This window comes from Neltuma alba, unplaced genomic scaffold (genome assembly GCF_004799145.2).
Source record: "Neltuma alba isolate B1F8T4 unplaced genomic scaffold, ASM479914v2 tig00002945_pilon, whole genome shotgun sequence".
In the NCBI taxonomy this organism is placed as follows: Eukaryota; Viridiplantae; Streptophyta; class Magnoliopsida; order Fabales; family Fabaceae; genus Neltuma; species Neltuma alba.
The window spans coordinates 11,658-83,746 of NW_021633079.1; the positions used below are offsets into that span (position 1 = coordinate 11,658).

Sequence of the window (72,089 nt, forward strand, 5' to 3'; positions counted from 1 at the left end):
AGTTTAGTAGAAATCTTTATTGGATAGGGACTAAACAAAAGGTTCACAAGAAGCGCGCAAGAGGACCCTGGACGGGAAAAGAAAAACGAAAAATAGTAAAGTAGAAGGTGGGCTATGGAGAGCCGGTAACCTTGGACATTGAAATTTTCAGAGGGGACAAAGATTTAAAGATATCTACAAAAGAAATCCGTACAAAAAAGAACAACTTTGTATTGTTTGATGCAAGCATACAACTTCATGTATTTAATTGATACACAGACTCAACTGTTATAAAAAAATCAAATCAATATCATCCAGTTAAACTCAAAATTCCCAATTGAAAAATTTTTGTTGAAGAAAAATGGTGGAAAAAGTTAACTCTAGGTATAAATTTGAAACTTTTTGCCAAATTTAGAGTCTTAAAGAGTATTTTACCCTACAGAGAAGCATGAAACTTTCTGTGGGAAACGTGTATTTGGTATAATATCTGAACAAATGTCAAGTAACTTGGACAAGATGCCATGTTTTGTCATATCATTTGCAATTGGCACTTGGCTGTGATAGGATTTTAACAACTTTAGGTCTTTGTTGCCTTCTGTTCCAGCTTATAGGTTTCAAAATTATATTCTTCTTTACTATAACTTACAATCACAAGTGCATGCTTTTTAATTGCTTGGTATATCATTGAAAGCCCATTTTGAGGAATTTGGGGTTGCTGCTGTACTCCTTTTTGCCACATACACTGGCTTTACTGTTAAAAGATCTGTCAAGATCCATCTAACGTCAGCATTCCCAATTGAAAATTTTTAATTTCACCATAATCTTTTTCTAAAATTCCCCAGGGAGCATCAAATTTGAACTTTTGGCCCAGATTTAGGGGCTCAAATTGTATTTGCTTTTGCACAAGTATGAAAATCTGTGGAATGCATGCTTTTGGCATGTTATCAGAGCAATTATCAAGCCATTTAAACAAGATGCCATGTTTTGTAATGTCAGTTGCTATCAGAATAACCCTGTATAAGAAGGTTGTCTAATATCTGCATAGTTGTCTGGATCTTGAACCTGATTGTAAGGTTGTGTAATCGTACAATCCAACCAATAGAAACTTTATGAACTTTGAGCCTTTTGTAAGTGACGGTTTTCGTTGTAATGTTTGATCAGATTTTGGCACATGCTTGTTCATGAACGTCATGCAACTACTTATTTTCTTCAATTTTTTTTTTAAATATAAATGGTGGGATCATATGATCTTCAATCTGATCATGCGGTTCGATAATTTTGATCCGTTGGCCAATTCCATACAAAATCTTGATCTTAACAACTATTGGCATTATTGATTTTGCAGTATTGAGGTTGTGTCAGCTGCCTTTGAGGGACAATCAGCAGTGAATAGGCAAAGGATGGTGTACAAAGCCATATGGGAGGAGCTTCAGAGCACAGTTCATGCAGTTGATCAGATGACCACGAAAACTCCTGCTGAAGCATCTCAATGAAATGATAAAACCTCATGAACACGCCACAAGCTTATATAAGATATTGTCCCTGGTACAAGTACTTGTGCTCATTATGGATCTTTATGTTGCTGTTCTCCCATAATGAATTTTGAATCCCAAACCTAAGTTATTGTTCTAACCAAACGTCCATCACCCAGCTTGTGTGCACTTGTGCAAATAATGCACTTGATGAGGATAGACTTGTGGTTATTGCAACTCATTTTTATTTGTTTTATGAACTCAGTCCTAAGAAGTATTTGAGTATTGAATAAAACTTAATTTCTTTTAAAAATGTCTTGAAATCACCATCGGGTTCGTATAAAAAATTTAAAATATTTTTAATTAAAAATAATAATATTATAATACTTTACAGATACGTATCAAAGAAGTATTAGCACGTATTCTATCAGATAGATATCGACATGCATTTGCTAGGCAATTTTAAGTGTCGGTGCTTTTTAAGTGGGGAAAAAGAATGACATACGGTCACAAGAAAAGTGGATAATATATTGAAACAAAAATTGTGATAGTCTGCAAACAAGGACAAGTCAGTAGATTTTTTTCCCTCACCAATTTGATTTTTTCAGAGAAAAGGGGAAATATTATTTACAACTTGTTATAAATTTTATAGATATATAGGGATGGAGAAGAACCGTTAGCAACTATTTCTCTAGTTAGTAATTGACTAATTTCTTTCTTCCAACTGTACAGAATGCCTTGGCCAGATATAATGGCAAATACTTCACAATACCTCAGACTGAATATGTAAATAAGCTAGTATGTACACATACGCACACCACTGATCACTTCCCGGACCTTTTTTGAAAAAAAATATTAACATTATCTTGTTTTTTTAAAGTGTATCTAGCACTCCAAAATATTAGGTAATACATCCAATATCTCAAAATATTTTTTTTTCATATGTATCTAATATCGTAAATTATTTTTTTTAGGTACATTTAGCATCCTAAAGTATTTTTTAATACACTAAAAAATGTCTTAAAAAAATACTTTAAAATGATAGATGCATTAAAATATAATTTAAATACTTAATACACCTGAAAAAATACTTTGAAGTGAAAGATGCATTTGGAAAAATACTCCAAAGTGCTCACCTTAATCCCTTTTTTTTTTGCCAGCACATTTTTTTCAGTTTATGTTTGCAGGCATTTTTCTGCGATACTTCTCCCCCCCCCCCAAAAAAAAAAAACCGTTACTCTCTTTCATCAATCAAAAGGGATCCATAGAAAGTCCCTAATAAACTCGTGACGTTTCCATCAACTTGTATGGTTATTTAGTTCCTATCCTGAATGCAAGTCAATCGACATGAAACGCAAGCAATGTCAAGGGACTGTTTGGTAGCACATAATCCGAACTATGGGATTAAAAATGAAATGAAAAACATTAAAATCCCTTGTTTGATGCACTAGAAGTGGCCAGTGGGATTTTCTTGGCAGAGCCACTGTCATCAAAAATGTAAAAGTTGGCTCCATTAGGGTAGCATGAGAATCCAAGACTCTTTCATGAAAACCAATTTTTCTTATCTACCAAAGTATAAAACGAGGTTTTATTTACTTTCTCTAATCTACAAAACATATTTTTGGGATAGAACTTCATTCCATTTTAAGGCCCATTTCTTTTCCTTTTGTCGGACTGTTATAAGACCGGCTATGTTGTATGATAGTAAATGTTGGGCAATAAAAGGAAAACAAGAGCACAAGGTTGGGGTAGCAGAAATGAAGATGTTGAGATGGATGTGTGGTCATACAAGAAAAGATAAGATTCGAAATGAAAATATCAGAGCAAGAGTCGGTGTGGCACCTATCCAAGAGAAAATGATTGAAAATCGCTTAAGATGGTTTGGATATGTGCAGAGAATGCCATTGGAGGCCCCGGTGAAGAGGGTGGATCAGACAAGATGGAGTCTCATAAAAAAGAACAGAAGAAGACCAAGAAGAACGCTTAATGAGGTCATTGAACGAGACCTCCTAGTCAACAACATATCTAAGGATTGGGTTGTTGACAGAGCACGATGGCATCATGTGATTCATGTAACCGACCCCATCTAGTGGGATAAGGCTTATTGTTGTTGTCTTTTCCTTTTATTTTCCCATTCCTTCCAAAATCCTTCCCATTTACCACAAGGGTCCTTACAATATAGATGAAATTCTATAAATCAAGCACCATCTTAAAAGATTAAGACATATCGCATAGGTTCTGATTAGGTGAGCATTACAGATGCATCCTATAGTCACAAAATGTCTACCTAAACTGTAATTCTAGAAGCTGAATAAAAGACATTACTCAAAGACAAGGTAAACTTCATCATCATCGAAATCTGAATCTCCTTCTGTAAAAGTAAACACCAGAAGGTTAGAAAATTGAAATCAAATGACAGAAACACACAATAGCTAATTTTTAATTCAGTATAAAGCTCAAATATGTGAAAATACCTTCAGGCTCCTCATGTTGGTTAAAATCACCATCACTAAATTTGACACTTTTGGCAGTCAGCCAATTTTTGGCACACATTAGTGCTTCAACCATCTTTGCCGGTAAATTACTTTTATATTCCTCGAGCACCCGCTCTCTAGGTCTGAAGACATGTTCTGACGATGCAGATGCCAGCACAGCTAATACATCACGCGCAATCAGAGAAAGTACTTTATACTTTGGAGCATTATATTTCCACCAAATCAGGATATCAAAAGAAGGGTAATCATCAACTAAATCAGCTGTCAGATACTTCTCCAACTCTGTTTTTGGATCCCAAGTCACTCTCATTTTCTTCAAGACTTTCTCCTTCAGATTTGTAAAAACAAAAGATGCTCCAGGTAATACCCCAGCGTCAATTCTACTCGATTCACTGTTATCTTTAGGGTTTTCAGGAGGTTCATTAACAACCAACACAGAATATTCTTCATATAACCGGTACAAAGTGTCTTTGATCTTTTTCTTCATGGCTGCACACACTTCAGCATCAAGATATATATTTTCAAAAACCAAGTTGACATAGTCAAGTTTATATCTAGGATCCAATATCACTGCTATGGCCAACAAGGGGTTCAAGTTGTCTAGTTTCCCCCAATACTCATCATACTTACGTTTGATATTCTTAGCCATATCCCTAATAAGAGGATCTTCATCTGTAATTTTTTGTTGTAACATGTCCTGAACAAGAGTGATGTCATGAAAGCTTTCATTTGGTGTCAAACGTAATGATCGAGAGAGTCTCAAAGTAACATCATAAAAGATCTTTAAAAACTGAACAAACGCACAAACTTTACTCCAATCAGAAGTTGTAGGCGGACCAATTTTATCCACACCTTCCTTAAAGTATGCCTTGTATCCCTTTTCTTCATTTTCCATTCTCTCGAACACTTTCTGAAACTTAACAGCACGTTCCAGCATCATGTAAGTAGAATTCCACCTGGAAACAATGTCCAAGCGCACAAGACTCTTGGACTCAATCTTTTCTTTTTGAACTAACCTTTTGAATGTTTCAAGTCCTTCTGAAGATAGCCTGACATATCGAATAGCATTGCGAATGGCAGAAATAGAGTCACTCAAATCCCTCAACCCATCAGTTACCACCATGTTTAAAATATGAGCATAACATCTCACATGCAGATAGTCTCCATCACACATTAGCCCTTTCCAATCTTTCAAATATCCCTTCAAATGTGTTATTACATCAGAGCTTGCATCATCTACTGTTAATGTAAACGGCTTTTTAATCCCCCATTTCAACAAACACTTCTTAATTGTACTTCCTATGGTGTCACCTTCATGATCTTCAATCATACAGAAGTTAAGCATCCGTCTCTGAAGTCTCCAGTGTTCATCGATGAAATGAGCTGTAAGAGACACATATTTAAAATCATGAACTGATGTCCAAGTTTCTGCAGCGAGGCAAACGCCTGAACATGATTTTTCTAAAAATTCCTTGAGCTTCTTGGATTCTTCACGGAAGAGATTGAAACAATGCTTAGCAATTGTCAGTTCTGATGGAATTGAATTGCACCCAGGGCCTAGACGATCCCAGAACAATTCAAACCCAGACCTATTCGCTAGCCGAAAGGGCATCCCCTCATGAATAACATATTCGGCTAAAGTTCGTTCATATTCTAAAATGTTTTCACCCATGCTCGAATCTGTATCAGAATCAGATGTCGAACCAATGTCATTGGCTGAATCATTGGCATCTTGACAAGAAGCAGAGCTAGGTTCCGGTTGGTATTCCCCTTGAATTTGGTCAACATTGTCATTTGAAGCACCAGTGTCTTGACAAGGAATAGAGCTCTGTTCAGGTTGGGAATGCTCTTCATTTTGTTCGCTACTCCGGTCTGCCATTTCAATTTGAACTGAAACAAGAACATGATTCCTCAAATTAAGTAACTAACGAACATCTTTTGCTCGGCTCTCAATAAAACTCTAGCGACCAAAGCCAAGGTTTACAGACATAATCGAGAGCAAATCAGCCAATGTCAATAAGAAAACAAGAAAATCAGAACAGAATAACAACAAGCATAGAGCTGAGTCTTTGGACCATACGGATTTCTCCTGCAGAGTGAGATAAGATGTTAACTTTCGGGAGAACATAGTTATTAATAGTAATAATGGATGGTAAAATAAAAAAATGCCATAGTAATGCATAGCATTCTTCATTCTAAATAGAGTTCAGCATTTACTATTAAATATAAATCAGAATTGCAGCAATATAATAATTATAAAAGATAAACTCATAGAAGACAAATCCAATCCTTATAATCATTCATAAGTGAAAGTTAAGTTAGCGATCTCTTTCCTTTCAAAACATTATACTTACTTCTCTTGTTAAAATTAAAAATCTTAACACTCACATAAAGAAGAATATATCATTCAGCAATGTATAATAAATAAGAGCAATGTATGATAAATGTTATGCGTATAACAGATTTAATGGATTTACAGAACACAATATCATAAATGTAGTTTATATATTCCGACTTAACTCATGTGCTGATGGTATCAGTTACAAGGCGATGTTAAAATAAATATTTAGAATAATAAACTCCTCTTTAGCCAGCATCTTCCAATTTAAATCAGATTGTGCAATGAAGACAATTTTGTTCTGGTGACTGATAAGAGCCAGAAGCGAAGTAATGATGTGTAGACTAAATAAAGACAACGAAACAAGTTTCCTCAAAAGTCACGTTTGGTGCAATAGAAAAGTTCTTAAAGAAAGCAAGCAAAGGAATGAGAATGAGAGCGGAAAAGGGAAATAGGCTTTTCATGGAGATAATTTACATGTTTGATATGGATGAAAATATTTGAAAATATTTGAAGATAAAAAATTAAGAAAAATAAGTAAATGACACAAAAGTCCTTAAAGAAACATAATTAGACTTAAATTATGAAGAGTGGGGTTATTTTTATCCTTGAAGTTATAATTTTAGAGGGGAGTGGTATTTTCTCAGTTATATATTTGATGGAAGTGCGCTTTCCGATGGAAGAGCTATTATAACAGGCAAAAGCATGCCCTAAGAAAGGGAGAGGCCAGGGACCACCGCCAACTAGAGAAAAAAGCGATGATTGAACATGCAGCCAAGTTCTCCAATACCTTCGTAAACCTAAAAGAGACCCTTCCTTAACCAAGTCCTGAACCTAGCCACACAGAGAATCTCCAAATACATAATCCTTTGGAATAGGTATACTAAAGACAATGAAAGAGCCCTAAAAATACAAGCATCATTTTCAAACCAACGTGAATAGGAGTTTAAACAAAAGAAGCAGGCACAGAAAACCCATGAGATATCATTCGTGTGAGCCCGTGGAAAATGCCGTACACAGCGAAACAGTACCAACGATGACGATGAATTCTAAGGTAAAATTTAGAACATGGAAGCAAGCAAAGGCGAAGTTTTGTATGAAATATGATGGAGGAAGCTACCTCTTGCTCCAAAATGCGAATGAAGCTTCAAGCTTCTCACTCTTCTTCGCTTTCAGGCTTTCACTGTGTTGAGGCCACTGGCATGGCGAGGAATACATAAGGAACGTAAGACTGGCCACGTTTGGGAATTGGGACCGACTCATGCGTCATGTGAGAAAATTAATTTTTGAAGAATTTGTTTCATGACTTAGGGTGTGTTTGGATGACTTCAAACCGTGGTTTGGAAAAGTGATTCTGGAGAATAGATTCTGTGGAGAATAGATTCTGTGGAGAAGTGATTCTGAGAAGTGAGAGTGTTTGGATAGTTATTACCAGAAGTGCTTTTGACATGTGGAAATGACCAAAAAGGGTATAAGTTAATATGATAATTATATAATGGATAGATTTTATGATTTATTTTGATTTGAAGAAATAAAATTGTTAATGAAATAATTTTTACTAATATAATTAATAATATATAAGATAATATAATTAATACATAATTAATATGTGTACATATATTTATAAAACATAATATTAAATATGTTTATAGAAAAATGATTTTTTTATAACAGAAAAATATTAATTTTGTTTAAAGATTGTAAACGTGAAATCCCATAACATTTTTTCATAACTACTTTTTGTAATAACATACTACATGTATAATAACCTCTGATGTTTAATACAATTAATTAATTAATTGTCACCACACATATATATTCATAAAATATAAGAGTGAAAAATATTTTTAGAGAAGATGAATTATTTTGTTGCAAAATAGAATAAACACGTCTTAAAATAATTTATTAATTATTCAAGTAAGTAATAATTAGCTTGAGAATATAAGGCATAATATTAATAAGAGAAATATAAATAAAGAAGTGTCATAATCATTAAGATGATGCATCGATACAAAGCATTTGTAATAGGTTTTGTTTTTAACTACATATTACAATCTATGATAAAAGGAAATAAATAAGACATGACTACTATCCTCGTATTGAATTAACAAGTTCGTCTCTTATGCTGTCACGAACCTGAGCCATGTAAGATGAAGATTGAATTGATGAATGTATACGTGAAAATCTAACCCCATCATCATCATCTTCTGCATAAGTACCTTCTTCTTCCAACTGAACGAATCCAGGATCAGTAATAGATGTCGTTCTAATAAAATTATGTATAGCCATCGTTGCACAAACGATTTTAACTTGTGTTTCAAAATCATAAGATGGCATGTTTTGTAAGATTGCGAACTTTTTTTTCCAAACTCCGAAAGTTCTTTCAATTGTACTCCTTAAACTTGAATGGAAATAATTAAAGATTTCATTGTCATTTTCAAACCCAGATGTCCTTCGAAAATCAGGCAAATGGTAACGCTCCCGTCTGTATGGGCCGAGATATCCATTCGGTGTTGGGTATCCAGCATCCACCAAATAATATTTTCCTATATAAAAAATGAAATTATTGTAAATTATGTTTCTATTGTTAAGCTAAATATAAAAAAAAATAGGAAATAAAAAAATACCTTCAGGTGGATGGGGAAAGTTCATTGAAGGAGTTGTGAGGGCATGATCAAATATCCGAGCATCATGTGCGCTACCTTCCCATCCGGCCAAGACAAAAGTAAAACACATGTCCCAATCACAAACTGCCATGACATTTTGTGACACTGTTCCTTTCCTAGAGATAAATTTAGTTTGATTGTTGCACTGACAACGCAGGAAACATGTGTGCCATCAATTGCTCCAATAGCATGTTTAAAAAAAGGCCAGTATTTACCAAACCGAATTTTTGTATGAACATGCCGGAATGTTGGATCTTTTGGTTTGATATTAGACATGGCAAGTCTACAGCATGCCATTAGGACATTATGAAAATGTCTGCTAATTGTCTCCCCTGAATGTTGAAATCTTTCTTGCTGCATTCTGCTACTAAGTGCATGCCCAACGGTATGTAAAAACATTGCAACTGATTCATGTATCCCTATATTTTTAGTTTCTTTTAGACCATGTTGTTGCAATTGTTCCACCAGACTTAAGAACACATCCCGTTCCATCCTAAACATGTTATAACAACGACTGGAGTTGCCATCTAAAACATCCCTTACCCATATGCAGCCTGTATAAGCACTTGTATGCCGAGGCTCCTTACACAAGTTCAAAGTAGCGTATGCACCAACCAATGCTGCAACTTTGTTAACTCTTTTTTTCCGTCCCTTAGCATGCTCTTCCACATGTTTAATTTCATCATCCATATTCGTTTTATCCTGTGCACATACACATAAAGTTTAGAATTCCTACGTAGAAATTACGAAACATTTATAAAAGTTACAGAGTTGTCTGATTCATATAACAATCCACTGGTCACATAAAACATACACATATGGAACTGTCTAATATAATAAACAAGTCATAAATCCCTAGTAAAATGCTCTAAAATGAGTAGAAGCTGTTCCTTCTGATCCTTCAGAGCTGCATACATTTCTCGTGCATCCTGCCGTTCCATAAGGAGTTGTGTGCACCGTCTAAAGAAATCAGGATCACTGACAACTTCAGGAACTGTTTTCAGGTGAGACAGGACTCCCCTAATTGAAACCTCATAAGCACGCGCTTCTTCTTCCAACCTTCTAGCTTCTGCTCGTGAAATGACCTCATTTCCACGCTCGGCCTCAGAAATATTTGTTTCAGCAATCTTGCTAATTGCATCCGCTATTTTCATAGAGGGAGATGTGCGTTTCTTCTTGACTTCACTCTTCCTTCTGACCCCCAGTGAGCTACTAGGTCGACTCCTACCTCTGCTTGTACCCCCACCACTGGTATCCTGTCTCAATTCAGTGTTGCCTCCACTACCTCCACTATTATCATTGAAGTTCACTGTGTTAAATTCCCCACTTATACCAGTTGGTGCACCTAAAATTTCATCACTATCTCCGGACCCTTCTTCCAAATCTTCATTCGGTGTTCCTTCACTTGGAAGTGTCATGGAAGAAGGTGCCCATGCTTGTGGTCCAGTTGCAGCCACACTTCCAAATAGTTGCGTCAATTCATCCCTAAATTGAAGTCCTCTTTCTCTGAATTTTTCGTAGTTTGGAACTTCCTGCACATTAGACACCAATAATATCATAAAATATTCCAAAAACAGTAAATATACACAAAGCATTAACAAGTAGAGAAAATGTAAGATCAAAAGGTTCAATAATTACCCTTATTTTTCTCTCCCACCAATCATCAGTTGCACTGACAGTATTCCTTTCAGTATCCCATCCCAATCCTGTCTCACGAAGCAGCCTATCCCATGTCTGCCACTCCTTTCGTAGGGAATCATATTTATTCTTAAATTGACCTTTTTCATACACTCTTCCAGTTTTGGCAGTAAAGTTATCACCAAGAATATCCCAAGCTTTCTTTGTTAAGCTAGTACCTTTTCTTTCCCCTTGTTGCACAAGTTCAATGCAGAGGTCAATAAACACTTTTGTGGTTCGTAGGTCCCAGGAAGCTTTCACCGTATTCTTACGCATTATGCTATAGCACAATTATAACTCTTCAGTCATCCCAGGTTAATCAACTCAAAATCAATTGAAATAACAAAAATCATATTGTCTACTGTAATAGGTGAAAAAGTTGATCACATTTTAAATCTCAATTCCTTCCTACCAAACCAAGTGTGACAAAAATTAACAAACGCAAAAAATTTCTAATTTTACATGGTTGGAAAAAATACACCCCCTCCTTTCTAAACTTCATTATCTGTTTTTACTTCAAAATACTAAAAATTTTAAAACGTCCAAAATAACATGTTAATTAAATAACATTATAAAGCACATTATTGTTTTTACAAAATAACATGTTGCACAAGCCTTTCATAATATTTTTTAAAAATTATATCCTTATCAGATTTGTCAACCGAAAATAAAAAAACTACCAACATAAACCTTTGACCAAAATACAAATCACTTCCTTCAATATATATACATGGATTTCAGTTGTGATTTCATTTTTCCTCACTCTCAAAAGTTGGCCATAAATTTATCAAAATCCTTAATACAACAATACAGAACAATACAATTCTTATCTCATCCCAAATCAGATCAACTCTTAACAAATAATGTTCATTATCACAAGTACTATCCACGGCAAAAAAAAAAAAAAAACCAAAGTCTCGACTTCACAGCTTCTTCTCCGGGGGAAATCTGGACTACAGCAGGAAAAACAAATTGCATTGAATTTATATAACAATTGCCAGACTTTCTCATCCATATACGTCCCCTGCCTCCAGAACCAGACATTGATTACCATAATTTGTTCCCTCTTTGTTTCATAAAATCAGAACCAATTTACCAAACGAACATACCATTTATAATCCCCAGCACATGAAGCTCAATTAAAGAAATCCAAAAACACCATAAACCCCGAAACAATCCATGGCAAAAACGAACAAGATCTTCGGCAATAACCATTGATCAAAATCCGCCGAATGACGCAAAGGAAGACCAAGGAATATCCAGACAACAATTATACATCGCTTGGATCCACTAGGCATACAAAGCTGAAATCAAAGGCCACGGTTGAAAAATAGAACCGAGAGGAAGCTTGCAATTGAAGAGGATATACAGCCAAATCATTCCAATTCAACATACCACAATCAAAATACTAATAGCCACGGTTGAAAAAAAATTCATATCACTTCCGGATGACAGACCGAAAACAGAGGAGGGATCGAATCAGAACCACCGAACCAGAATCATAAGCAAGAAGCTGATAGATCAATGAATGGAGGAAATACGAACAGAATTTTGGGCAATCACCAGAGAGAGCTCACCGGGCGAACTGAAGAACGAAGATTGGAGACAGAGGATGGATGGATCGGAGCTTCCTTTGGTTTTGGCGAGCCGAGAAACGCACGACCACCCCTGTTTTCGCGAGGCCAGGACGATCTCACCGGTGTCGAGTTTCAGAGCAGCGACGGCGAACACTCGAGCTGGCGAAGAGGCGAGCTGGCGATGAAGCACGGCCGAAGACGCGACCCGATGATGAAGCGGCGAAGAGACGAGCTGATGATAAGGGTCGAGCTTCGAGCTGAGTCCGATCGTTCGGCGAAGAGGAGGAGTGTCGACCAGCGAAGAAGAGAGGGATCTGGGAAATTGCCTACCGGAGCCGTTGCTGAGGGTCGACCTTGAGCTGAGAGCAATGGTCGAGCTGAGGAGCAAGCACAGTGTGTCGAGCTGAGGAGCTGGTCGAGCTGAAGAGAAGAGTGTCGGCCAGCGAAGAGAAGAGAAGGATGTCTGAATTCAAAGTGTCGGCCAGCTCGAGAAGGTCTGGGGTGTTTTTGGAATCACCAGTAGGCGTGCCCGATTTTTTCCCACAAGCGACAATTTCCAGCTTCTGGTGAAACCATGGTTTCAGATGAAACCAAGGTTTGCAATTTTTTGGGGCCTGTTTGGGTAGCATTTTCCCCAAACCATGGTTTGGGCCCCCAAACCATGGTTTGGGGTGCTACCCAAACAGGCCCTTAATGTTATTATTCTTTCTACAAATTTATTTTCATTTTAGTTTTGATTTGAAAGTTTTAAATCATAAGTTTTGATACTTGAAGGAGCAAAATAATCTAAATTTTTATAAAATTATACTATTCCCGGTCTTCAAAATAAAAGTTAGTTAATTAATTTGAGTAGATTAGAAAAATTAATTATATTAGTTATTTGTAATAAATAAATACTACCTTTTTCTAAAATGCCATTACTAATTAAGTGTCATTTGATGAAACATTCAACATGTGTAAATACTATAAGGACTTCTTTAAAAAAATAGATAAATATGAGAGACAAAGTGAATTAGGATCTTATATTTAAGATCAAATTGAAAGTCAAACTAGCTCTTATACTACCTCTTATTCTTAATATAAGACTTTGTTTAATTTTTATTTTGGTCCTAAATATAAGACTTCAATCTACTTTGTCTCTCATATTTATATATTTTTTTCAAAGTAATCTTTCTAACAATAATAGTTTTAGCCAACATACTTAATTAATAAGGATGTTTTAAGAAAAACAACACATATTTATTACAGATAATTAATTTAATTTCTTTTCTTAATCTTCTCAAATTAGTCAACTAGCTCTTATAATTAGGACAAGAGGTAGTATTAAGTATCAAAGGTAGTAGTGACTGATGTTTTGTACAAAAAGAAATTCAGGAATCAAATCTCATGATTTAAAACTTAAGATCAAAACCAAAATAAAAATAAATTTAAGAGACCAAAATTTACACTAACCCATCAATATTTCAAAGACACTTGGATCTAATATAATTCACTATGACATAATAGTTTTTCTCAATTACTTAACATAAAAGTAATGACAAGAAAAACGATCATGTCATATTAGACATGCCTCTCATTTGAATATTTATTTGTCACATTGTTGCAGCAATCCAACATCGTTTCTTTTCTTGCCGCGACATCTTTTAGCTACAAAACAGTTCTAATGTTATTACATCATGCCTGTTTCGTAGGTAAACGACGATCATGCGAAATAAAAGATATTGGATCGCCAAAGCCTAAAAGGTGTAGATTGGCATCGCTTGAGTCAAATGGAGAGAAAGTGGAGAGAGCGTTTAGCTGAGACGAACAGAGGAAAAAGTGCTTTACAAAATTGGCATTGATATGGGCAATTGCGATGAAACATTTCGAAATTTCAATACGTGATCAGAGAACTAATTTGAAAATATATTTTCATGGGCAATTACTAAAATACTATAAAGCACGATAACGAATTGGTAAATATTAAGAAAATTAGTTAAGTTAATTATGTTTAATAAATAAGTGTAATATTTTTTAAAATATTTTTATTAATCATGTATATTAAAATAAAAATCATTTAACATATGTAATAACCATAAGTATGACTTTGAGAAAAAAATGAAATAATATGGGAGAAGTGAATCAGAATCTTATACTCCTCTGGTCCTATTTATAAGATAAAAAAAAGACATTTTTTGTCTTACTTATAAGGCACTAAGAGGATTTTTTTGGTATGGATATACAATTTTATCCTCTATTTGTTATTAAATTGACTTTGTTTACATAAAATATTATATATATATGTATTAAATAAAAATAAAGTTAAAAAGTTGTTGTATTTTAAATAAAAGTTAATGAAATTTAGGGTTTTCTTTAGTCTGTATAAAACATGTTAGAAGTAACTCATAACTAAAATCAGAAGAGTATTTAAGACCAAATTGAATTTTCAACTAACTTTTATATTTAGGACTTCAAGTAGCAGCTTCCATCAATTGAAAAATTCCATCTTCTCCCACCATTGTCACCCAAAGACCATTGCTAACCGCCGAAGACCCATTGCCAGCCACGGCTTCCAATCGCTAGTCACCGGAGCCGTCATTCATGATGAGTTCATTCTTCCAAGAAAATCAAAGTGGCATCTAAACCCATCACCCTTTAATCTCCAAATGTATTATACCCATTAAAACACCAATTATGCCAAATCATATAATCATATAAACATTCTAAAATTTATAAAATTCACAGTTTTTCATATAATTAATTAATGTTCTTAGAATGTAGACCAAAAGGGCAGGAACAAAGTGCCCTTGGAGGCATGTGATGCGATTTCCCCTTATTTCACCCAATTCACCATACGCATAATCTATGATTTTTTTTTTTTTTTGGGGGAGAAAATATCAAATTACATTCTCTTAAAAAGATAAGTACATAGGAATAATCACACATAAATCAACAGCACATATCAGACACTCACGCATAATCTATTCAGAAGCGTGCATTTTAGAAGAAAATATGAGAATGTTCTTTAAAGAACGTAATGAGTATCCAACGCACAAGAAAGGATGAAGCTCTAAAAATTTCTCAACGCAAATCTCCATATATAACATATCTTTGCCATTATCGAAGCCTTCTAAGAAAACAGGGCTCAACACACACATATTATGACAACAATGGATCAGCCATCCAACGATTCAAAAACTACCCAAGGGGCACCAAAAGCAGAAAACTATATATATAGTCATTGTGATTCTAACAATGTGCAAGAAAGTTCATAGCACATTATGACAACTTTGGGATACAACAACAAACTCCTTCAGGAGTGAAAAAGATAAGCTGGCAACATGAAATACAATGCATCATATCCAAAAGCGAAGGGAGAGGAAAATATAAGGCTCTGACGCAGCAATAGACCCACAGTGCTTCAAAAACAAGCAAATAGATGTGACATGGCCAAAAAGCCAAGCACCAGGGCTATTGATAAAAGTCAGGAGGAAAAAAACCTAAGGTCTCTTATGAAACTCGTGTTGCATCCTCCCAGCTGACAGTGACGAGCCACAAACATGGAGGAGAGCTTCCCGGTTCACCTCGGGAGAGAGGAAAAAGATGATGTGAAGGAAGTTACAAGGAAAAACAGGATAGTGTGTGTTTGAATTGACTTATATATTATAACTACATCCACATACAGAGCGCACTTTCACTTCATTACTGTCAGTTGACCCTTTTCTTAAATACTATTGGCGAATTAGGGAGCTGCTGAAGAAGACTGTTCTTCAAGGTCAGTTTTGGGTCACTTTCTGGTCCAGAGTGAAGCTTTATCTGCACCAAAGGTCCGAGTGTAAGTTCTCAAAAGCTACAGCAAAATCTATACCTATATACTACTTCTAGTCCTTGATATAAAAGCTATTTGACTAATTTGGGTAAATTAAGAAAGTTTGTTAACTTAATTATTTGTAATAAATAAGTGTTGTCTTCCCTAAAAGTAATTTGTCGTAAATAAGTGTTATCTTCTCTAAAATATCCTTGCTAATCATGTGCATTAGTTAGAACTATCATTTGATAGAACCATTAATATGTACAACTGCTACAATAACTACTTTAAAACAAAAATGGATAAATATAGGAGGCAAAATGAACTAGGGTCTTATATTTAGGATCAAAATAAAAGTCAAACTACCTCTTATCTGAAGGATCAGAGCTAGTAGAGTATATGAACCCTAACGAGTCCCATTATTCATGCTTTACCTAAGATTTGGTTTGGTTACCATAATATAAAAAATAAACCCAAGATTTGGCACATGTCCTCAGATGTTTTACAATCAATACAATTTTGTATCAAATAACTATGTCCATGTAGTTTTCATTTCTAGAATATAACTATCCAACATAAAATGCTTGTAAGAACCCACGCAAATAGAACAACAGGAGCTTGAAGGACAAAAGAAATAGCTGTATATGGCACAAACCTCATATTTTTTGAGAATCAGTGAAAACAACGTCGCAACAACTTGAACAACAAATTTCTGGCCAACGCAGGCACGGGTACCAGATCCAAAAGGAAGAAATGCTGCATTTTCATTTGGATCGTTCAAGAGCAATGAGTCAATACCAGGATTTGTATGGTCTTCAGCAGAACCTGAAAGAATGATTAATATTTGGAGATCAGTGACGGCAAAGCAACAACACAGGTTATGGAAGGATAAGCAACAAGCTAAACATGGACTCCGCACTTGCTACACAGCTCCCAAACCAAGTTATATGCAAACTTCATTACAATAACACATTCAGAAGTTGAGTTGCCAGCAAAATTATACCGATTTTGATGTATGACAAAGGGGAAAGAGAGGAAGGGAGAAGAAGATAAGAGAAATCAAGAGAAAAAGTAATAAGAATGGATGGAGAAGGAGAGAAATAAAGAAAGAATGTGACAACAAAATGCCCCTAATCGAATTCAATTAACAATAAGGTCTAATAAATAAGAAAACCCGGGGGCTATTTATAGAGCACTAAACACAAATAACAACAATTATTTAAACTAATCTAAACCCGAGCAAAAAATAACCTAGTTATCCTATTTAAAATAATTTTAAGAAAACCAAACTTTTAAAATAAGATAATCACTCCAACATCAAATAAATCTGACTAGGTTTCCCCCAGATTTTTTTGGCCTCCAAACATAAAAGAGCATGCTTCTAACATAACTTCGAGCAAAAATATGTCAAATAAGTTCAGCCTAGGTGCTCAGAAAGAATTACTCTTATTTTAGAACATGACTGTAGGATCAGGACTTTGAACTACATAAATCTAACAAACTCTTCAAAATTCTGACCAATATAACTTCATATAGAAATCATTAAAATTAAAATTGGATCAGTAACGACTGATGTTGTTGAGTGCATGACAATATTAAAACTGTTGCAAGAGATAAAGGAAAGGAACAATAGTTTTTTTTTTAAAAAAAAAAAGTTTCATATACATATACATTGGCCAGCGCACCATGTGATTGAAATTCGGGATAGCAAATTATCTTGACTTAGATAAGGGGTGAACTGAAAAGAAGAAAAGCCAATATCAAATATGAGGGTAGCATAAAACCTGTGTTTGTAGCATCAAGAACCACCTTAGAGCCCTTTCCAGCATTTGACAAAAATCGGTAAGGATTGAAATCACGGGCGTTACTACCCCAATTGGAGTCATCCATCTGTACCAGCTGAATAGGCACTACCAGTACAGCTCCAGCAGGTATGGTTACCCCAGTTGCAAAGCTCAAGTCTGAGATAGGAGGATGAAAGTTAACAAACAAGATGTGCAGAATTATGAACAGCACCGGATATTTAGTTTCTAACAGATAAATGTGGGCCAAGAGGGATCACATGTGAAGAATAAATATCATATGATGAACAACAAAACGTCAAATCATGCCTGTGCATAAGCAATATTGCTTTGAAACGGAATTAAACATTCTTTCATGTCAATCAGTTATAGAATGTTGAAACTTAAAATATCCGATAATTAATTGCATTGCAGCAGAAAACAAATGGGCATGAATCCGAAATCATTGTTGATGTAGGTATATAAGCAGAGTAACAAAGATAAAGCTTAACATATGACAAACTCTTCTCTCTCAATGTTCAGATGCATGATACTAACTATCATACCCTCAAATGTCACTACTTGACCAAGTAGCAAAGCACATTCACGAATAAGTAAAAGGATATGCATGCATTGACCATACTTAATCAGGAAATGTGCGCAGGTTTAAATTAGATGGTTTTTTTCAATCTAAAAACCCCAAGAAAAACACGCCAGGACTAGATATACAGCAAGTAGTGTTTATAACTCATACTTGCTTCTGAGAAGGTAAGCAAGATCTCACCATGTTTCAGAGAACACCTTTGCAGCAAGGGCCCTGTTGGCAGAAGACGTGCAGATTCATAAATTGTAGCCAATAGTAAGGGCATCCTATAAATATCTTCCTGTTCATACTTCGATGGCTTCTTCCCCACAGTGGTGATTTCCGAATAAACCTGAATAAACAAATGCACTAGTTTAACTCCTTTTTCCTTCCTTTTATGACTGAACCTAGAAATTACAAATGATGGCTAACAAGCATCAAGTGAAACAATCATAAAATATAATCTTAGCAGAAAACACAATCAATTTATAAACCAATACAAAAATGTTTAGGGAGTCGTGTTGTTCACAAGCTTTGAATAGTGTGGCTTATATTGAATACCAGGAAAATGCACGAGACCTACTCTATTTGCAAACAAAGAGCATTCATCCGGATGGGAATAAGAAGAATTCTATGTTCAAGTGCAACTGAGCCAACGCTCTGAATTTTATGAGCAAACTACATAGATCCATCTCAAATCTGGTAAGTCCTTCCAGGGAAGTTAAAATTTGTGAGCTATGTTTCAAGCATCTGAGAGAGCAAATTTGAATTAAAGGATCCATGATCCACAATACAACAAAAACATAAGGTACCAATAGTTACCTTATCCTGTACTTCAGGATGCATGACAAGCATAGTCAATACATTGGAGATTAGCGCCGCTGTAGTTTGACATCCATGAAACATCATACCCATGATATTTCCACAAGGCTCTTCTTTTGCAGTGTCACGATCCCTATGCTGACCTAGGAAACCTGGGCAGTCAACATCAGAATAGCGCTGTGGACCATGAGCTGTCCCCATTTCTGTGTTAGATTTTTCACTATGGACATTATGTTCAATGCGATGAAAAAGCTTGCAATTTTTTCTGCAATGTTCAAGGATATCTTGAGTTAAGCATTTCAATTTCGTGCACAGGCATTGATATCTCCAAAATCCACGTTTCCAGAAGGGAGTCACATTATAGGACGCCCAAAAGCAAGCATCTTTAGCAATCTTCATAAGGAGTTCCTCATAAATTGCAGCCTTAGGCCACGCTAAGAAGTCATCTCCAAAGAACATTGATCCCATTATGCTGAAAGCCATATTCTGAGAAACCAATCTGCAATCAATATCTCCTCTGATGTTTTCTATTTTATGCATGATGAAGTCAACAACTGTTGAAGGAATCAGGTCAGCATTCTCGAGCAATCTTTCATTCAATTCTGTGGCCAAGAATTCCCTTCTCTTTTGCACCTGGTGATTGAAAATCAAATGCTAAGTTTCTATAATCAGAATGAGAATCGTATATACTTGAAGAATACAGGACTTTTCATTTCTGTAGGAAATATTAGATATAAATAATATTAGAGTGTGAACGAACAAATTGTTTGACAAGATCTCAAATCTGAGAGGCCCCAAATATATTGCAGCTGAGGCACAAATCTACCATTGCATCCAGTGACTCCAGCCATACCAAAATATAGATATCGTGTTTTTATTAACGCAAGTATCATGTAATGAGCAACTACTCCTTCCAATCTTAAATATAAGACCTAACTAACAAAGTCATAGAAATTAAACAAATCAATTAAGTTGGTTATTTGCCATTATTATGTAAATAATGTGTATCACTTTTCCTAAAATACCATCATTTAATAAGGGTATTAAATGTGAGAGACAAAGAGAATAAGAAAAACTATAAAATTAATGAGGTTAACGTGAGAGAAAATATTAAATAAGGGAGATGAAGAAAATGAAGGTCCTATATTTAGAACCAAAACAAATCTTTCAACTAGAAATTATATTTAAAACCTGAGTTATTGGCATCAAAATGGAAAAATGAATGCTCTGTCGTGGTTAAATAATGTATGCACATGATACTAATCCGTGATAAGTTTCATAAATGATTTCAGATTTCTCCAAATAACCGAAGTGGGAAAAAAATATTAGGTTACTACTTCAACTTTTGTGAAGATAGTCACAAGCACAGTATATAATATATAAGAATAGGGAAGGAAGACAACAACGAGTAATTAGACGGCTAAGCACCTCTTTAAAGGAAGAAGTAAAGAGACTTGATTGCCCAAAGGCTAGACGAAAAGCTTTTCCAGCGTAAGGTAGCTTATCTTCAGCCTTTGCAAGCATCTCTTGAATTAGCACTGGATCCTTAACCGACACCAGAAGCCGAGTAGGACCTAACCATAGCTTAACAACTGGCCCATACCTTTATGAGATTCTGACAGCAGATCTGCAAGACAACCAGCAAAATGGAATCTTCAGGCGTTTAAATATTGACAGCATACGCCAATTCTATTGCTATTATGGAACTCCATGATTATCAACAATTCAACCATTCCCGCATTGAACCATATAATTTCCGTTCACAAGCAAGCATGTAATAAATACTACAGATTCCCCTTCAATCTTCTTTTATAAAATCATTGCTGATTAGAGTTGTGCCACATATAGTTTTCAATCTCAAACTGCTCAGTGTTATGCATCATACAACTTAGTCAATAGACTAGAGGTGCATTCAGACCCTTCATCCCATAGATCCTTCTCAAAAGAATGAATGCACACACATACTGCCAATAAATAAAGACATGGCGAAAAAAAGAATACCATCTATTTCCTGCAACCAATCGTAGGCTGAAAAAAAATTCCATTACAACCTTAGCTCGACAAGAAATCTATTCAACCAATAAAGGTGATCCAGGGAACAGAAGCGTACTTAAAAGTACTCAGATCTTTAATCTAAATGCAAAAAAAAAAAAAAAAAACAAATCTGATATTAGCAACAGAAGTAGACCGCCGACGAGCATCAAGCAAGACCCATATCTATGCACCGCCACCGCCTTATAAACTAACGATAAATTAACCAAATCTAAAATTGACTTAGCAAGAATCCATCAAAGAAATTCAGAAAACAACAATTAATTCTACTGCTCGAAGAAGGCAACGGCTGAACTCAACAAATAATGGAAATTTAAAAAAAAATTAAAAAAACTGACCAGTGAAATTCTCCCGGGAAATAAGCTTGCAGTGTCCGTAAAAGGAAGGACTGGGAATCCCAGGAATGTTCCTAGCTTGATACCACAATCGGAACAACTTGACGACCTTCCTGAGCAAAAGCGCAGTGATGACAATAAGAGCAAGCCACAGAAAAGCATTGACTTCTCGAGTGACCAAGTCCCTGAGGAGCTGAGAAGAGCCGCCATCGCCGCCTCGATTGCAAGAGGAAGACAGAGATTGGAGAAGAAGTACCAAGAAAGTGGAGGGTTGAGAATCACATGGTGAGTTCATTTTCTTCGCATCGGCGAATGGGAAGAGAGAGGTTGATCTCGAGGCTTCGCAAATTGAAACGGTAGCTTCTGAAGCCTGTGCTATTCCCTTCTCCTTCCTCTTGTCCTGACTTTTTGTGCTGTCAGTCTCACGGCCTCAATGATGACAGATAAGACGACGACTTCGACTGTCGTTTTGTGCCCGTGATTCCGCGACGGCTCGTTTGGTTGATTAAAGAGTACGGTGATGCGTCTGCCACGCGTTGCTAGGAATTTCGTAACGCCGCGGATATTATTGAGAAAAATTAAAAGCTCGGTGGACTAATGTTGAGAATATTTGAAATTATCTTATCTTATTATCTAAGAAAAAAATTACTATGTAATCATATATATATATATAAGAAATTAGTCACTAAAGATGGCAAAAAAATTCAAAAGTCTCATAAGAAATAATAAATGAATGGCATGCTAATTACATGATTCGGTGTAGAAAAGGGTAACAGATCATGACATATTAACAAATCAAAATTTTTTAGTAATTAAATTATTTATATGAGACTGCATTGCATAATAATTTATTCTGTTACTTAATTTCTTTATGTGTGAGTATAAAAATTGGTAAACACAAGAATCAAAATAAGGTAGTTGGCCAAAAAAAAAAAAAATAAGGTAACCCAATGAGAGATATAAGTTCACAGCATGACTAGATAAATAAGAAATGATAATAGGTCATGATATATTTTTAAAAATTTAGTAATTAAATTATGTAGTTACTATTTTTTTTTTTATTTGTGAACATGATAATTGTTAAACTTAGTGATTAGACAGGGTAACCCCTGGTTCTCCTCTATGCTTTTCAATATTTTGTTTCGATTTGACAGGAGAATGCTATAACAATTAATTGGAGAGTGAATAATGAATTTTTTCCATATAAAATTAAAATAAAAAATTACTGAAAAGCCCATCATTATAAAATTATTATTCAAAAATAACTAAAATTTATTTAATGATCTACGTGCTGTGTATCTTCAACTGTGCAACTTTTTTTCCATTACGTATTATTTATCTTCATCTACAAATAAAATAAAAAATATTTGCATATAACTAAAAATACATTACATATAATTAAGGAAGAGTTATACCCATTATACTTACTCAAATACTTACCCAAAAACCTAAATTATTAGATAATTTTGGACAAATAATTTTATAATAAAAATTTTCTCATTAAAATATTGAAAGATAAAAAAAGATTGAAGTTTGTAAAGGTGAAAAGTTGATGGATCCGTCCAGAGTAAAAAGAAGTTAGTTACTGAGAACTGAGAAGAGAAGCAGATGATAGGACTCATAGAGGTCAAAGTAGGACCATAAAGCCTATAATCTTGATTTCTAGTTATTAATTGGCTATTAAAGAGCTATGCATCCGTTGTTATACTTTAGCCGCTATATTTGACTTTTTAAAAGGATATATAGAATCTTCGTCAGGTGGTATTTAAAAATAAAAAAAATTGCCAACTATTAATGTCGATGCTAATTGACGAACATTCAAATGGTTGGAGCAAGAATCTTTCCCCCTCACAGGCATGCACGTTTGGTAGGAAAAATTATATCTATAAATACAACGCACGTAAATGTAATGTGTTTGGTTCCAAATATAAAAAGCACGAATCAAGAAGTTTGTTTAAATTTTAAATATAAAATTTTAATTTATTTTTTTGAATTTTATATTTTAAAAATTTTATTGAATAATGGTTTATTTTAGAAAAAATTAATACACATTTTTTTAGGATTAATAACTAACTCAGCTGATTTATTTAATATATATAATTAATTATTCAACTTATATATTTAAGATTAAAGGAAGTAGCTTATCTTACAACAGAAGCATTAATATCATTCTATGACATAATATTCTTATATATAATTTAGAAATAGTTTGGAATTTATTTTAAAAAGGAAAAGTCAATTCTGGATTTCTGGGGTTTGGGTTGGGCTTGCGTTTGACAACGAAAAATAGTGTACCTAAGGGAGGGGGAAAGAAGAAGAAGAAACAGAGCATAGAGGCAGGCAAAGACAAACATACCGATATGGAATTTTTTTTTTTAAGGAAATATATTGTTCAGCCCAATATAAATAATTAATTATTAAAAAGTTCTATAACAAATGAACAGCATGACCATGACAAAATTCGATAAGGAAATGACAATAATAGGTTATGGCGTATTGATAACTCAATTTTTTTTTTTAATGATTAGATTACTTATGCGGCACAGCAATTTTTCATATTGTTTACATTCATAAAACGAAATGAATTAGAGAGCACATCTACTAAATAAGGAAAGAGTGATGAAACTTAAAAGAGAATATGGCTAGGGACCTACATTTCATAAAATTTTATTTAGGAAATAGGGAAGAGATATTCTTGAGCCAACATGAACCTTACTTTTGTTGGAAGGCACAAAATCTTGGTTTATTCTTTTCATACGAATAAAACCCAATCATTTGTTAACCTTTAAAGTTTTGGATGATATTCAAGTAATCAGGCCTGTTTGATTTCCTTTTTTTTTTTTTTATAGTTGTTCTGATTTTTTAAAAAAAGAGGAAGAAGAAGAAGAATGCTCAAATATTGACCTCCAGCTTGAACTATTATATTAAAATGAAACTAAGATAAAAATGAGTTAGATTAAAGTAAAAAAAAAATTTAAAGGATACAATTGAAATTAAATTAAAAATTATAGTAAATTTCATGGATCACATTGAAACCAAATAAATTCAGAGAGAAAATAAAGCATAAAAATCAGTTTCTCTTTTTTTTTTTTTAAAAAAAAAAAAAGAGTATGAGATCAGATCTTTCTGCAGATAGAACTATATCTTTGACTTGGGCGAAAACTTGAGCCTTACATTTAGAAAAGAGGCCTAAAAGATAAGACTATAAACTGGAATAAAGGAGTTATATAACAGATACGAATCAAATTCTTAATTTACAATTAACATTCAGATCAATTATCAGCATCTAGAAATATAACATCAAAGCTAATTAATTAGTGGCAACCGAAATGATGATGAACTTTCAATATATGATTCCCCATCATTCTCAATCAAATTACAAACCTTACAAATCTACTACGAATTACATATCTTAATGATTAAAAAAAAGGGGGGGAAAAACCAAAAAGCATTATCCTTAATTATAAGGATAGAAAATTCTCAAGCTTTTGCTGCCTCGTCAAATGGTTGGTTTTTAATGGGAGATTCAGGCAAAGGCATGCTAAGAACAACACAAGAGTGATTATTCTCAGATTTTGAATCAGCAGTATTATTAATATTAATATTATTATTATTATTATTTGGAGCTTTTAGAGGCAATATTGGTGGCATTACAATTTCTTGATGTGTCTCTAGCATTATCACTTTGGCCTCCATACTCTCTTTGTGCTTTCCCCATAGGACTGAGTATAGCCCTATCACTATCAACATTGAGCCAATCACCCTGCATTGCATATATAATAATATTGCTTTTGTTAAGAGAAGCCAACTATATATATAAGATGTGCTAATTAAATGAGAAATGATCGTTTTTATGTGTGTGAATACTTTATGGAAGAAAGTTACAAAAATACCCCACATCAATATGTAAATCCCAATTCTAGCGTGAAATCTCTAGGGATCAGTTTGTGATTAAAATTTTGTATGAAATTACATGAATGCCCTTAGTTGTCATTGTCTTAGTTGTTGTTTATGATAAGTGAGAGAATGAATTATTACCCTCCGAGATAGATTTGTTCAGAAAGGATGAAAGAACCCATGATGGCGACAATAATCATCATCAAAGGGCTAAAGGCAGTGGCAAAGACAGGTCCTTTCTTCTTGATCACCAAACCTTGAACATAGTATGATATGCTTGATGTCACAATCCCCTATATATTATAATATCATCAGAATCGTCAATTTAATTAATTAATTAATTATGACTTTAATTTGCAATACTAATAAAAAGAAATTAAAAGAAATCGAGTGAACTTACAGCATAAGCAGCAGCAAGCAAGTTCATATCCCAACCAATTCTCCACACAGAAGGCTTGTGTTCCATCACAAAGGTCACAACAATGGCCTGAAGAGTGCCTATGAAGCACACCAGAGATGTGAGGCTTAGCTGATGGTTCTTGTATGTCTCCAGAACTTTGGCCTGCACAATCATTCATTCATTATTAAACCAATATGTTACACACACACACACACACACACACACACACACAATTTTCAGTATTTAATACAAGATCCAGTTAACTAATTTAAAAAGAATAAGTAAGTTACTAAACTACTTTAAAAGTATTTATATTTATCTTTTTGCTCCGAACTAATTTACTTCATTTATAAATTGATATATAATCTAATGATACACATAAATATTTTAGAAATATCATATAACATAAGATATAATTAAATAATTTATTAGTTTTTTTAATCTCCTCAAATTAGTCAATTGGGTCTTATATTAAGGACTGGAGGTAATATATATGTGGAACTTGAAGATAGTATAAGAAGTCTTACTTGAAGAACAAAGAGGGAGGCCCAAGCAAGAGTGGCAATGATGAGGAAGATGGAGCCAATTAACCATTCTCTATCAGAAGTAGAGTTTGCAGCAGAAGAAGAAGAGGAGATTGCAGAGGTTTTGTGAGAAAGCTGATTATGAAGATGTTTGGTCCAAACCATATCCACAATAGGCCCTTTGTATAGTGTCATCAACATGGCTCCACCAACTGTCACTAACGTTCCCACTATCTTTGCTTGGCATCTCACCTTTCTCATATTTATCTTTTCCATCCTGCTTAGTTATATATTTATAATCAATATTAACCCAAAAAATATGTATAATTAACATTATTAAGAGAAAAAAAGTTGAGAATAATGTTTTATATACCTGCATAATGCTGCCATCACAAAAGTCATTGCAGGAAGCATGTTGCTCATCGCACATGAGAAGGTTGGGGATGTAAATTTCAACCCAGCATAGTAGAAATTTTGATCAATCACAGGCCTGTTCCAAATATATCATTATTAAAACCCACTAATTAAATTTCTTGTTAATTAATTCCTAATTAGTTTATTGTTATTTTACTCTAGCAGTAGATCAGTTGATATTGACCAGGAAAAAAAATTGTGATGATTCAAATCAATCGGATCAGAGGACAAAATTTTATTAAAAAAATGAACGACTTCTATTAAGACAAGTAGAAATCTGAAATAAGAATATTACAATAAAGCAGCACATAACACATCAAGCTGTAGAGTAACGACAAAACTAAAGTGGAGATGAACTTTTGAGGATAAGTAATAATTGTGATATTTATACTTTAGCTATTATATTCTTACTGAAAAGTGAAAACAAAGAAATAAATAGAGAAGAAACAACAAAATATATTTGGAACTTGTAGCTTTTGAGTAAATTATTGAAGATATATACTGACCCAAGGAGAGCAAGTATGAAGATTTGCATGAAAAGTCTGAAAGTAATCCTTGGTTGAGCTTTCCTGGAAAATTATAAACCCACCACAATTAAGTAAACATATATGTGTAATATATACAATAACAAGTCTTATCTGATTGAGTCAGATCAGTATCGAAACTCAGGAATGAAATAACCTTTCAAAGAAGAAGGCGAAAGGGGCGATAACAGCAGTGGCAAAAGCATGGCGATAAACAACAAGGACGTAGTGGCTCATGCCCTGGTTAAGAGAAACCTTTGTGATAATGTTCATTCCTGCGTAACCAAACTGCAGAGAGATCATGGCGAAGTAGGGTTTTGAGTTCTCCAGGAACTTTCCACAGCACCCAAGCTTCTCGGAAGCCATTGAAGAAGAAGAAGAAGATGACAGAGAGAAATATATTAGATAGATATAGAGTTATTAGTGGAGAACGAAAGAAAGAAGAAGAAACTAAATGTTGTGTTTCTTCCTAAGGACTATGCTTTGGATGAACCCTATATTTATATCAACCTCACCTCCACTTTGTCTACGTCATATTCAATAATAAAGCCCTCTCTCTCTCTCTCTCTCACACACACACACACACACACACTCACACACACACAATCAATCAACTGGGTGTAGGTCTAGGTCTAGCTACTTGCATAGTGGTGCTACTTGCTTAAAATGATTTCAAGTATAAATAACAATGATTTTTGGAAATAATTAATTATATGAGATATGAAATTATTTAACAGTTAATATATAATTTAAAGAATTAGTTTTATTTCTTGGTGCTTAATTTATAAAAAAATGGGTATTAATTCTCATAAAATGTCTCTTTTAATCACTTGCATTCAACACTACTTCCTCATGCGATTAATTGAGTGCGTTTAGGAAAAATTATAAATTTAAAAAATAAAATAAATTGATCTCTTACATTAGGACTAAAGCAAATTAAACCTCTATATTATCTCTTACACTTAATATTGAAGGAAGTATTTAATTTTCAAATTAATTAAATCTTAAATTGTCATTCTCTGAAATCATTATTGAGGTAACGACAACTTGCATATGGTTGCGTTAATGGTGACACACTAGGTGCATTTTGGCCCAAAATTTTTTTACAAAATTTGCATTGATCAGATACTCGATGATTTATTACTAAATGCCACAAATTCACTTCAATCAAGTGATGAAAAAGTAATTTAACAAAATTTATGACATGAGTTTTCTTGCATTATTGCATTTTCGCCCAAAAAAATTTCTATATACTACATTCAGTCCTTAATATAAGACCTCGTTTAACTTTTATGTTGGTCCTAATTATAAGAGCCAACCTACTTTATCTCCTATATTTGTGTATTTTTTTCTAAGGTAGTGTCTCTAATAATGGAAGTTCTAACCAATAAACTTGATTAACAAGAATATTTTAGGAAAGACAACACATATTTATTACAAATAACTAATTTAACTTATTTTCTTAATCTTCTCAAATTAGTCAACTAGCTGTTATAATTAGGACCGGAAGTAATATATTGTATGCACATTTAATACACTACCTCTTGTCTTAAATATACAATTCATTTTGTAATATAATTTAAATTTTATATTTGGGATTAGAGGCAGCATATTCCTATGAATCTCTCGCTCTCGATTCTTGATGAAGAATATTGCAGGATATTGCGGTGTAATTTTTTGATATACTTTATTATTTCTTTTTGGCATATTACATAGCAAATTAACAATAGAGAAAGTGTTATATGATATTTGATTCTAAAGCCACTTCTCTTTAATTTGTAACTAAAAGCTTTATTATATATCATGCACTTAACGATAAAGGGATAGCCTTTTTTTTTTTTAAATCAGGTTTCCTTACTTCAAAATGTATGTGTCAGAAGTTTTCCTCTCCATAAAGATTCATATTCTCTCACTTTATGCCGTAGATTAGCATTTTGACATAAAACGAATTGAAATGAACTTCAATTATTGAACAATATTCTTCTTTATACAATTGAGAGAATAATTTAATTCCCCTTTTATACAACTTGAATTGGATGACTTGTGATCAATATATATCTAAAGATTGTTACTTAGTTTTTATATTATTTTTAAAAGATATAGTTAGTTAATTAATTAATTAACCTGACCCTTTGTTCGCATAATTAACCTGAGCTTTTGTTCCCATTAGTTCATCAATATCCATATCCGATATGTAATCATTAATTCCAATAATTATGCTAATTGTAACAATGATGGAAAGTGTACATTAATTAATAAATTACTAAATAAATGAGCCAGTCACTACTCACCACACATTATGTGTTACACTTACGAAAAGTGTGGATGTGGAAAGCGTTAGCCACAAAAATTATATATTACCCAATCCCTAATATAAGAACTAGTTAACTAATTTAAGTAAATTAAAAAAAATTAGTTAAATTAGTTATTTGTAATAAATAAGTGTTGTCTTTCCTAAAATATCCTTACTGCTAAAGTGTATTGGTTAAAATTACTATTATTACAAGGACTATTTAAAAAAAAAAGACAAATATGAGAGACATAGTGAGTTAGAATGTTATATTTGAAACCAAAATTAAAATTAAACAAGTTTTTATATTAAGGATCGAAGGTCGTATGTTCTATCATGTAATTAAAACACAGACATAATTATGTATGTGTTTTAATATACAACTTAATTAATTATAGAGATTAATTCACTGTTGAAAAATAAAGTTTATATCACTTCATTATTATAAAATTATTCAAACTGAGTCATTGTTTATTCAAATTGAATCATTGTTCTAATTATAGTCATAATAATTCATTGTTGATCGGGGCCTTGTGATCCAACTAACCAAGCATCTTCCGTGAAATTGCGAATTCTTCAAATCCTCAATGGATCTGTAAGTTATCGCAAAAAATTTTATTCTCAAAATGTGTCTATGTAAACTTCCGCTTTTAATTATGAAATTCACAGACACACACACACACACACACACACACACACACACACACACACACACACACACACACACACACACACACACACACACACACACTATGTGTAAAAAGAGAGTGGGATACACGTAGTATAGTAATGGTGATTAGTGAGAATCTGAGTCACTAAAGTGAAGGTGTAGGAAACAAGTATATATTTGAGATCATCCTCACTTCCCAAACACTGTCACTAATTAACAAATAAAATTGAAAGGACGACGACAATATAGATTAATTATTTGAATTTCTGTCTATATGTGTTAATTTCTTAATTAGTAACCTAGTCTTTTATTGTCTATATGACTTAACGAAAATTTGCAATATTGTCAAGTCTCATGAACTTAACATCAATAACTTGTATATTTTTTGGAGTGGCATTAGTGAAGTTTGAATTCAAATTAAAATATATTTAAAAATAAATAGTTAAGTCATAAAAAAATATCAGTGATTAGTCCAAATTTGAAATGGGTTTGATGTCAATCAAGAGAAAACTTTGCCAAAACGTTTTTTAATCATTTCAGCGTATTAAAATATTATTTTTCAGTAGTAAAAACAATTAAAGTTAAGTTAAATTCTTGAAGTGAAAAGTTGAAGTTGGAATTATATTTAAGTTGGATCCATAAGGTAAATAAGACAGCTTGAAGTGGAGCACCAAAATAAATGGGCATCTAATCATCCCCCAATCATTGAAAATTTCATCACCCGCATGATCAGAAAAGCAAACCCTAATATCTCACATATATAACATAAATTAAATGTCCAGGTAAATCATCACATCACCCAAAAGTCATGTCGAGAACAAACATCAAATTGAAATTAAAAGACAAATTAGGGCAATTCATAGTGGCCTTTTTTAAAAAAGCTAGGGTGGTCCAGTTCTTATGTTTCAGAAATAGCTTCTATTGTTAAGGATTTATAAATAATATAATACTCCTATAATATAATTTATTAAAATGTTGATAATTTTTTAATATAACTATCTAATTGGATGATTCCGAGTCTACGATTTTATGTTTGAGCGGCCAAAACCCTTCCACTAGATCAACATCTGTTAATAAAACTTTGATAATATATATTTTTCTATATCAAGATAAAATATTTTTATTTCTTTCTTTGTTTTTCCGGCAATAATGTTGTTCTATGGCACCACAGTACAATTATATTTTCAAAGTTTGATTTGCTTATTTAAACATTTCGTACTTTTTCATGATACAAAATAAAATAATTTCTATTATAATTTTTCTTTTAAATTAATTACTGAAAATAAAGAATTACAAATAAAATTTGAATCACCTAAATACTATCTAAAAAATAAAAAAAATTCATTTTTCTCTCCAAAAACAGCCGTACTATATCACAGACTGGAAATTATAACCAATCAATCTCCTAACCTATCAATAATGTTATAAAAAAACATTAGATTATTTTAATATAATGACATATTCATTCTAGCTAGCTTCAGGCCAAAAAAAATTTATTCTAGCTAGCTGAAACTTAAATATTACACAGTCATTTCGTTCATCAAATACGTTAGGATGCAAAAATTAATTGGTAACACCAACTAAAAGCCAGGTCATCAGATAATAAAAGTAGAGTGTGATCTAAAAATTGGTCAAACATTCAAACCTTATTTGTCCCCCTCAAAGCTAATTAAAGCACTGAAACATAATATTGGCATATTGTATAAGAATTTCAAACTACTTATTAAAGGGGTCAAAAAAGAAGTGTGTGAAATAATGAAATTGGAATGTCATGTGCGTGTGTGTGTGTTGTACACATAGAATTGATGTGATACACGCACATATATATGAGCATGATCTATGTGGATAATTTGGAGCCCTATGTGACACCTTCCTCTAGCAAGAAAGCATAGATTCCTTAACTTTTTAATTTTTTGTTTCCATCCATTCTATTTGGCATATTGTTGGCTAAAATTTGTCTTTGTAAGTGGGCGTGTTAAAAGAAAAGTCTCAAATTATTCGAGAAAGTTTCAATATATTATATTGTATACCAAGATATTAGCTTAATTAGGCTAATAAAAGAGTTAAGAGGAGGAAAGGGCTTAAACGCACAAGAACGAACCAACGCAGTTAATATCTGGTGATTTCCCTTCCTATACACACAGGTTAAATATGATACGTGACACTTTTCAACTGAGAAATATTTTTGCAAAAACATAAAATTAATTGAATAAACTAGCTTTCCCACAAAATTAAAAAAAATAAAATTATTTCTATCCGTTTTAGTTTTGGATTCGAGCTTCCTCCTCCTTTAATTTGTCCAGTTAAGTTCTCCTATTTTATGCAGGCTGGAAAGTTGTCACTGTGCGGGGCAAAATAACTCCTATATATATATATATAGAAATTTAGAAATTAATTATTCACAAACAGATTTTTCCATATGTCTTCCTTAAATTAAATTTCATTCGTGAAATTTATATTTAAAATGCTAACATTCGGGACTTAATCATATTGTGTAATCATGCTAAAGAAAATTCTACTCTAACATTTAAGTGAATTTATTCGATCTTCACACACATATAATGTTGCATTTTCCCCCAAAATATTCAAGAATACTTTAATTCTCACATCTTGCAGATAGAAAGCACCACAAAAATTTAGTATATGTACACAATAAGTAAAGATCAATTATAAAATAAATGACAATAATAAATATTTAAGATCAAAAGTAAAACATGATAGAGACATCCATTAGCCACATATATCTTCAACATTTTTCCACATATAAAAAAATATAATGTTTTTTTAATTGTAGTAAATTGTGCTTTTTAGCCACTAGTCTATCATATCTTTGTGTCTCTCAATTTTCAAGCATTACTATTTTGTTGGCTTCCTTGGATCCAGTAACAAGCACACTAATTAAAGCTCCTTTAATTTTATCATCAATCCCACTTGGTAATTAGTGGTTATACTTTTTTCCTTTTGAAGTTTATTTATTATTACAGGTTTAAATTTTTAAAGTTACATCACATAATATACTACTACTGGTCCTTAATATAAAGCTAATTTGATATCTAATTTAGTCTTAAATATAAAACTCTAATCTATTTTATCCTTCATATTTATCTATTTTTCAAGACAGTCTTATAGTAGTTGTACATGTTTAAGATTCTATTAAATAGTAATTTTAGCTAAGACACATGATTAATAAGAATATTTTGATGAACACAATACATATTTATTACAAATAACTAATTTAACTAATTTTTTAATATACTCAAATTAGTCAATTAACTTTTACATTAAAACTTATATATAATATATGCTATTGATGCTCGTGCCATTAAGGTATTGTGCTAACTCATCATGTTCTATCAAAAAAAGTTCTTTCCATTTTTTTGACCCAAAGGTGAGTTCTATGTTGGACCTATATAATGTGACACGCAGAAAGACAAGAAATCCAAAAGTTTTGGTCAAAGATTCTTTTTTCCACCATTTGCTAAGACATCAAGTACTGGGGGACATTAATTCAAAATATATACATAACATAGCTTTATAAGTTTTCTTAGGATGACTTTAAGTTGATTTATTACGATATATATATATATTGAAGTGCATCTTTAATTAATAGTAGTATGTTTTGATTATTTTCTATTCTTGAGTTAATTTTTTAGTTTTGGTTAATTGATCGATGAACTACTTGTTATTATTAGTGTTACAAGTGTTACATAAAGATTCCTGAATGTTAAATATCAAATTGATATTATATCACAATATTACATTGAAAGAAGTATGTATGACATATATAAAACAATTAGGGAAAATTGCAAAAAAAGACCTTGGAATTGCAAAAACGCAGATAGGGACCCTTGACAACTTCACTTTGAGTTTTGACAAGAATAATATGTCCTGAAGTTGTCAAAACCCAAGTAAAGTTGTCAAGGGTCCCTATCTGCGTTTTTGCAATTCCAATGTCTTTTTTGCAATTTCCCCAAACAATTATGTAGTATATGCATTTTCCCTTCTTTTTGAAATTACTGAGAATCTGGATTAAATGCAAAAAAATGAAAGTTCAATAAAAAGGTGACTATTAGCAATAGGGAAGGAAAAAAAATTTTTTGAAAAAAGAAGGAATAGGCACTAAGTTATTGACGCATAAATGACATGGAACATACTGTAATTAATTAGTTTATTCATAGTGACACTCCGTTAAGAGGCTCATTTTAAGAATAAAATTTGGGTGAAATTGTAAATACTTCTATTGAATTTCAAATTGTGTATAAATAATAATTTTGACCTTCTAAACCCATACATTTGTATATAATATGAAAACACTAATAAATTGTATTGTTTATAAGCTATAAACAGTACAGCTTTTTTAATTATATGCAATACAAATGAAAACTCACGTTAATTTAATAATAAATCTCATAAATTTTTAGTTTTATATAAATGACTTATTTGCTACCATCAATTAATTCATTATTTTAAGATTTTTTTGCATAAAAAATAAAATTAAAAAAGATACATTGACATAATCATTGACCTATGTATTGAGTCGCATCAGCGAATTGAGGGTGACTAATGGCGGCTAAGATTTTAAAATAAGTAATTAACAAAAACCAAAATGTTTTCTCTATCCCTATCTCTTTCTCTTTCTCTTTCTCTTTCCTTCTTTTCTTCTTAAATCTTAGCTTACGTTCTTATCTTTAACGTTCCAATTAAAATTATCAAGCAGTCGTTAAAAGCTCGAAAACGATCAAAAGAAGAATATATCTTTTTGGTTAAAGGCAATGACACTAATGTTTTTACAGCAGAATTTTTTTTACACACTATTGCAGAAACTACGTAAAAAAGTACGATTGGTGATATTTTTATAAATGAGAAGTAAGACTGTTAATTTTCTACATCAATGTAAAAAATAGCTTTTATCACTGGTGTGTTGTGTACTCCACTAAATATAGGGGCTTTTTTTTCTTTTTAACATACTGAGAGCAAAAAGTGAGCTTTCCTCAATTAGGCAAGACCAAAGTTAGGATTCACACTCCTTATTCGGAGGTTGAGCGAGTCAAGGAGTTGGAAATAACTTACTGAGAGAGTAGGGGACCGGAGCACTCCATCTTCCGATTCTATTTATAAATTTTAAATTTAAAGAAAAGCAGGGTTTATTTTGTAAGTTTTAATTTGATATTTGTCTTAACATTTAATGCACTTTTAAATTTTATTCTTAATTATTTATTCTCTCTCATTTGTCATAATCTCTCTTATCATATTTTTTCACACATTCTCTTTCATTCCTTTTCTCATTTATTATAAAAGTATATTTGGAAACAAAAGTATATTTCTAACCTATTTATTGCTTTTAACTAATTATTTATTATCAGTGAATTAGTTAATTTTAACTTATAACAGGGAACAAAAGGAGTACATCACTGAATTGGAAGCGGCATCTTTAAAGCCAAAGCTTACCATCTTGAGTGCAGAATAGGATGGGGATATTGAGTGTAAACGTTGAAAGGGAGTTGTATTATGTATGACAGGAGATGGTAATCTATTAATGATGAAAGTGGCATGCATAATAGCAAATGACCAGTAAGAAAGGGGAATGTGAGATTGAAATAAAAGTGCACAAGTAACATTTAAAATGTGCTGGTGCTTTCTTTCAACTAAACCATTTTGTTGAGGTGTCTCAACAAATGAGGTTTGGTGAATAATTCCTTTTGAGTCAAAGTAAGATTTCATAGCAAACTTAGGACCATTGTCAGACCTTAAAATTTTAACAGATGTTGCAAATTGATTTTCAACTAAGATCAGAAAATTCTTAAGATGGGTTCTTGTATCAGATTTTGAGTGCAGAAGAAAAATCCAGGTATAACGAGAAAAATCATCAACTATAGTAAGAAAATAGCGATAGCCTTGGACAGAAGGAATAAAAAATGGACCCCATATGTCACAGTGAATTAGGTCAAAGATTTTATTAGAGGAACTTGTGCTTACAGGAAATGATAATCGTTTCTGCTTAGCAAAGTGACAAGCATCACAGGGAAAGCTATAAGAAGTACAATGAATATCAGGAAAGAGCTTCTGTAAGGTGGAAAGAGTAGTATTTGATATGTGTCCTAAGCGTAAATGCCACAATGTAGAATCAGAATTGAAAGTGTTGACAGAAGCTATATTAGAAGAAACCGTATGGACTTGAGAATGAGGTGAAGGAATCATATCTGCATGAAGAATGTAAAGCCCTTCAAAGATTTTAGCTGAACCAATCATCTCCAAAGGATTGAGTGAGAGAATCTAGCAAGAATCAAAGAAGAAAGTAAGGAAACAATTAAGAGATACTGTTAACCGAGAAACAGAGACAATATTAAAAGAAAAATTAGAAAGGAAAAGAACATTGGTGAGAACAAGGGAAGAGGATATGACAACCGTGCCGGATATGGTGGAAACGGCTTGGGTCCTTGTAGGTAAGCTAACAGAGACGGGGGAAATGGAATGATATGAGGAAAAAAGATCAAGATTGCTACAGACATGGTCAGTAGCACCCGAATCGATGATCCAGGGAACGGAATGCAAAGAAGAATTGAGTATACCTTTAGGTGACTTGGCGGAAGCAGTGAAATGGTTGACAGAGGCCGAAGGTTGTTGAGGTGTGAGGAGAGTAAGGAGACGCTGGTATTGTTCAGAGGTGAGATGAGGTAAAATGGAAGCCGTGGAAGAGGAAGAAACAGGAAGAGAAGCAGCAGTATGAGTTTCTTGAACATTACCAGAGTCTTGAGTAGTGATACTGTTTACCGTGGCAGGGGAATGAAATTTGAAGCCAGGAGGGAAACCATGTTTCCGGTAGCATGTGGCTTCAGTGTGACGAGGTCAACCGCAATAGCTGCACTGTTTGGTGGCAGATGCTGTGGGTTTGGGGCCAACCGGAGCAGGACGAGAAGACAGAGGTGGTCCTTTGGTAATTAGAATCTTCGAATCGAGAGGAGTAGTGAGTTCCCGTTCTTGTTGAATCACAAGGGAGAAGACCCGATTGATTGATGGTAGAGGATCAACCAACATGATTTGAGATTTGATAGAGCCGTAAGAATCGTTGAGGCCTTTCAGAAATCTGATTATGCGATCTTGTTCACGGTGATGAAGCGCAGTATCGGCGGAAGAACAGGAACAGGGTTTTAGGGGGCGAATATTGTCCAATTCATCCCACAGGATCTTCAGACGGGTGTAATACTCACTGACACTAAGATTGCCTTGCCGTAAACTGTAGATGTCCTCCTGTAGTTCAGCGATGCGGAATAGATCGGAATGAGAGTAACGCGATCGAAGGTCGCTCCAGATATCTGATGTCAAACCAAAGGATGCTTTTGGCAATAGTTGGAGAAAGGGACTTGATTAACCAGCCTTGAACATGGTTGTTGCAACGGTCCCAGGCGTGGAACAAAGCATCATCAGATTTCGGTGGAGTGAGGGAGCCGTCGACGAACGCGAGCTTGTTTTTGGAGAGCAAAGCCATGCGCATTGCGCGAGCCCAGCTGTGATAGTTAGATCCATCAAGGGGAGGGGAAACCAGAACAAGGGCAGGGTTTTCACTAGGGTGAATGTAGTAGGGACTCTGTAAATCGATTGAGGGAGAAGGAGATGAGGATGAGTCTGCGGCCATGGGAGGGTCGGTGAGTTTTCAGAAAGGGAATGGAAAATAGAAAGACGACAAAGAGAGGAGAGAGAAAAAAAAGTTAGGCTCGTGATACCATGTAACAATATTTGGTAAAACTGAATGACTTAACTTTTATTAATGAGAGAAACATATTTATACAAGGGAAATGATGTACAGCAACTTGACACTAATAAATAACAGAATCAGTTAATATAACAAAATTGTTAATTCTATTCTTCACAATTAGTCGGTCAAGAGCTCCAAGAGGTCTGGTGGTAGAAGCCCAGGATCAGTAGCCCAGCCTTTAAATTGTGAGTGAACTGCCTGACTCTTCTCCTAAAACTTTATCAAAAAAAAAAAAAGGAAGAGAAGTGTTAGATTATAGTGAATATATCTGGCAAAAAAAAACAAGGATTACGGTAAATATATTAATAACAACATAACCGACGACGTAAATTTAGGATAAACTACTAAGCTTTTTTTTTTAGTAGAATTTTGGTTTCTGAGTGATAGAATTTCTCACTGTTTGAAGGCAAAAAAAAAAAAAAGCATTTTTTTAACAAACAACATAAATTTAAGCTGCATTCTCAATTCTCCTGCACTATTTTCTACTAACTGACATTAAAGTTCACGATGGATGACGTAAAAAGTGCCTATAATAGGGCACACATCTCATATGGTTATATTGTACGAGCATCGAAAAGAAATTGTTCCTGGATTTCAAGAAATTCAAGAAGCTTAGAAATGAGGATAACCAAATCTCGATCGGTGAAGTTATCAACATGCTCAATCACCATCAAACTTAACTAAACAACTATTTAAAGAAAAAGTGTAGTTAAGATTACAAATTTTTTTCTTGTTATATATTAATAAATTACCACTACAGCTCTTTTTAATTGTCACTTGTAAAAAGGGATTTTAATCCTTTTTATCTGTCATTTATATTCTTTTTAATGCATTATTTCTAATTCTACTCCTGTTAATTAAGAGAACCAGTTTCGGCGCTCATCACTTTAATGAGCATCTTAAACTCATTAGATTTGAACCGTCTATATCTGATTTGAACAGTTTAAATTTAAAATATTTAATTAATTATTTTTAAATAGAAAAACTATTTTTTGAAAGAATGATAGTTAAGAAATCATCACTATTTTAAATTCTATATATATTAAAATAATTATTTTGAATAAATAAAAATAAAAAAAATCAAATCTGAACTATCCAAATGAGATATAGATGATTCAGATCTAATAAGTTTAGAATACTCATCAAAGGATGAACACCGAAACTAGTTCTTTAATTAAGAGAGACAAATGTAAAAGTGAAAAGAGAGAGGATGTATGAGAAAAAATATACTAACTATTCATAAGAGTAAAAGTAAAAGATTTTATGTATTTAATCATCTTTTTAACATGTGAAAAATTATTATAAATGACAATTAAAAAGAATCAAAACTTGACTAATATTGGATCTCACCTAGTTCACACAATTGGACCTTCTTCTTCGAGCCCAACTTAGATAGAGAGAGAGAGAGAGAGAGAGGCCACCATCCTATTGTGATTCTTCTTTTTCTGGTTCAATGAACTTGGACGTATAAACATGTTTAGTATGATGAAAATTTGGTGAAGCAAAAGAAAAATCATGATTTTCTATGAGCAGCGCGCGCGTTTGGCTTCTGCAATCACCTAGCACAAACCATCGTGGGCCTATCTAGGAGGGTTTAAAAAATTTCATATAAACACGTTTTACGTAAATTAAGATATAATTCTTCTTATATACTTACTTTGTATTCTGTACATTACTATTAAAAAATTACTTATAAGTAACTTATAAGCTATTACAAACAGGTACTGTAATATTTTTTTTCTTTTTTTTCCCCCCCAAAGTTGGGTGAAGAAAAAGCTAACTCAGACAAACTTTTATTTCAAACAAGTCTTTAGATTGTGTTTCACGCTTTCCAAAGCAGGTTTGGAGCATGAAAGGTGACTAGGTGATTTTCACTTTTTTTTTATAGAAGCTGAATTTTTTGAGAATGATCTATTGGTCATTTCATATATAAAATTAACGAGTTAAATTCTTTTACTGCCCATACTTGACATGCCTTTTTAAGTTTTAACTTTACTTCCATTTTCATTTCTACTTCCAATTAAAAAAACAAAGACTTCCCATATATCAAACGGCCCACATTACTTTCCATCCATTAAATCTTTTAAATAAAATTTTAATTATTTGATCGATATAAATTAAACAATTAAGAAACGACAGATGTGAGTTAAATCAACAGTACTTCCCCGCACGGGAGCACGTGCACGGGGCCACATGAACGGTGCCTAATTCTTCCCCCCTAGACAAAAGAGACGTGAAGGCGAAAGCGGAAGCCAAAAACAGACGTGAAGGTGAGTCTTAAAACATGTTAGGTATAACCACAGTGGTTGGTACTCCTCCGGTCCTTATTATAAAACCCCATTTGATTTTTTATTTGGTCCTAATTATAAGACCCCAATCTATTTTGTCTCTTATATTTATACATTTTTTTCCAAGATAATCCTTCTAATAATGATAGTTTTAGCCAATATACTTAATTAGCAAGGATATTTTAGGAATGACAACACTTATTTATTATAAATAACCAACTTAACTTACTTCCTTAATCTCCTCAAATAAGTCAATTGAGTCTTATAATTAGGACCGGAGGAGTATTATTTTTAACTTTTATATATATATGTATATATATATATTTATAATATACTTCCTCCAGTCCTATGCATGAGTTATACTAATTTTGTAAATACGTTAATTTTTTTGTAAGTTACACTTCGTCTATGTTTTAAATTTTAATTTGCGTGTTCCTATCACATGCCTGTGTATTAATTATCCTATCTCATTTTTTTATTCGTTCTCTCTCGCTCACACTTTTCATAAAGGGATAATTAATCTACAACTCCTTATAGTTTTAACTAATTTTGATTCAGGTCCTTATAGTTTTTTTTCTTTTTATCAGGTCCTTATACTTTCATCTGTTTTTAATTAGATCCTTATATTTATTTTTCTTTTTATCAAGTCCTTATAAGTTCACCTTATTTTTAATTAAGTCCCTGAATTTTTTATTCTTTATTTTATAAATTCTAATAGTACTATTATATAAACATAAAATAGTACATATTATTTAATATTAGTTTATAAACAATAATATTCTAAAGATATTGAATTATTATAATGATTTTAATTTTTTCAGCAAAAAAATTAATTGTTCTAAAAAAATTTCCTAAATTAATTAATTCTATTACTTTTTTATTACATAATTATTAATTTAATTTAATTATTAATATTTTATGTTTCAGTATTAATCTATTTAATTAAGCTTATATTTAATTAATAAATAAAAATTAAAACTACATGGACCTGATTAAGAATTTAGTGAAATTATAAGGATTTAATTAAAAGAAAAATAAATATAAGGACTTAATTAAAAAAAAGTAAAAGTATAAGGACCTGATAAAAAGAAAAAAAACTATAGAGACTTGATTCAAAATTCGTTGAAATTATAAGGACTTGCGGATTAATTAACCCTTTCATAAATAAAGGTATGTTTGAAAAAAAAAGTTACATTTCTTATCTATTTATTAATTTTAACTAATTATTTTTATTTACGTAATTCATATTTTTATCTTATATATAGAACCAAGGGGAGTATATTTATTTCTCTAAGGTGTGTTGTGCCATTTTCAACGCATCATCCTCTATATAAGTTATTTGTATGAAACAAGTTTGATCTCAAATATAAGTTAACTAGAGATTATTAATAACCATTTTTTAATTTTATTTCTATCTAATTTTTGCTGGAAAGAGAGAAAAAAATTAAAAAGAGAGATGATAATGATTTCTAAATGTAAAAAGAGAAAAATTTATTGGGAGCAAATTTAAAAAGTTGTATTAATTTAATACATGTTTAATTTGTTACAAGTCACTTATAATAATGATCAGAGAATAAAAAACAAACCCTAGGGAGCGGTGGCCAGAGCATTTAATGGATGGTTCAACGAAGCCTTCTTTTTTTTTTTTTTTTTTAAATAAAGGATCAGCAAGGTTTTAATTTAAACCATTTCAGAACCTTATGATTTCAGCTACCATGCGCGCTAGGCAATGAAACCTGTGGGGCAAGTTGATTATTTAACATGTCATAATTAATTTTAAAATTCTACTTTTAATTTATTCTTCATTGACGTGAAGGATAAGTTTAAAAAAATCGCAAACAAGTATTTCAATTATCTAACTATTTTTCTTCATTCGTGTGTTTTACTTAATTACTCCTTTAATTTTTTTTAATTATACGGTGCTTTTAACACACACACACACACACACTTATATATATATATATATATATATATTATATACACACAGGGCTGGAAAGAGTAATACTCCCCTGTCTTTATTATAAATTTTAAATAAATCGATTTTGTATAATGCAAAATAAGTTAAAATCTGTTAAAAGAAAGAAATAAGTAAGATATATACTTTTGTTTTTAAATATGCTGTTATAGTAAATGAGAAAAATAATAAAAGAAAATGTATGAGAAAATGTAATAAGAGAATGTGGCAAAATAGAAAGAATAAATAATTAATGGCAACGTTAAAAAAAATATCAAATGTTTAGACAAAATCAAATTAAAACTTATAAAATAGATCACACTTCTTCTTAAATTTAAGGCTTATACATTTGAAGAGATGATTTGCATTAAGAATAGATAAGCAATATTAGTTAAGAGTATTTTGCATGAGATTTTTTTCTTTTGCCAACAAATAGTATCTTGTATGAGATAAATGATACTCTCTGGAGTTTAAAATATAAGCATCAAATTTTTGAAAAGAATTGATTTTTTTATAAGCATTAATTTGACTTTGTCTGATTATTTGACGCAATTTTTTGTTTTTTACCTAATAATTAATGACATGTCTCTCTTATCTTTCTTTTCCTATTACCGCAATATTCATATAAATGAACTCTTTTGAGTTCAAAATATAAGATAAATTTTGTTAGACGGATTTGTTTTGTTTTCACAACATAATATTTCTGTTTTGTCTAAGTGTTTAATGAATTCTTTTTAATGTTTCCCCATATTTTTTTCTCTTTAATTTATTTATTACACTATTTACTTATTCTCTTCATTAATAAGGCTATATTTGAAAACAAATTACATGCTTTATGTATTTATTGTTTTAAACTGATTTTAACTAATTTTTTATAAACCTAAATAAGCAAAATTTATTTTATATTTTGAATGAAAGGGAGTACAGGTACAAGACCAAAAGTTTGTTGAACATTAATTAGTTAATGATCAAGACGGCATCGTGGCATTAAATGTATCAAGAAAAATAAAACAAAGCAATCAATATAATTATTGAATTGTCAGAATGCAATTCACACATTACAAACACGTGGGTTCAGATTCCTCCATATATTAAAGACTTGATTAACAAAATGAGAAATTTTCTAAATATCTGAGTCTGGCTGCAGGTTTGTTATAGTCATAGTGAGTATATAATTACATTATTAAAATATGGTAAATTAATTGATAATTATTTCTACAAACATGACATAAATATTTTTACAATGAAAAAGGAATGTATGCATAATAAATGAAAAATGGAAGAATAATTTAATTGATTTTTATAAAAATGAGTATGTTACCATGTTATATCCTAAATTTAAAAATAAAAGAATAATCAAGGATGATTAAGATAGAGATAATTACTTATGCTATTCCTTTTTCAAGAGATACAAAATTGCCTTAGGAAAAAAGAGAGATACAAAATGAAGTTGTTTGCATGAGCTTTCAACGCGTACGTGGACTTAAGTGGCATGAGGCCGGGGGATCGAAAATATAGGGGGGGAATTGCTAAAAAAAATTATTCATCAAATATAATATATACTTAAAATTTGTTTGATAAAGGTACATTCAGCTCACCCACATTATTTTTTAGTTATATCTAGCATTCTATACAGCCACACCTTCTTACTTACCTAAATATAAAATCTAATTAATTAATTTATTTTCATCCTATATACAGGGCATTAACTATTAATCTTTGTTGTCTCTCTAGTTTAATATTTTCCCCTCACATTATCCTCATTGATTTCATAGTTCCTTTTATTTTCTTCCTGGTCTCTCATGTTTAATATAACCTTACTAAGATAGGGATATTTTAAGAAAAATGATACACAATTTTCATATATAATAATAATAATCAGCTTAATCAGTTTTCTTAATTTTTAATTTTGAGGATTAATTAATTAAACTTTATATGTTTAAAATGGGGGAGATTATCTGAAGTTGGAATGGGGCGGGATTTAAACAACAATAAGCAACGAAGTCCATAATCCATCTGTCCATCTACTTTCTCTCTCTAAAATCTTGTAACACCCTTTTGAGTCAAAATGGTCGGTTGGGTTTCAGCTGCGAGTAGTAAATTCGCTATTGATGACTGTCCTTTTATTTTTTATTTTTACCAGCATTGATGACTGTCCTTTATCATGGTGTTCCGCTTACCACGTCTTCACTGTATCGATCCGTTCAAAATGATCGTTTTATGGTAGAGATAATTGCATTTTCTATAAATCAATATTGTTGAATCATTTCCTTTTCTGGCCAAAAAAAAAAATCATTCTCTAACTTTATTTCACTTTGATCATTTCATCGTTCCTTTCTTTGCATTGAATCTAGAATGATTGTTAATCTTCCTTAAATAAATATAAAACCAACCCCTTGTAGCTCAACATTCCTAATTCTGTTTGCAAATCTAATCCAATCTCTATCTATCTTGCGGTGTTTCAAAATTCTTCTCCTTTTTTGGTTGGTGAACAGGCAAAGCCTAGATTACAAACTGCAAGAAGCTGATAGAGATGTTTTTGTGGAAGAGACCTGCTTAAACACATGCCAAAATCGCACCAATTCATTCACTGAACTCAAAAGTAGCGTAGGCATGGATTCTGCTGGTATTGGGTTTTGTGGCTGCAGAGAGTTTTGTTGAAATACCAATAGCTATTGGGAATAGTCTATCATAATATGGTAAATCAAAATTTGAATCTCATCAGGAAAGGTACTTATATTTAGTACTTAACAGTGTCTTAAATAGGAGGATATTTATTCGTCAAAAAAAAATTGTTATTGAGATGACTGAAGAAGTCCCCTTCAAGACAATGACTAAAGATGACAAGTACAGATGTGAGAGTGGCAACGTGCTAAAATTTGATTTCCACTAAAAAAAAAGGCTGACTTTCAATATGTACGTTGTCTATAACCTTTTTTTCTTTACCTTTTCATGAATCTGGGTGTGTAATATGCTGTTTAAAAAATTAATAAAATTGAGTTGTTTTTTACTATTTGCAGCTGGGTACATTTCTTCAATTAAATATACCGTAACGTAAAGGAAAAATGATTACCACTTAAATTTTCCTGGCTTTAATTTCGAGATCGCAACCCTTCACTTTGCAAATTTTCCCTACACCCAAACATTATTAATTAAAACACTTGTAATTACTTACTACAACTCGTATCACATGAATATTATAATTAGAATTAATGTGACATCTACCTATATGGGCCACCCCATATGCGACTATCCAGTTGGGAAAGAAATCTTCAGAATATGGCAACCTTTAATACGTCATTATTAAACCGTAGCATGAAGACAATGAACATTGTTTTGGTAGGCCTCACGACTCCAACAATTTCGTTTCCTTTTATATATCATTTGGTGATATATTTATCCTAAGAGAGAACAATAGACAATTAATATTAGGAAAAAAAGCAATGAAGAAAAATTAGACCTAACCGGCCGTTTCAACTAGAAAATTGGTGAATTGGTTAGAGGTTTAGTTTGGTTGGGGTGCTGAACTGATTAGAAGTTGAATCAGCATCAAACTGATTAAATTGACGTGAATAGGTGATGAACAAGTTTGGATAATAATGTTGCCATTAGTCTTATTTTTCCTCATTTAATTCTTAAAACCTCAGTCGATATGGATTTGAATGAATTTTAATAATAATTTTGTTATTAATGATTATTAATTTTAGTTATTGAGAAATTATGAAAATAAAAATCCTCAATATTGTTATACTTTATTATTGTTACAATCAAACTGTTATTGTATTTCTTTGTAGTTATAAGTGATTTTTAATAATTTTATTTTTAATTAAATTATATTATCTTAATATGACCAGTCTGACCTTAAGTTGTTTAGGTCTGACCCACTGACTCTTAAGTTATTACTTCAACTGATTTAGTGGCCGATTTCTTTTTGGTTCAAGAAAAGAAAACGATGAAATATCCCGCACTATAAAAAATATATTTGATAATGAGAAAATAAAGCAAAAGTAGACCAAACGTCAAATATTTAATTTAATATGTTTTTCCCCAAAGTCAAATATTTAAAATTTATATATATTTACAAGAGTCATTCTATTTGTTGATAACTATTATACTAAATGTGAGATAATTATATAAAAAATATGAACTCAAGTAAAATTTGAAGGGGAAAAAAACAGAGAGAGAGCGCAATTAATAGAGTTTTTTTGGGGTGCCAACAAAAGTATAGTGGAAAAATGGTGAGGATAATGATTGAATTATCTCAAACAACAATAATCGGATTAATAAAAACGAAGGCAAATACGTCAACTAGCAGATCTAATGAAGGAAAAAACTTATGTTAACAAAGTTATTTTCTTTTTTATTAAATAAATAAATTATTTTCTATTTATTAGAGTTATACAAATGTACTTGAGTAGATGGTTGAGAAAATAAGAGAAAATTTGCTGAAAATTTTTCATTAAAATTTTCTGTAGACCAAAAGTTTTTAAAATTTATTTAAAAATCCAAGTGCAACTTGTATTCAACAGGGACATGGTCCAACTTCAATTATATGCTAAACAGAAGATTTGTTTATGGTTCAATTTTGTTTTTTCAAATAAGACTTTTCAGTTATTTTGCTTAAAAAAATGCATTTATTACGCATCCCGTACTTTTTTTTGCATTCTAAACATTAAAAAAAAAACTTAAATCAAGTTTTTCATATCTATTATGTTAAGTTTTTTAATTATACAACATGTTTACGTGTTTTTTTTTATTTCACGTAAATTTATAATTAAATACTACTCCTCTGTTTCTATTTATAGGATAGAGAAAGAAGGAATTTTTGGATCCTATTTATAGCTCGCTGAGAAAAATCTTTTATATAGATGTATAATTTTACTCTTGATTTATTGTTGTGTTGACTTTGTTTATAAGAGGTATATAATATAAATTAAATAGGGATTAAGTTAAAAAGTTATTAAATTTTAAATAAAAATTAGTGAAATTTAATATTTTTCTTATGTTGAAAGTGATTTATAAGTAGGATCAATAAAATATTAAATACTAATATTTCAAAAATAAAATAGATAGTTATGTGTGATTGTAAAAACTTAACATCACAAATAAAAAGAACTTGATATAAGTATTGTCTTCTACAAATCTTACTGTTAATTGCTATAAATTTGCCCAAAAAATTTAATTACCATTTATTGTCCTTAAAAATATTACTATTAATTAATTGCCATAAATTTAGCCTAAAAAAAAATAATAACCATGATGATTATATATGAAACCCCTTCCCCGGAAGGTTCAAAGTCTGCAAATCATCACCCTGCCAGTCCCCCACACTTTCATTTCTGTCATGGAGGCTCCAAAGAAGCTCATTGACCAAGTCGGAAATTGGCTCAGGCTCTATGACGACGGCTCAGTCGACCGCTCCTGGACCGGCCCTCCTGAGTTCAAATTCCTCACTGAACCGGTTCCTTCACACCCTGCATTCCTCGACGGAGTTTCCACCCATGACGTCGTCATCCCCAACATTTCCGGCCTTCGTGTAAGGATTTATCAACCGGAGACGAAGCCTGGTGATAAGCTTCCGATTCTCCTCCATTTTCATGGTGGTGGGTTTTGCATAACCCAACCCAACTGGTTTTTTTACAACCATTTCTACAGCCGGCTCACCCTAACTGCCCGGGTCATCTGCATATCGGTTTATCTCCGCCTCGCCCCTGAGAACCGCCTTCCGGCGGCCATTGATGATGCTTTCTCCGGCCTTCTCTGGCTTCAATCGGTGGCAAAACATGAGAAAAACCCGCCGGAATGCCTCGCTGATGATGGTGCCGACTTCAACCGTGTTTTTCTTATCGGGGACAGCACTGGCGCGAACCTAGTTCATCAGGTCGCCGTGACAGCCGGGAAGCATGACTTAACACCGCTAAGGCTCGCCGGAGGGATAGAGCTCCAACCAGGATTCGTCCGTTCAAGGCGGAGCAAGTCGGAGTTAGAGAATCCCGAGTCACCGTTCTTCACATTAGACATGGTAGACAAGTTGTTGATCTTGGGGTTGCCAGTCGGGAGCAACAAGGACCACCCGATAACGTGTCCTATGGGGGAGGCAGCGCCGTCACTGGACGACGTGGAAGTTCCGCCGCTTCTGGTGTGCGTGGCGGAGAAGGACTTGATGGTGGATACGCAGATGGAGTACTGTGAAGCAATGAAGAAGGCGAAAAAGGAGGCGGAAGTGTTTGTGAGTACTAAAGGAATGGGACATACGTTTTATCTGAACTCACTGGCGGTGGAGACGGACGCCGATACGGCGGAGCAAACTGAGTGCCTTCTCGCTAAGATCAAAGAGTTCATTAATAGCCACTGAAAACAGACAAAAGAAGTTTCATGAATCCTCGTTATCCTTCCAAGTTCCAATGATGGATTATTTTGTACGAGATATGGTGTAACGATAAAATAAGAATAAAAATATGAAAGGGCTGTTTTTTATTTTCTCTTCTTTTATTTTTGCCAACTATTTTCTCTTCCTTTACGACTTCATACATTTCACTCCAAAAATTGGTATTGGAGTTAGACGCAATCGACTTCAGTTTTAGTGTTCATTAGATAATGAACACTGGAATCTTTCAATGGTTTGGATTTATTTTTTTCCTTCATATTTTGTTGGAAAAATTATTTTAAGACGTAAAGACTCTAAACTAAAGATATTATCATAATTATTATTTTTTGCAAAATATAATTTATTTCACTTAAAAATAATTAATTGATGAGAGATTAACTATGAGCACCAACTCGTCCCTATGATAAACACTAAAATTGTCTGGCAAAAAAGACAAACATTAATTAAAAATTTTCTCATTATAAGATTTAAATTTGTGTGATAATTCGTGTGCCAAGTCTTATCACTTAAATGAGGGCATGCTTAAAAAGTTATTAGTGTGATAATTTATGATTTTTTAATACAGTGAATAATAATCAGCTTTTTTTTCCCAATACGGTCAAGCTAAGCAATTGCTCACACAGTAGTGACAATAATAATCAGTGTTAAATATAAAGTCACCGTAAAATAGAGAATAATAATAGGAAATGTTCATTTTAAAAGCGACACTTTGTGCATTTCAGATAAATTTGTTAGCTTAATATAAGATAGCTTGAAATTGACAGCTAAATTTCGAAAAGGCAAGTCGGAACTTTTTTGGGGGGGGGTGTTGGGGGGGAAGTAATGTGCTAATTTTCAATTTCCCATCCACCTTGGACTATTTGGTACCAACTGCGAAGGAAATGGGGAATGATACTCGTAAACATTTTGTGAAATCTTTTTAAAAAAACCTCACATATTGTCAACTCCCCATTATTGAAATTGATTAAAAAAAGAAAGAAATTCAGTGTTAAATTTCGTCTATGTACGTCATTGTATGATTTTTTCCCCCCTTCAAGTCTTGTGAAGACCAGGGTTTTTGGGAGTAAATTTAAAAATTTGGGGTCTTATTTGTATGTAATTGATTTAATTATATGTTCTTTTTTTTTTTTTTGAGTAGCTTAAACCCATTCATTACCCCATTGATAACATGAAATGGTACAGGTTGTGAGATGGTCACCCGCTTTAAAAATTGCAAAGCTAGGCAATTTTAATTAATTTCTACTCAAAAAGAAATTAGTAATTAAAAAAATAGTTTTCATGTCAATAGACTTATAGCATAATAGCATAAAAACTCCGTTATAAACTTGAGATTGTAAGATTGATCTCACTTATAACTTCAATTGTTACTTTCATCTTTAATTTAAAACAAAAGTTACGAAAGCAAATACTAATATATAATGTATGGTTTAGTATATTATTCGAAAATTAGAATATAACTATTGTTCTGATTATTTGAGATCCAAAGCATAGATAAGAGTAGTACAGTTATTATCATTATTGAAGCAATAAGGTGAAGATGATCAAATTAAATGAGGAGGTCCCTCACAGCAAACACAGAAACCACCCTTACACCTGCTGACAGAGCCGGGCACGTCACATGTCTTGGGACAGGACTTGATGCACTCTTCATTCTTCCCACATGACTGCCCCTGTGCTCTTATTTTTGGCACCATTCCTACATATCCGTACACACAATATGTGAATAGAAATAGATGAGTCCTACTTTTTTTTTTTTAGTAAAACTAATTATTAAATTTTTATTTTTTATAAGTAAGTTTTTTGGATACAAGAATCAATAATCTATATATTTATTATTATATAGATTAAAGTGTAAATTTGCTTTAGAAGTTTTCGCTAGGCACTGAGAGTTCTTTTTCTCCGCAAATTTGCTCGAGAATTTGAAAATCGTAACAATATTGTTCCATACTATTAAAAAAATATCATTGACTATTAAAATAGTGATATTGACGGATAACATTTTTAATAGTAGAGGCATTATTGCTATGATTCTAAACTTTTAAGGTAAAGTTGCATCCAAAAAAAAAAAATCTGGGTGCCCAGTGCTCTTGAATGAAAACTTCCAAAACAAATTTACGCCTTAACTGTATATATATAATACAAAAATCCTTTACCAATTAGATTGTTCATGATTCATAAATAGTGCGACTCATTTATTAATATTATGATTCAATTTTTTTTTTCATTTTTCATCCATTGGAAAGAACTCGCACAATCATCATACTCTATGATCTCACATTTGAAAAAAAGACTTGAAAGAAGTACTTAGTGTCATCGTGTCAAAAAGACCCGACAATTCAAAAGTATACTTAAAAGATTTATTTTCAGCCTTAACTTGTATATAACTTTGCGCAATGTTTATTGCACACATATTGGCGCTTTCGTTTTGTTATTGTAAGAAATATTATGAATTCCCCTAATCTTTGAGATCAATCCCCCACAATATATATATATTAAACCTAAAATTTTTTACAAATTTACACTGCTAATAATTCATGAACTACTAAAATTTTTCAAGGGGGGGCGGGAGAGATTTACCTGATGCAATGATAAACAAAACCATTAAGCAAACCAACTTGTGTGAAACTTTTGCCATGTCTTTGATCTTTTTTCTTTGGCTATCAGCACCAGAAAATATTGTTTTTGTTATATAGGAAGGAGAATGGCTTCGAATATATATGCGAAACCAAAATGAATTACATGGAAATAATATATTTCATACAATGAATATTTAATTATTCATGCAAGAAATAAATATTATGGTTATGGTTTTACAAATTTTGAATATATAATTCTTTAAATGATTGATTTCCAAAATAAATTAAATGGATTCATATTTTGATGAATAGTATCTGGTAAATTTAATTAAATACCTAGTTAGTAATGGCAATGGATACTAATGTCTAACAACTTTTAGGATATGTTTGGTTGTCGCATGTGTGTCCTCAAAATTGGAGTCGGTAATTTGGGTTAACAAGTGCTGAAAATTTTCGGACTAAGCTTAGAAAAGCTAAACTTATAATCATGCCTTTTTCTTTCTTTTTCTTTTTTGTTGCTACAAATAACCATGCCTTTTCAGTTAGCCGGTTAAAAAAAGCTAAAGCCCATTTAGGTTTGGATTAGCCCATTTAGGTAGACATGATAACTAACTGTTAAACTTAATATGAATTAAAAATAATTATTATATATATATAAATAAAAGGAGAATCAATTTTCATTGTTTTGTTTTATATGTCTACTAATTTCAATATTGTTGTAAAAAAAATTTCTTATTTATCCATTTTTATGTCTTTGCTTGATACAAAATTTTTCCTTCCTTTTTTCCCCCCTCCATAATGTTCATGGAGAAGAAAACTACTGTAATCAGGAGCGATGGAAAAGAATTGCATTATGGTACGAATTTCATTAGTTAATAAACTGTATTATATATATTTATCTCATTTTTTAAATATACCTGAGGTGTGTATTGGTGACTTATATTTAAGAAAGTGTGCATATGCGCATATATGTCTTGCGCGCGTATATATAATTTCTTTCAGATTTGAAAACCTCATTCCTCTATAGGGATAGTTTTGCATTTTCAGCCTTTGAAAAATTTTAATTGGAGAAAATACCTTTTCCTTTTGCCATCAGGAGAAGGAAAAAAAACTGGTTAATATAATGCAACACATCACAAAAGTAATTAACTGTTGAATTTAAAGTGGCATTTGTGCATCTTTTCAATATTTTGTAAATTTTTAATATGAAGTTTTCAAACTGATACAAGACAACTTGAAATTGACAGCTGAATTTGAAGCACACTTGTGACTTGATTTTTGTTTTTGTTTTTTGTTTTTAAAATAATGAACAAATCTTGAACTGGTTATTAATTCATCGAAGTATAATTGTGACAGTTTTTTATTTTATTTTATCGAGTGACATTGTGATATTATTTAGCATATTTTTATCAACTATTATATGCACGGAACATAACAAAATTACGCGCCCTGAAAATTTAAATAGGGAAATTAAATTTTGAATTGCTTTTACATATATCCCCCTGTATGATTTTTTGAAGACTTTTAAATAGTGATCGTTTTTCAAGATTTTGAGAGTAATTTTACAAATTTGGGGTCCTATTTATATATGATTGATTTAATTATATGATCTTTTTTTCGTAGGGTTGCTTAAATCCCATGCATTACCTTATTGATAACATGAAATGGTATAGATTGTGAGATACTCATCCACTTTAAAAAATTACAAGCGGCTTTAACTTAATTTATACTTCAAAATAATTTAGTAATTAAAAAATAGCTTTTATATCAATGGCCTTGAAGTCTAATGATATAAAAACTCCACAATAAGCTGGAGGTTGTAAAAATACTAATACAAAATGTCAGTTTGACTACAAGATTTTACTTCTGTTATTAAAGAAACATAAGTAATAAGAATCTATGGCTTTTTTGCATTAAGAACAGAAGCCGTAAACAAGATTATCATTTATCACCACTGATATATGTGTGCGTATAACAAGCGTCATACATAAATACATCAACTATATCTACGCATGTAAATTAACTCTTAAAAATTTTAAATATTCAAACATGAGATAAAAATAACTTGCATAATTTGTTCCCAATAAGATATAAATATTCTTATTCATATTTATTTCAGATCCAGAACACAAAAGTAGTACAAATATGGATCAAGCAAGAGAGCATTAATTATTTAAATTAATTAAAGTGATGTGGAGAAGAAGAAGAAGAAGCAGGAGGTCTCTGACAACAAACACAACACTTTCTGAAACCACATGATACGTTGCAGTGTCCAGGGTTCCCATCTTCTCCAACCTGTCCTCTTATATTTTGGTACAAATCCTACAGACCTACACACGCACATACAATAAAAAGCGTGTTAATATATAAATAGTTTTCAATTTCTGGCCTTAGTTTAGTTTTGATTAATTTTATCGGTGAGAAGGACCCATAAATTTTTACACACAAAAAGTATCAGTATACAGTATTGATACTATAATAATTAGGTCCTTCTCATCAATAAAATTTTTTTATAGGAGATTTTTCCTAATTTCTCTTTTAAAATTAATCATATTATTGTTGAGCTATGTATATTTTTAAGGCCCCATGCAATGCTTTAAGCAATCACTTGGGGCATTCCAATTCTTAATTATTAATTAACCTTTTATGTATAGAGCAAATATGGTCGGAAAGAATTCATGATATTTTCGGTCTGTTCTAAATCAAGCACATACAGGGCAGAATGAGACATACAACATGAATATAGATGGTGTATGTGTGTGCATATTGACATGCCATGAAGGAAATTATTTGTATGTAACTTAAGCTCAACATCTGTTATGAATAAGTATAGAGGAAGTACCTTTTAGATAGTCTTGTCCCCGCATGTGTACATCAGGGATGTGAGCAATTTTAGGCCAATCTGGTCCTTTACCCTTTTCACACCTCTCCTCAAGCAACAGACATCCCAAATCAATTACTAAACGAGAGAGGGATGGAGGTAAAGCATCTTCTTCTGGCATGTCTTCAAAACTCATGTGAGGGCAACATGTAAATGATAAGGAAGTGAGAGAATGGAGGTGCACAAGACCCCTATGGTTTATTCTTCTCAACTTGCCACAATAATTGAATGACAGAGATTGGAGATTGGGCGGCAACAATCTCTCTTCTTCAGGGAACCACTCCATGACGTCATCAGCAATTTCAAGTTGTTTCAAAGACAACAACTCATGCAAACCCCAATCCCTACCACACCCAATGAGCTTGGAACACTTTATGATTGAAAGACGCTGTAGGTTGGAAAGCATACCACCATGGGGAAGAGATTCCATTGCCGGACAACGCCATAAAAATAGGTAATGGAGGGGCGGAAGCACATCTGAGATGCTCCATGTGGGCATGTCTTTCACTGATATCTTCCTACAATTACTTAAAGATAGCCTTTCTATGGAAGAGGACTTGGGAAGTGTGGCCTCCAAATTCTCACAGTCCTGAATGTCGAGTTTTTTTAAACAAGGAAGGTGTTGAGGCAGAGACTTTATCAGTCTAGGACAATGGCTTATAGAAAGTTTTTCAAGGCATGGGAAACTTTGACGTTCACAACATATATCCCATTCTTCCCATTCTCTCATAGAAGAAAAGATTAAACGTAAGAGGGAACGAAATGGTCGAGCAACTAAGGAGCCATTCCCATAGAACTCTTCACCTATCACCTTTATTCTATCCAATCCACTAATCGTGAGTTCTTGAAGAGAAGGTAGTTGCCCAAGTGGTGGTAACTTCACACAGTTGTGGCAACTCAACAGAGCTAAAGACACTAAATTAGGTAAAAAATGTTCAACGCCAAGCCACTTTGGAAATTTGGTACCTCTGTATCCGCTAATGGTGAGCTCTTTCACACTCTGATTTGGCTCAAGTGCTTCCAATACGTGCTCCTCGTGATGTCCCTCTTCACGACTGTAATCATCCTCACAATAATACTGCAATGTTAGTTTATCCAATTTCTTTCCTTTCAAATTGGCCTCTCTCAAATCTGTAGGATCAACTATGCCTCTCATATTTGAGATAGTTAGTGAGCCTGTTAAGTTCTTTAAGGCACCTAATTCTTTTATATTTGATCCTCCTTTCTTTGCCATAACAAAGTGATTCATTCTTTGGAGCTGCTTTAACTTTCCCATATATCTCGGCATCTTCTGTATGCCACAGCCTTCTAAGTCAAGATGACGCAAGTTGATGAGTTTGTAAAAATTTGATGGCAACTCAGTCAAGCGACCACAATCTCTTAATTTCAATGTTTGTAAATTAATCAACAAGCACATTGAATTCGGCAATTTCTCAACTGAAGTGAAGGAAAGATCCACATAACGCAGGTGCTTTAAATTGCTAATGCCATCTGTCAAGCTTCTCAAATTTTGAGATCCCTCCAAAGATAATTGTCGTATGTATTTGAGACGACAAAGCCTGGACATTATATCATCACCAATGCTAAGATTGCCAAATAGGATGAAACTACGTAATTGGTGGCATTTTAAAACTCTCTCAAAAATGTCAACATTATCACTTTTGCATCTTACATATGAAAAGTAGCGAGTCTTGGTTGACATATCTTGTGCCTGAGCAGTATCGAGCAACACAAAAAATTCTCCTGCCACAGATTTTGCTAAATCATTCAGAAGATCATGCATGATGAAATAATCGCCACCTGTTTTCGATGGCTCAAAAAAAGACCTAGACTCTAGATCTTTGAAAATTTCATCACCCATTTCTTCAAGGTTCGTACTTGTTTGAGTTGGATATATTAAACCATCTGCCATCCACAATTGGATTAGGACATTCCTATCGATGTCATAATCTTTGGGAAAGATTGAGCAATATGCAAAACAACGCTTCAAATTTGAGGGTAAATAATGGTAACTCAATCTTAAGGATGGAATAATATTGTTATGATCTTCTGGCAATGCCCAAAGCTCACTTTTCAAAATCTTATTCCAGCGTTCAAAAGAGAGTTTTATACGCAACAAACTTCCTAGTGTTTTTACTGCTAAAGGCAATCCTCCACATTTCTTTATGATATCTTTACCAATCCGTACAAGATCTAGATCAACAACATCGGGTTGGTTGTTAAATGCATGTTTCACAAATAAATTCCAACAATCTCCATCTTGTAATGGCTTCAAAGGATATGTAAAAGCACAAAACATAACTTCTGCTACCGTTTTATCACGGGTTGTGATAAGAATCTTGCTCTGTGGTGCTACTTGTCTCAAAGGAGCTGTGAAAACCTCCCAACTTTGACAATTCCAGACATCATCAAGAACGAGAAAGAATTTCTTGCCCATCAATGTCTCTTCTAGTTTAGACTGATTGACGTGAAAATCTTGTTCAGGTGGACACTTAAGTGACTGGAGAATTGCTTTTGTCAGGTGATCAACATCAAATTCTTCAGAAACACACACCCAAGCTGTATGTTGAAAATGATCCTTCATCCTTGGATCTTCATAAACAAGTAGCGCAAGGGTTGTCTTACCCATCCCGCCCATACCAGTGACGGCAATCACATCCAGAGGCAATTGATTCCTACCTCCCATGTTCTGTGACAGTAAAAGCTCTACAATCCTCTCTTTATCAGCATCTCTACCATATATATTGGATTCATCTATCAAATGTGTTGAAGGCAATCTTCTGTATACTCTCCTGTTCACCACTCCCGATTGGTCTCCAGCAGATGGCCCTTCTCTTAACCCCAGTCTCTCCTTTTGCTTCATAAGATTCTCTAGGTTGTTAAGCACTTCTTTTATCTCTGACTCTATCTTTTTGTCAAAATGATTTTGACTAGCAAGAGTAGTAAAGAAGCCTCGTACCTTGCGGATAACAGTAGTACTTTGCGATTCAGCATCCATCTTCTGTTGTGTAGCAATGTCGTCCAGTAACTCTTGAGCCTTAAAGACTTCATCTTTGAGCTCGTCAAGCCACTTCTTCACATGATGGTCTCTGTATTGCCTTTCCTCTGCATCCTCAACAATTTTGTCCACAGAATTAAGGGTGATTTCCAATTCTTTGAGCAAGTTACCATTGAGCTTTCTGCCACGAAAGTATTCAACAAAGTCAGGAGAAGCCAATCTCTCAAATGCCACCTGAAGGAAAGAAGAGAGAAACGCTCCAGCCACCAACTCCGCCATGTTAAATCTAATAGAAAGTATTTAGCAGCAAGAAAGGAAGAAAGCTGGACAAAGAGGAACGAGAAAGCAAGAATTGTTAATGCTTCACTAGTGCGCGGGGCATAGAGAGGCGACAGTCTTTCTTTGATTGTTGAGAACTTTGGATGGTTCTAAGAAACAACTCTAAAATTATAAAATACAAGATAAGGCTTGAATTTGAGTGATGCATATGAACTTGCTTGTCCAGAGAGACTTTTGAAAATTCAACTTTGCCATCTGCCGGTCTTCCAACAGCCATTCTTATTTCTGTCCTTTACCTACCTCTAATAATTCTCCTTTTCTTGTTTGTCCTTTGAAAACCGATTCGAGCCACAAGCGAGGATAGAGAATTTTGATTCTTATTTTATCCCAAGCGATTGCAATAATTAATGGGGGAAAATCCTTTAGCAACTTCATTTATTACTGTAACACTAAATATTATGTCAACATAAATTTTAAATAATTGTAACACTTTTCTTCTGGGAAAAAAATCATATGTTTTCCCATAAGCTCTGCCATGTTGAAGCTAACAGAAAGTATTCAGATCCTCTCCTCTATGCTCCTTTTCTCTTTATCACTGTTTGGATCAAAATTCCAACAGTTCATATTTAGTACTTTATAAAAATAAATATTATTATAATTTTATTTAAGAAATACATAAAAAAATTTAAACTATTAAAATCCGATCCGAGTAGTTCACAATTGTGGTGAAAAAATAAGAAAACAAATCTATTTTATGATAACATATAATTACGAATTGTTTAGATCAAATTTTAATAGTTCAAATTTATTTATCTATTTTTGTCTATAATTATAATGATATTTATTTTTACAGAATGTTAAATGTGGGTCATTGACATTTTGATCCAACGACGGTGAAAGGAAAAAGAGATAGAGGAGGGGCAGAAGTGAGAAAAGATAGAGGAGGGGAATCTTGGTTATTGGGAACTTTGGATGCTTTTAGGAAATTATCCTGGAATTATAAAATACTACCTCCGCTTCTTGATATGCATATTATTCTTGCTATAAGATCTAATTTACTAATTTAATAAGATTAAAAAAATTAGTTAAATTATTTATATATAGTAAAGAGATATTTTCTTTTCTATTATTAATTATATATGTTTGAATTATTAATTGATAGTAACTTCTTAATATACATAACTGTAATAAGAATTATTTGAAGGTAAAATTGATAAATATAAAAGATAAAATGAATTAAGATTTTATATTTGTGATCAAATTAAAAATTAAATTAAACTATTTTTTATATTAAGAAGTAAAGTTTGTATAAGATAATACTTGAATTCGAGTGATGCATATGAATTTGCTTTTCCAGTGAGAGACTTTCCCATCTGCCAGTGTTATTCCAACTACTATTCTTGCTTTTGGACTCTATCGATCTCTAATAATTCTGCTTTTCTCATTTGTACGTTAAGAAACGATAGGAATTGCGCGGGCGATGGTACAGAATTTTGATTCTTGTAATGTCATTTCATATCCCAAGCGACTTCAGCGATTAATGGGGAAACAAAGCATTTAGCAACTTCGCTGCAATTTGTAAAAATATCCACGTTGATAATAAAAAATAATAATATCCACGTCGGACTCACTGAGCGATTGGACCACTTACACAGTCCTTACCACATTTGAATAATTTTTCGATTTTTTATGATCCCTTTGCATTCGTTCAAGCTTTTAATGCTTATTAAAAAAATCCTTCGGAAATAGAAGTAAGCAGTTTCTTTTTGTTTCTGAGTAAATAAATAAATAGTTTCTGAATTTGGTCATTGTGAATAATTTTTCAATTTTTTATGATCCCTTTGAATTTTTAAATTGTCCCCTTAAAAATTAAAAAGATTTCAGTTTCATTAAGGACTCTTCGAATTATAATTTTTCCACTGACTTGTGTTTAAAAAAGTCTGCACGCGCACGCACGTGGCTGTGATCCTATGCGCATGTGATGATTCTTTTAGATTGGTAAGCTTTTTCATGTTTAAGGTCTTGTATTTACGCGTTATTAATCTTGACGATAAAAAATACTTTTTAGAACAATTTAATATCCAATCTCACTGCCCAATCCAAGTTTTAAGTATAGTTGAGGCTTAAAAAATGAGGGTTTTGAGCTCATGAAACTCCAAAATATATATGCTCATTTAGAATAGTTTATAGGGCTAAGGTGCGCTCAACACCCTGAACTATTTACCAAGGTGTGTCTAGTGGCTTAAAGTAATTTTGGGTGCATCCAGTATCCTAAACTAATTAAAATGGTGCGTCCATATCCCAGGCTAACAGAAATGTTATGTTTAACTGTTACTTTCCTGACTCAGCTTAAAGCTGACCCCAAATATTCTAAATGGTAGATATATAGATATTTGATATGTATTATTCTTACTCAAAATTGAATTTATTTCCTTCCTCTTCTTCTAAATAAATTGACTTTTGAGTAAGAATAATACACATCGGGTGCCCATGTGTCTACCATGTAGAATATCTGGGGTCAACTTTAAGCTGAGTTAGGAAAGTAACAGTTAAACATAACATTTCTGTTAGCCTGGGATATGGACGCACTATTTTAATTAGTTTAGGATACTGGATGCACCCAAAATTACTTTAGGCCATTGGACGCACCTGGGTAAATAGTTCGGGGTGCTAGGCGCACCTTAACCCTAGTTTATAAGTAGCTTTTTTAACCGTGATTTACAGAATACAAATAAATATGTGAAATTAGTTTTGTTTTTACTTATGTAAAAATATGTTTCCAAGTGACTTCTATTATGATTGCAAACAAGGTCATAATTGAGGGATGCTTTCCGGCAAATAATTTTTTTCCCCAAAAAATTCAAACTTAATATGGGTTTTATTGAGTTTCTCCCACTTGATCCAACTATCATTGATTTGGAATACTTCTGTTTGTGGTTGTTTGTGTATCTATCTATCTATATATAAAAAGATACGCCAAGCTTCCTTTATTGGGCAAAGATAGAACGAGAAATTGAGAAGGCGTCAAACTTCACCGGTGGGGTGAGGCAAAGGTGGAGGAAAGTGCTCCTTTGGTTGTTTGGGTGTTTCCGAGAAAATTACTGCGGAATTGAAGTGCGACGTCAGGCCCGTTTGAAATTATGCTAAAAAACACTTATAAATATTATTTTTACGTAAGTTAAAATAAAAATTTTATATTTTTATTTTGTATTTCGTAATTTATGATTAAAAAATTAATTATAAAAGTGTTTGGATATTATAAAAAATATTTTTTAAAAGTACTTTTTCACAAATCAAAATAAACTTCTCCACATATTTACTTCGTATACTGTAAAATAATCATTTTTAAAATCCTGATTTTAATTCCCTTTAAACACCCTTTAGCGAATTCAAATTGGTTTGCTCTCCTTTTTTTTCACTTTCGGTGCGGGAACACTCTTGGAAAAGCAATTTTTATTCTTTTTTTCATATTTTATTCCAGAATTTATGCTCATGCACCCTTTGTCTTATATAATGTTATTTTAATACTAAAAATATAATAAATAACTTATTTTATTGCACAATTTATTATTTTGTACATATTAAAAATATAAACTATATTATCATCGAAATATAAAAGCACAGCCAACAAATTATTTTGTTTGGAATTTACTATTATACATAAATTAAAATTCAAAAATAAAAAAACTCATTGAATTGCACATTTACTTCTTTTTAAATACAATTTGCGTAAATTACAGCCAATATTAGGATTATTATAACAGGTGGGGCTCTTTATTTTAGAAATTACTCCCAACATCCCAATTTATAAGAAACATTTGACTAAATTACATAAATTAAATAGATAGTTTAAATTAGTTAAAAATAATAAACATGTAAAAATTGCAATTTTTTTCAATAATTTTTTTATTTATGAAGGAGAGAGTACAAGGTAGAGAATAAAAAAATTACTAAAATGAAAAGAATGATACTTCAAAAAATGAGATGATAAATAATTGTGTATTAAAATAAATAATTAATGGGACAAAATAAAAAAAATAAAAAAATTTAAGACATCTTGTGAATGTTTTTTAATAAATGAGGACTAGATATAGAATGTAATTGCTTCTGGACGGAGGGAGTGGTAAAGTGGTAACTAGGGATAGGAAATGCAAATCATGCCTATTAACGTGGTGCCTGGGTGATATTAAGAATATGTCCCCCACAAGATGAAAATTAAAAAGCACAATAGTTGGGTGCCCCTATTTAATATTTATAAAGATAATTTATGCAATAATTAATATTTTTTTAAGAAAATGATGCTTTTAATCGATTATGAGAAAGAATAATACATAATAAGTAAGGGATTTTTTTTTTTTGGAAAAATAATGAATCATTCTAAACACAAAAATTAATTTTCTTGGTTTGTTTAAAGCTGATCAAGTTGTCTGATAAATAGAAACCAATAGGGTAGATACTCACCTAGAGATTTTATAATCACAAATATTGTAAAATTGTCTGATGTGGAAGTTGTTGTGAGTAGTAAAGGAATGGGATATTCGTTTTATCTGAACTCATTGGGGGTGGAGACGGACGCCGATACGGCGGAGCAAAGGGAGGGCCTGGCCGCTAAGACAGAGGGTTCATTGATGGCCACTGAAAAATGAACAAAAGTTTCATGAATAGTCGTTATCCTTCTAATCATGGATTCATGATTCATGGGTGGTGGGGGTGTGTTATATTTACATTTACATTTTTATTTCATATGAGATATGGTGCAACGATGAAATAAGAATAAAAATATGTAAGGACTGTTTTTTATTTTCCCTTCTTTTACCTTTTTGGCAGCTATTTTCTCTTCTTTTACGACTTTATCCATTTCACACCAAAAATTTATATTGGAGTTAGACGTAATGAATTTAGTTTTACTGCTCATCATCATCGATCATCGTTAGTGTTTTTTTAAAGAAAATTTATCTTTTGGTTCTTGAAGTTTTAGCCCAATTATGATTTAGTATCTCAACTGTAACTTATCTTAACTATAGCTCAGTTTAATTCAATTGTGATGTTCCTCCGGTCCTAAATATAAGGCTTTTTTGTAATGTGTTTTAAATATAAAATCATTTTTATAATATAATTTATATTATAAAAAGGTTTTATATTTAGGACAAGAGGATATTATTTATTATATGTTGTGATCAACTATTATATGTATCGAACATAACAAAATTACGTCCCATGAAAATTTAAATAGGGAAATTAAATGTTGGATTGGCACGAGTGAATTCCTTCTACTCATATCCCTCTCCCCTATATGATTTTTTTCCAAGTCTTTTAAATAGTGATTTTTTTGAGAAAATAATTGAAAAATATGAAATTATGTTATTAGCAAAAAAGAAAGAGAGATATGTGTCAAAAGCATAGAATTTCTTAGAATGAATTTTGAAAATAGTCAGCATTGTTTTTTACCACGTATCGGGGAAGAATTGCTCACAGTTATATATCCTACGCCTGTTGGAAGAATTTCCTATGCCTGGACGAGGATGTTATGAGGTGTAGATAGACGAAAGTCTTCCTTTGGCCGTTTGGGTACTTCCGGGAAATTACGGGGTAATTGAAATCCGACACAACGATTGACTTGCTTTTCCATTCTTTGCCTTCGGTGCGGCAACACTCTTTTCGTATTTCTTGTTAATTTCTGCTTTATTCTTTTTTCGTATTTGATTCCAGAGTTTACTCACGCACGTGCCTGTGTTCCTGCTTGTATGTGACGATTCTTTTACGCCCCATTTGGCGGCATGAAAGTGAGGAGATGAGAAGTGGAAGTGGAATTGGAAGTGGAACTGGAAGTGGAACCCAAAATTTAATTGTTTGGTATAGTGGAAGAGGCTTCCATGATTGTTGGAATTTAGTCCCCCCTCCCCAAAAAAAAAAAAGGAGCTGGGTCTCTGACCATTTTGCCCCATCCCCGTTCCTCTTTGTTTGGCACCCACCATGCCAGCAACCACAACCTCAGCCAGCATAACAGCCGACGGCACCAACCTCGATGAGCGTGCGATGATGGTGATGACTTCGATAAGCACCATGGCAGATAGTGCCTCCTTGGCCAAGGCTCCTGGATTCCTCAAAGCCCCAACGATGTTCCTACCAGTGTTAGATCTGATCTGGAGCAAAGCGACCCAACGTAACTAGTGGTGCTCATGAGTAGGATTGGGCTGAGATTCACCTCAACCCAAGGCCCAACTCGATGTGCAATAAAGCCAGTATCGGTACCTAAATGATAGCGTCGGACTTCGACCCAACCAGAAACTTTCTTGAAAAAAATATTTTAGAAATATTAAAAAAAATTATTCATCAACAAAAAATTGTAGTTCACATCATTTAAATACATTCTTTATAAAATTAACTAGATTTCATGCCGCACGCAATGCCCAAGGACATTAATTCTTTATTCGACTAGGGGGAATGAAGGGGAAAGGAAAAAAAATTGAATAAGTCCGATTAAAACACTAGATAATTGAGGTTATAAAATTTAAAAGGAAAAAAAAATGTAAGATGAAAGACCGATATAATTGTAATATAAGTTATGATTGACATGTTTGTTAAGCAGTAAATGTTAGTTGACCTAATGTCTGTGGTATTTTTGCACCGATTTAAAAATATTTTAAGAATTTTTGCACCTAAAAAAAATTTATGGTATTTAGTGCTCCTATTAAATTAGTAAATTTGCATTTGAAACCTTTAAAAAATTTTAATTGGAGAAAAAACTTTTTTTGCCATCAGGACAAAAAAACTCATTAATACTACCTCTTATTCTTAATATAAGAACTAGTTTGATTTTTATTTTGGTTCTAAATATAAGATTTCAATATATTTTTTCTCTCATATCTATCTATTTTTCTAAAGTAATCCTTGTAGTAATTGCAAATGTTAAAGATTCAATCAAGTGGTAGTTATAACTAATACGCATGATTAATAAGGGTGTTTCAGGAAAAATAATATCTAATTATTACAAATAATCAATTTAACAAATTTTTTTAATTTATTTAAATTAGTTAACTGCCTCTTATATTAAAAACGAGAGGTAGTATAATGCAACACATCATAAATGCAATTAACTATTGAATTGAAAAGTGGCATTTATGCATCTTTTTTATAATTTGTAAACTTTTAATATAAATTTTTCAACGCGATACAAGACAATTTGAAATTGACAGCTAAATTTGGAAAACACTTGTGACTTGATTTGTTTTTTTTTTTTGGAAAAAAAAATTATCAACAAATTTTGGGCTGGTTATTCATTTAGTATTTGTGATGGGGTGATTTTTTTTTTTTTAATCCTATCGAGTGACGTTGTGATGTTATTTAACATATTGTTATCAACTATTATACATATCGGACATCGTAAAATTACGTCCCATGAAAATGTAAATGGAGAAATTAAATTTTGGATTGGGACGTGCGGATTCCTTCTACATATGTCCTTTGCATGATTTTTTCAAGTCTTTTAAATGGTGATATTTTTTTCAAGTTTTTTAGAGTAATTTTAAAAATCTGGGGTCTTCTTATTTATATATAATTGATTTAATTATATGATCCTTTTTTCCTAGGGTCGCTTTGTCGTGATGCTTCGATCGCAATATCGTCCAGCAAGTCTCAAGCCTTAAAGACTTCATCTTTGAGTTCGTAAAGCCACTTCTTCACACGATGGCTTCTGTATTGCCTTTTCTCTGCATTTTCAACAATTTTGTCCACAGAAATAAGGATGACAAGCAATTTTCTCCGTAAATCATTATTGATCTTTCTTTCTCTAAACTAGTTGTTTAGAGAATTTTGATTCTTATTTTATCCCAAGCGATTGCAATATTAATTAATGGGGGAAAAGCCTTCGGCAACTTCATTGCAATTTGTAAAATATCCAAGATGATAGTAAAATAATAAGATATTACATGAAAAGCATCCAGGAAAAAAAAAACATCAAACAATTAGTTTAATTGATTGTTTTGCACTTTTCCCCTCTCAGCCCATGAATTAGTCCAGCGAAAGATGCCTATTTTTATTTGGGCAGCTTTTACTGGGTTGGGTTGAGTGCTTTTCTTGCGGGCTCGGACGAGCTTATTGGACATGCGGGTTACATGCACACCCCTAATTAAAGCACTTAATTAAATTAGATCCTAATTAATTTGTAGTTTAGGATCGACCTAGATTATTACTTCTAAAGAGCAAGTTATAGGTTTCTTTAGATAAAAATTTAGATAATAAAAAAAATACAATAAATAGGACCTTAAACTAAAATGCAAAATTCTAATTCTAAATGTAAGATACAAATATCCTAAAATCTATATGAAACTTAAATCAAACTAAATGAATGCTAATGCAATTTTTGGGGGGATTTTTTTTAAAAAAATAAAAATAATGAATAAAGAAAATTAACTAGAGAACAAAAGAATTAATAGGTAAAATTGAGAAAAAAAATTTTCAGGTACGGTAAAGGGAACAACTTAGAATTTAGATGAATCTAACCTTCTTAACCTTAATCAGTTAATTAGACCACAAGAAAATGATAAGAGAGTGAAATTAATAAATATAATCATCTACTTGAAACAAAAGGAACCCTCAATTTTAAAAACTCTTAAACCATTAGAGAACTCATAACAGTATAAGGTTGGTTAATTAAACTTATTAAAACCAATAAAAATAACTCAAATTAATTCTGAAAATCATGTTTGAAATTATCCAATTAAACAATTAGACAATTAACTAACTTAATTAAACAATTAAGAGGCAAAAAAACCCAAGTTTTGCAATTCAAACCATATTGATACTTAAATTCATAATGAAAACTCAATTATAAATTCAATTAACAATACAAAAATTCATAAACATAAATTTCATCAAGTGTCTCAACACAAATAAAATCCAAATATCAATTCAATCCAAGCATAAAGATAACAATCTAGAACTAAATTGTCTCACAAAAAATACAACTTAAAATTATTTAAAACTAAATAATCTCAAGACCTTGAATTAAAAAGATAAATAAAATATCACTCTTTTGTGGTCTTCAATTGCTAGCTCAAAGCTCAAGCCTCCTCTATCCTTCTCCCAAGTTGCCTCCCAAACAAGTTCAAAGTGCCATGAAAATTATCTTTACGGCCATTGAAGGAAAGCGGATGAAAGGTGGAATGATCGGGGACAAGGTCAAACCGATGCAATTGTGGTGGGTGAGTGGAAACAGTATAATAATAGAATTGTGGGGATCATGGGGCGAATGGAAAAAAGACCAACAACAAGTGGCTACAGTGGTATATGTTGGAACCGTGAGGTATAGTTGGTTTTTTCTTGAGCTTTTTTTAAAAGATAGGTGGCGGCTAACACATTTAATAGGAGGAGAGGGATTCTTTTTGGATCCAAAACTCAACCTATTAATAATTAATTGACCAACTTGATATTAGTAATTGGATTGTGCTTAAATTCCAAGAAATAATCTTGCACTGTTGGATTTCTTATATTCTCTTTCTTAACCTACAAGAATTTGAGTGCATTCATTAATATTGATTATATCCAAATATAATAAAATATATATATCAAAAACTAAATATTAGATATACACAAAAATTAGGCAAGAAATTGTAAAACTTTCTAAAAATAATCTTTTTAAAAATATGAAACTTGTTTCCAAAGAAATAGGAAAATTAATTCCAAGTCAAAAATAGGAAATCATAAAATATTTAAATTTTAATCCAAAATCTCAATTTTTATAAAAATCCAAAAATCAACCAATTAATTTAATAATGCATAAAAATCCATTTAAACTCAAAATTGTCACTTAAATCCTAAATTAATGTGGGATAAAATGCATTAAAAATAATGAACTAGTTCCATATTAGTTCCATAAGAATATAAATAATAACTTGTGTTTTTGGGCTAACGTTCATAACCTATTGTTTTCCAGAAAAATTTCCTCCTCCTGTTAGAAGAATTTCCCCTTTCCACATTCGTTTCTCTATTGTTTGCTATAATTATTTGGAGGATTCATCTCAATAGTATGCTCTTCATTTACCTTTCGAAAGCCCCATTCAATGTAACAATATTACTTTTCCTTTTGTTTTTTTAATCCTACTTTTGCATCATCATATTGTGCCTAGAAAATTTTGGAAATATTACTAATAAAGACTAAATTCACAAATTATTTATTTCTTTTGATTAAGTTGAAGTTTTTATCAACACTCAGATTACGAAAATTTACAAGCATTCATTCAAGCGTTTAACACTTAAAAGCCTTTAGAATAAATAGTTTGAATGCGGTCATTGTGAATAATTTTTCAATTTTTTCATGATCCCTTTGCATATTTAAATTGTCCCCCCTAATAAATTAAAAAGATTTCAATCTCATTAAGGACTACTCTCAGAATTATAATTTTTCTACTGACTTGTGTTTAAAAAAGTGTGCACGCACATGCGTGCCTGTGTTCCTGCGCTTATGTGATGATTCTTTTAGATTGGTGACCATTTTCATCTTTAAGGATAGTTTGCATTTGTGTGATTAATCTTGACAATCAGAAATATTTCTTTAGAACAATTTAACATCCAATATCACTGCCAAATCCAAGTTTTAAGTATAGTTGAGGCTGGAAAAAAAAGAGAGAGAGAGAGTTTTCAGCTCAAACTAAAATATATAATTGAGTCTCCAAAATCTCACACCCACGGTCAACTCACTGGTGACTGTAGCCGTAGCTCCGTCCCTGGCAGACAGCCGACTGCCGGTGGTGGCTGGATGCCAATGGGTCTCCTGCAAGAGCTGTTTTCTTTTCTTTTCTTTTTCTTACAAATGGGAGTATTTTAGTCTTTTCCCTAATATTTCGAAATTCATAATTAAGACTTATTTAATAAGAATGACAAGTACTTGTTTTCCGCAAATCATCATTGAGTTTTCTGTCACGACAGTAGTCGATATTTTGAATTTCAATTACATTAAGTTTTCTGCCATGACAGTAGTCGATATTTTGAATTTCAATTACGCAATAATTTCCCGGAAGCACCCAAACAACCAAAGGAAGACTTTCGTTTGTCTATGCCTCAACTCTCAGTAGTGGAGCATTAGCACCTTCTCAATTTCTTGTTCTATCTTTGTCCAGTTTTCTTCCTTCCCACTGAATATTTTCTGTTAGCTTTTAACGTGGCCGAATTGGTGGTTGGAGCGTTTCTTTCCTCTTTTCTTCAGGTGGCACTTGAGAGATTTATGGATAAAGGGATGGCAAATCATGTTTAACAGCTAATATTATGATTTATTGTCACGGGTGGGGCAAGAGGAAATGCAAATTATCCTTATTAACATGGTCCAGGGTGAGTGGTGCATAGTTTGGCCAATTGTTCGATGCTGACATCAACACTAAGAATACAAATGAAGATATAATAGCTAACGCTACTGCTATGTTAGATAATATTAAGCGTCATCAGAAAGCACTTTCGGGTGCGTCACTTCCGGAAATCCGACGGGCTACTAGGAAGCATGGCTGGCAACCCCCGGCACAAGAATGGATTAAAATCAATGTGGATGGAGCTTATTCTTCTGTTAATCACAGCTGTGCGTGTGGTGGTTTACTACGAAATGCAGAAGGAGAGTTTCTATGGGGGTTCCTACATAATCTGGAGCATGGGGGTGCACTTCATGCAGAACTATGGGGGTGCCTACATGGAATGAAGCTTGCTTGGGATTGTGGGTACCGTAAGATTATCTTGGAGTCTGATTCAAGCAATGCTATTGAGCTTATCACTTCTGATGCTGAGGAACACCACTATGAGCATGATGTCATTCGTGATATTCGCTTGTTGATGAGCAGGGAGTGGGAGGTGAATATTGAGTACGTGAACAGGGAATTTAACGAAGCTGCTGACTTCATTGCTAAACAAGGACTTGCTGCAGCGAGAGGTTTTCATGTTATTGTTGATATTCCCAGGGAGTTATCTTATATTTTGGTTGGTGACCGCAAGGCTATGGCAAGCGGTCGTGTAGGCTCTGGATAAGGTTTCTCATTATGATCCAAAAAAAAAAAAGAATACCACCCTATTTATATACTACTTTGTATCCTTATATAAAACTTAATTGACTAATTTACAAAAATTGAAGAAGTTACTATATTACTTTAAACTATTTATATTTATTGTTTTTTTTAAACTAATTTGCCTTACTTATAAATTGATATATAATTTAGTGATCTACATAAATATTTTAGAGAGATTATGTAACGCTTTATAATTAAGTAATTTAGTAATTTCTTTAAATATTTTTGAAGAAAAAATGATGCTTTTAAATAATTAAGAGAAAGAATAAGAGAAAATCACAAAACAAGACCGTCAAAATAGAAAAATTACAAATAGGAACCCGTTACAATGTTAGTATAGGTTTTGATAACAATAATATAGATTTTAACAATAATTTTTATGGATGGGTTCTTGTGTGTAATTTTTTAATTTTAGCAACTTTTTGGTGATTTTTCCAAAGAATAATACATAAGTAGCCGTATTTTAGTGGAAAAATAATGAATCCAAGGGTTGAGCGTAAGGAGGATTGGGCTGAGATTCACCTCAACCCAATGCCTAACACGATGAGTAATAGCGTTGGACTTTGACCCAACCAGAAACTTTGTGAAAAAAAATATTTTAGAAATATAAAAAAAAATTATTCATCAACAAAAAATTGTAGTTCAGATCATTTAAAATCATTTTAAGGACAAATTTTGTTTTTTCAAATAAGAATTTTCAGTTATTTTCTCAAAAAACAATGCATTCTAAAAATTGAAACAAATTTAAATCAAGTTTCTCATATCTATCATGTTAAGTTCTCTAATTATACAACATGATCATGTGTTTTTTATTTCATGTAAATTTATAATTAAATACTACTCTAGTTCAATTTATAGGACAGAGAGAAAAATATTTTTGGATCCTATTTATAGAGCGTTGAGAGAAATCTTTTATATAGATGTATAATTTTGTTTATATAAGGTATAATGTATATTAAATAAGGATAAAGTTAAAAAATTATTAAATTTTAAATGAGAATTAATAAAGTTCATGGTTTTACTTACTCTGTGTGAAACATGTTGAGAGTGACTTATAAATAAAATCAAAAAAATATTAAATACTAATATTTTAAAAATAAAATACATAGTAAAGTGTGATTGTAAAACCTTAACATAATAAAAACAAAGAACTTGACAAAAGTGTTGTCTTTACTAATCTTACTATTAATTAATGGCTATAAATTTGGCCAAAAAATTAATTACCATTTATCGTCCTTCAAAATATTACTATTAATTAATGGCCATAAATTTAGCAAAAAAAAATAATTACCATGATGATTATATATAAAACCCTTTCACACTGAAAGGTTCAAAGTCTGTCAATCGTCACCCTACCAGTCTCCCACACTGCCATTCCTGTCATGGAGACTCCAAAGAAGCTCATTGACCAAGTCGGAAATTGGCTCAGGCTCTATGACGACGGCTCTGTGGATCGCTCCTGGACCGGCCCTCCTGAGTTCAAATTCCTCACTGAACCGGTTCTTTCACACCCTGAATTCCTCGACGGTGTTTCCACCCATGACGTCGTCATCCCCAACTTTTCCGGCCTCCGTGTAAGGATTTATCAACCGGAGACGAAGCCGGGTGATAAGCTTCCGATTCTCCTCCATTTTCATGGCGGTGGGTTTTGCATAACCCAACCCAACTGGGTTTTGTACGCCCATTTCTACAGCCGGCTCACCCGAACTGCCCGGGTCATCTGCATGTCGGTTTATCTCCGCCTCGGCCCTGAGAACCGCCTGCCGGGGGCCATCGATGATGCTTTTTTCGGCCTTCTTTGGCTTCAGTAGGTGGCAAAGCATGAGACAAACCCGCCGGCATGCCTCGCTGATGATGGTGCCGACTTCAGCCGTGTTTTTCTTATCGGGGACAGCACTGGCGGGAACCTAGTTCATCAGGTCGCCGTGAGAGCCGGGAAGCATGACTTAACGCCACTGAGGCTAGCTGGAGGGATAGAGCTCCAACCAGGATTCGCCCGTTCAAGGCGGAGCAAGTCGGAGTTAGAGAATCCCGAGTCACCGTTCTTCACATTAGACATGGTAGACAAGTTGTTGATCTTGGGGTTGCCAGTTGGGAGCAACAAGGACCACCCGATAACGTGTCCGATGGGGGAGGCGGCGCCGTCACTGGACGACGTGGAAGTTCCGCCGCTTCTGGTGTGCGTGGCGGAGAAGGACTTGATCGTGGATACGCAGTTGGAATACTGTGAAGCGATGAAGAAGGCGAAGAAGGAGGTGGAAGTGTTTGTACTAAAGGAATGAGACATGGGTTTTATCTGAACTCACTGGCGCTGGAGACGGACGCCGATGCCGCGGAGCAAACGGAGTGCCTTGTTGCTAAGATCAAAGAGTTCATTAATAGCCACTGAAAACAGACAGGCGACGTTTCATGAATCCTCGTTATCCTTCCAAGTTCCAATGATGGGCTATTTTGTATGAGATATGGTGTAACGGTAAAATAAGAATAAAAATACGAAAGGGCTGCTTTTATTTTCTCTTCTTTTATTTTTGCCAACTATTTTCTCTTCTTTTACGACTTCATGCATTTCACTCCAAAAATTGGTATTGGACGCAATCGACTTTAGTTTTAGTGTTCATTAGATAATGAACACTGGAATCTTTCAA

General features: G+C 32.7%; 6 protein-coding genes, 1 long non-coding RNA gene and 1 pseudogene across 7 annotated transcripts in view; 3 read left to right on the forward strand and 5 right to left on the reverse strand.

Annotated features, from left to right (window-relative positions):
- LOC114739881 (protein BOLA4, chloroplastic/mitochondrial) overlaps positions 1–1,701 on the forward strand; it is a 2,724-nt gene extending 1,023 nt beyond the window's left edge. The window contains exon 3 of the mRNA XM_028927986.1: positions 1,325–1,701. Coding sequence (XP_028783819.1) covers positions 1,325–1,472 — 148 coding nt within the window. The 3' untranslated portion in view covers positions 1,473–1,701. The remainder of the gene's footprint in view (positions 1–1,324) is intronic.
- A 2,071-nt stretch (positions 1,702–3,772) lies between these two features.
- LOC114739868 (zinc finger BED domain-containing protein RICESLEEPER 1-like) lies at positions 3,773–5,825 on the reverse strand. The gene is made up of 2 exons (XM_028927970.1): positions 3,926–5,825; positions 3,773–3,822 (listed from the first exon to the last, which is right to left on the reverse strand). Exons 1-2 carry the CDS (start codon positions 5,823–5,825, stop codon positions 3,773–3,775), a joined length of 1,950 nt encoding a protein of 649 aa, XP_028783803.1.
- Positions 5,826–15,376: 9,551 nt separating this feature from the next.
- LOC114739879 (cytochrome P450 2A2-like) lies at positions 15,377–21,890 on the reverse strand. The gene is given in 8 exon segments (XM_028927983.1): positions 15,377–15,999; positions 16,647–16,816; positions 17,776–17,952; positions 18,557–18,707; positions 19,178–19,810; positions 20,606–20,784; positions 20,787–20,804; positions 21,568–21,890. Coding segments are annotated over 8 exon segments (1,728 nt in total). The 5' UTR covers positions 21,860–21,890; the 3' UTR covers positions 15,377–15,891.
- Positions 21,891–24,941: 3,051 nt separating this feature from the next.
- On the reverse strand, positions 24,942–27,703 carry LOC114739880 (WAT1-related protein At5g07050-like). Its single transcript, XM_028927984.1, has 7 exons — positions 27,481–27,703; positions 27,306–27,368; positions 26,759–26,875; positions 26,389–26,662; positions 25,862–26,023; positions 25,603–25,754; positions 24,942–25,327 (listed from the first exon to the last, which is right to left on the reverse strand). Exons 1-7 carry the CDS (start codon positions 27,687–27,689, stop codon positions 25,045–25,047), a joined length of 1,260 nt encoding a protein of 419 aa, XP_028783817.1. The 5' UTR covers positions 27,690–27,703; the 3' UTR covers positions 24,942–25,044.
- A 19,864-nt stretch (positions 27,704–47,567) lies between these two features.
- LOC114739883 (probable carboxylesterase 6) lies at positions 47,568–48,747 on the forward strand. Its single transcript, XM_028927987.1, has one exon. It carries the CDS (start codon positions 47,623–47,625, stop codon positions 48,631–48,633), a length of 1,011 nt encoding a protein of 336 aa, XP_028783820.1. The 5' UTR covers positions 47,568–47,622; the 3' UTR covers positions 48,634–48,747.
- A 4,568-nt stretch (positions 48,748–53,315) lies between these two features.
- On the reverse strand, positions 53,316–54,257 carry LOC114739866 (uncharacterized). The gene is made up of 2 exons (XR_003739645.1): positions 54,085–54,257; positions 53,316–53,572 (listed from the first exon to the last, which is right to left on the reverse strand). It is a non-coding gene; the product is annotated as an uncharacterized LOC114739866 (long non-coding RNA).
- A 192-nt stretch (positions 54,258–54,449) lies between these two features.
- LOC114739869 (putative disease resistance RPP13-like protein 1) lies at positions 54,450–57,400 on the reverse strand. The gene is made up of 2 exons (XM_028927971.1): positions 54,599–57,400; positions 54,450–54,467 (listed from the first exon to the last, which is right to left on the reverse strand). The coding sequence occupies exons 1-2, from the start codon at positions 57,398–57,400 to the stop codon at positions 54,450–54,452; spliced, it is 2,820 nt and encodes a 939-aa protein (XP_028783804.1).
- Positions 57,401–70,814: 13,414 nt separating this feature from the next.
- LOC114739876 (probable carboxylesterase 6) lies at positions 70,815–71,833 on the forward strand (annotated as a pseudogene).
- The last annotated feature ends 256 nt before the right edge of the window (positions 71,834–72,089 follow it).

Coding starts and splice junctions, on each gene's coding strand:
- LOC114739868 (XM_028927970.1), bottom strand. CDS start 5,825: ATGGCAGACCGGAGTAGCGAACAAAATGAAGAGCATTCCCAACCTGAA. Junction 3,823..3,925: donor CCAACATGAGGAGCCTGAAG/GTATTTTCACAT, acceptor TTACTTTTACAG/AAGGAGATTCAGATTTCGAT.
- LOC114739883 (XM_028927987.1), top strand. CDS start 47,623: ATGGAGGCTCCAAAGAAGCTCATTGACCAAGTCGGAAATTGGCTCAGG.
- LOC114739869 (XM_028927971.1), bottom strand. CDS start 57,400: ATGGCGGAGTTGGTGGCTGGAGCGTTTCTCTCTTCTTTCCTTCAGGTG.
- LOC114739880 (XM_028927984.1), bottom strand. CDS start 27,689: ATGGCTTCCGAGAAGCTTGGGTGCTGTGGAAAGTTCCTGGAGAACTCA. Junction 27,369..27,480: donor TTCGCCTTCTTCTTTGAAAG/GTTATTTCATTC, acceptor ATAATTTTCCAG/GAAAGCTCAACCAAGGATTA. Junction 26,663..26,758: donor GTGATGGCAGCATTATGCAG/GTATATAAAACA, acceptor ATAACTAAGCAG/GATGGAAAAGATAAATATGA.